Source organism: Engystomops pustulosus, chromosome 2, assembly GCF_040894005.1.
Source record: "Engystomops pustulosus chromosome 2, aEngPut4.maternal, whole genome shotgun sequence".
NCBI lineage: Eukaryota > Metazoa > Chordata > Amphibia > Anura > Leptodactylidae > Engystomops > Engystomops pustulosus.
In genome coordinates this window covers 30,678,183-30,750,271 of record NC_092412.1, presented here as the reverse complement: position 1 = coordinate 30,750,271, position 72,089 = coordinate 30,678,183, and the positions used below count along the sequence as shown (strand labels likewise).

Genomic DNA, 72,089 nt, shown 5'->3' with positions numbered 1-72,089 from the left:
CAGGAATAATGACAACTTTTTCCGATTCCAATCATCACCTGTAAGATGGAGACTCTCCGCGTCTCACAAATGGATTCAGAGGAGCTGAGATGCTTGAAATATTGCTTTGTCACGCCCCGTCCTCAGACAGCGGCAATAACAGAACTATGAAATTAATCCTAAATGGTCATCAACATCCTAAATGAGAATTTAAATTTGATAGAAAAATATTTTCGATAAATTTAGATTTTATTTTGTTGTATTGTATTAGTATTTTATTGCCACTGAAAGGGACACTTCGAGATGGAAACACTGGGGGTCATTTACTAAGGGCCCGAATCACGTTTTTCTGATGGGTTACACGAATATTACCGATTTGCCCCGATTTTCCCGGGATTTTGGCGCACGCAATCGGATTGTGGCGCATCGGCGCCGGCATGCGCGCAACGGAAATCAGGGGGCGTTGGATTGTCGCTTGACACGCGCTTACCTGCAACCGGCCTGGCTTGGTGAACTTCAGTGCGTTCAGCGCAGCAGCGACACCTGGTGGACATCGGGGGAACTACCTTAGTGAATTGCCGGAAGACCCGAATCCTCCACAGAGAATGCGCCGCTGGATCGCGAATGGACCGGGTAAGTAAATCTGCCCCACTGTGCCGTGCCTAGTGCAAGACCTTAAATTACAATTAGAGTGCAAAAAATTTTGACCGGAGTGCTCCCTTAAAGGAAATGTGTAATTAAACAATTAAAATTGTAAAGGGGCATTCTGAGCCTGTAAAAGTAACCATGTATCTTACTAGCTCACAAAATTCATGTTTTACCCCCGTGCCAAATTCTGTGCTGCACCTTTGTTTTGATGACGCAAGGGACTTATATGAAATGTATCACTGTACCATTTCAAGGGACTACAATTCATGCAAATAATTCAATACAAACGAAAAACCTTATAATATTAAAGAAGTTTCACACTAATTTACAGCAGTCAAAACATCTGCAGCTCACTAGACAAAACATCTGCTTTGCTGTATAGACTGGGACAGAGCGCAGAGGACGATTATTACAATGGCCTCTCTACTCTAGTAAATTATTACAACAATATAAAAACAAAAAATGCTCAGTAATCAGCAGCCTCCTCCTTCCTGGGCTCTGTTTTTCCTTTACACTATGAACAATTTGGTGAGAGAAGCGAGCCGGCACCAGATCACCAATGCTGGAATGGAGGGGACAGGTGAACTAACCATACAGAACTGCAGCCAGTGACATGAAGCAGTCCTGGAGAACTGTGCAATCATACCATTGTGTGTGTTGTTAGTAGCAGTAGCATTTTGGAATATAAATCTATTTTCACAGTTCTGCTGCTACTAGCAAAATACACAAAGGTGTGGTTACACAGATCTCCAGGGACAATACCTTACACTAGGGCCGTAAGGACTTGTGCTCCAGATGACCTCGGCTCAGCAGGAGTCTTGTCCCACTGTCCTCTGGACGCAGATAGAGGTAAGTACTGTAGTGAAGCATGGGGCTGTGCCAGGCTAGGAGGCGCTGTCTGATGACATCACCGCGCCTCTCCTTCACACTGAGGAGAAGAGGAGGTGAGAGCAGAAGAAAGGTGAATTTTACTGTTTTTTTATTATACGTTGTGAAGGGAAAGCTGTGCTTATGAGGATATTACTTACTAGGGGGATATCACTTACTGGGGCTGTGGGGAGATTACTGGAGGCTGTGGGGATATTATTTACTGGGGGGTGTGGGTGACATTACTAGGGGCTGTGTGGACATTGCTTACTGGGGGCTGTGGGGAAATTACTTGGGACTGTAGGAACATGACTTACTAAGGCTGCTGGACACTACTGGGGCTATGAGTGACATTACTTACTGAATGCTGTCGATGACATTACTAGGGGCTGCGGAGACATTACTGGGGGCTGTGGGTCACATTATTAGGGGGCATGGGAAGATTACTTACTAGGGCTGTTTGGGACATTACTGGGGCTGTGAGTGACATTACTTACTGGAGGCTGTGGGGACATTACTTACTGGAGACTGTGGGTCACATTACTAGGGGCTTATGGAGACATTACTAGGGGCTGTGGAGACATTAATTACTGTAATGGAGGCTGTGGGTGACAGTCCTGGGGGCTGTGGGTCACATTACTAGGGGCTGTGGGGACATTAATTACTGTAATGGAGGCTGTGGGTGACAGTACTGGGGGCTGTGTGGACATTGCTTACTGAGGGCTGTGGGGAAATTACTAGGGACTGTAGGAACATTACTTACTAAGGCTGTTGGACATTACTGGGGCTGTGAGTGACATTACTTACTGCATGCTGTGGGGGACATTACTGGGGGCTGTGGGTCACATTACTAAGGCTATTCGGGACATTACTTTGTCTGTGAGTGACATTACTTACTAGAGGTTGTGGGGACATTACTTACTGGAGGCTGTGGGTCACATTACTAGGGGCTGTGGAGACATTAATTACTGTAATGGAGGCTGTGGGTCACATTACTAGGGGCTGTGGAGACATTAATTACTGTAATGGAGGCTGTGGATGACAGTCCTGGGGGCTGTGGGGAGATTACTAGGGACTGTAGGAACATTACTTACTAAGGGTGTTCGGGACATTACTGGGGTCTGTGAGTGACATTACTTACTGGAGGCTGTGGGTCCCATTACTAGGGGCTATGGAAACATTACTGGGGGCTGTGGGGACATTACTAGGGGCTATGGAGACATTACTGGGGGCTGTGGGTCACATTACTAGGGGCTGTGGGTCACATTACTAGGGGCTGTGGAGACATTACTGGAGGCTGTGGGTCCCATTACTAGGGGCTATGGAGACATTACTGGGGGCTGTGGGGACATTACTAGGGGCTATGGAGACATTACTGGGGGCTGTGGGTCCCATTACTAGGGGCTGTGGGTCACATTACTAGGGGCTATGGAGACATTACTGGGGGCTGTGAGTGACATTACTTACTGGATGCGGTGGGTGATATAACTGGGGGCTGTGGGGACTTTACCTACTCAGGGATATCACTTATGGGGCTGTAGGTGACATTATGTAATGGGATGTGGGAACATTACTTTATGTGGGGGCTGTGCGGACATTACTTACCAGGGGCTGAGAGGAAATTACTTAATTAATGTAGAGGTGCTATTCAGTATAGGGGGCACTATTCAGTGGGCATGATTAGAAAGGGGCCACAAATGAAGGGTAGTAGGAGAGTTTCTATTATGACATGTTGGGCTACATTTGGGGAACATTATTTTGCTTCTGTTTTCTGTAGCTGAAAATGAGAAGTACAGTTGTTTTTGGTGCAAGCACATGTGAGGGGGGTTATGTACAGGAGTCGACACTAATGAAAATTTGGTACATAAGCAGTAGGGTCCGTGCCCCGGCTTTTTTATGACCCTAGCAATGCATCTGACCACTATATGGTTTGTATGGTGCAGATGCACTCCCTTTAATAAACACTAAAACTATACACGTGAAATATTCCCTTTAATCTTACAGATTATTATTTCATAACTTTTACTTTCAGGCATTTCCAAAATGGCCATCAAATAGTTACCCACGGTTATTGTGATGGCTCACATCGTAAGCATTCAGGATGGAAGATTTCTCTGTTAATTAAGGACTAAAAAGCTTCATTTCCTAAAAGTAAAGTGCGTTGCAAGTTTCATTGATCTGCACCCTGCCGCCAGCCGAAAACATTAGCAGAAATTTCTAAGTAGTAGAGAGCTTTACTTCTTTATCACTTCAATAAAAATGGTGTATGGGGGAAGCCGGGCACCGCTGCCATGTGTTATTAATATGCCGCCTGCTGCTGCCATTATGTCATAAATAGCTAGAAACCTGCAATCCCATCTCATTGTCTGCCTGTGCCTATATGATGCACTTTATCTGCATATGTATATATTATCTAGGTTCTATATACTGTCTTATTTATACAATTATGGGGGCAGCACGGTGGCTCAGTGGTTGGCACTACAGCCTTGCAGCGCTGGGGCCCTGGGCTGAAGCCCCATCTTGGCCAACATCTGCAAAGAGTTTGTATGTTCTCTCCTTGTTTGCATGGGTTTCCTTGGGGTCCTCCGGTTTCCTCCCACACCCCAAAACATACTGGTAGGTTGATTAGATTGTGAGCCCCATTGGGGATAGGAACCAATATGGAAAGCTCTGTGCAGAGTTGCATAATCTGTGTGTGCTATATAAATAAAGAATTAATTATTTATTATTTATACAATACCTTTTATTTAGAGTATTTATCTACAAACTTTTCTTTCTTTAACTTTTCTTGTTTAAACAAGTTCAGATATGGGAGCAATAAGATGCATGATAACATAACCAACATGGCAGCTCTACTCTATCAGTGGTAGCTTACATACCTCTGCAACACCCTCGCCGATGCAATGGCGAAGGAGTGCTTGCGAATAAGCCCCACAGCATGTCATCACATCACACAGGGGACATTGCAGTGGTTAATCCTGAGACCTGAGGGTCTGCAGGACACCAGCTAGAGATCTAGTCAGCCAGCATACCAGATAAGAGCAGGAAGAGCGTAGCCCCTGTCTCTGAAGAGTGGAGCTGATAGATTAGCTAGTATAGTGAGGAAAGGGGTATCATCCTACCTTCCAGGGTGATACCTGAAGCACTCCAGGACAAGCTGAAGCTTCCTATTAGGACACAGCTACCTCCCAGCCTGCCCCTGCATGCAGGCTGGTGAGAATCCCTCCTGTGGCTTCCTCCAAAAGCATCTCAGTACTCCATCACTCTGTTAAAGGCACGTTGCTGAAGTTCCTGTCGGTTCCAATAAAGAACTGTAAGTGTTTCTGTTCAACCTCTGCCTCCGTCTGGTCCCTGCTACTACGGCTGTCACCATCACAGGCACCCTGTCCACCACACAGAGACTCATACTCTAGACACCAAAGGGTTGCCCCAGGGAGATCCGCTATAGCAGTCTCTCCCTCATCATTTCTTGCCAACACCACCCTGCTGGAGACCTGCCAGGCTGTAGGACAGCCCTCCGGTTCCCCCGTACCAAGCACCGTGACACTAGCGTGCCTAGGCCGCAACCGCCAGCCACTCAGGTACTGCGGGCCCCGGCTGACTCCAGGCCCCAAGAAAAGGCTAGGCCCCGGTGGGGGATGTTGCACCTCCATAATGAAAGCTAAGAAACAGCAGCTCAGCTCTATGTATGGGAGAGACATCTGTAATGGCAGCTTAGATACAGAAGCTCAACTCTATGTATGGTAGATACCTCTATAATGAAAGCTAAGATACAGCAGCTCAGCTCTATGTATGGTAGATAATGCTATAATGGCAGCTTAGGTACAGCAGCTCAGCCCTATGTATGGTAGATACCTCTATATTGGCAGCTTAGATACAGCAGCTCAGCTCTATGTATGATAGATACCTCTATAATGGCAGCTTAGATACAGCTGCTCAGCTCTATGCAGGGGCGTAACTAGGAGAGGCTGGGCCCCATAGCAGATTTCTGCTTGGGGCCCCCTTCCCCTTAAAATATATATATATGGCAGGCACACGTCGGGCGCGCTTGAGAGGAGAGAGAGCGCAGCTCACCCCTCCCCTCTCCATAGAGAATAGAGCCGCATGGCCGTTCTTACGGCCATAGATAGAGCAGGCCCTATCTCTTTTGCTCGAAACAGTGAGTACTCATTGTGCTCACCGTACCAAGCCCCGGCGTATAGAAGCCTATGGGGGGAAGTATATCCGGCAGCAAATTTGCGGCCAGATATACATCCCCCATATGTTCTTGGGAAGGTACCCCTATACAGACATGTTTATACAATTACACACATTTATACACTGATATATACACACCTTTATATACACACATAAAGTTCTACACTCGTATACTCGCACCCATATACATACAAGCATAGACCTATACACACACATTTATGCACTCATATACATTTATACACTAATACAGAGTGTATACAAACTCATACAGTATACACATTATATACATAGCGGGGGGGGGCGAGCGGGGGGGGGGGCAGAGTGTCGATTGTGCGCGTCAGAGAGGTGGCTGGGGGGGGGCGGGTAATAGAGGTGGATGGGGGGGCGGGTCAGAGAGGTGGCTGGGGGGGCGGGTCAGGGAGATGAGCAGGCAGGCGATCCCGGAAAGAGGTGGGTGGGCCAGGAGAGTTGTTTAGATGCACAGAGAGGGAGGGGCCCGGGGGCACGATCCGGCAGGCACCCGGCACAGCAGCCCCGGACCACTTACTCCAAGCGAGTGGCAAAGCACTGCAGGGAGCGTGCATCCCCGGGCCCCTGAACCTCACGGGCCCCATAGCAACTGCTACGGCGGTAGTTACGCCACTGGCTCTATGTATGATAGATACCTCTATATTGGCAGCTTAGATACAGAGGCTCAACTCTATGTATGGTAGATACCTCTATAAGGGCAGCTTAGATACAGCAGCTCTGTTCTATGTATGGTAGATACGTCTATAATGGCAGCTTAGATACAGCGGCTCAGCTCTATGTATGGTAGATACCGCTATATTGGCAGCTTAGATACAGCAGCTCAGCTCTATGTATGGTAGATACCGCTATATTGGCAGCTTAGATACAGCAGCTCAGCTCTATGTATGGTAGATACATGTATAATGGCAGCTCAGCTCTATGTATGGTAGATACATCTATAATGGCAGCTTAGATACAGCAGCTCAGCTCTATGTATGGTAGATACCGCTATATTGGCAGCTTAGATACAGCAGCTCAGCTCTATGTATGGTAGATACCGCTATATTGGCAGCTTAGATACAGCAGCTCAGCTCTATGTATGGTAGATACATGTATAATGGCAGCTCAGCTCTATGTATGGTAGATATTTCTATAATGGCAGCTTAGATACAGCAGCTCAGGTCTATGTATGGTAGATACCGCTATATTGGCAGCTTAGATACAGCAGCTCAGTTCTATGTATGGTAGATACCGCTATATTGGCAGCTTAGATACAGCAGCTCAGCTCTATGTATGGTAGATACCGCTATATTGGCAGCTTAGATACAGCAGCTCAGCTCTATGTATGGTAGATACATGTATAATGGCAGCTCAGCTCTATGTATGGTAGATACATCTATAATGGCAGCTTAGATACAGCAGCTCAGCTCTATGTATGGTAGATACCGCTATATTGGCAGCTTAGATACAGCAGCTCAGCTCTATGTATGGTAGATACCGCTATATTGGCAGCTTAGATACAGCAGCTCAGCTCTATGTATGGTAGATACATGTATAATGGCAGCTCAGCTCTATGTATGGTAGATATTTCTATAATGGCAGCTTAGATACAGCAGCTCAGGTCTATGTATGGTAGATACCGCTATATTGGCAGCTTAGATACAGCAGCTCAGTTCTATGTATGGTAGATACCGCTATATTGGCAGCTTAGATACAGCAGCTCAGCTCTATGTATGGTAGATACCGCTATATTGGCAGCTTAGATACAGCAGCTCAGCTCTATGTATGGTAGATACATGTATAATGGCAGCTCAGCTCTATGTATGGTAGATATTTCTATAATGGCAGCTTAGATACAGCAGCTCAGGTCTATGTATGGTAGATACCGCTATATTGGCAGCTTAGATACAGCAGCTCAGGTCTATGTATGGTAGATACTTCTATAATGGCAGCTTAGGTACAGCAGCTCAGCTCTATGTAAGGTATGTTTGTTACTTCTATACAAATGCTCAAATAGTTCTAATAGCAAACAACTACTTTTACATTGGCCCACCAAATATATTGGGATTGGAAGCTGTTTCCTGGAAGTAATTGCTCTCTAGGAATTCTACAAAGTTTTCAGAAAACTAGCAGGACAAAGCCCGGCCAACAAGGCAGGCAATGGAAGATCCAACACTGATACATTTGTCTAAGGCTACATTTTGTCATTCACCATTGCTCCTTGACAGATGGTTTGGTCTGGGCTAGGAATGAGCAGACCCAATGGTTGGCTTCAGATTTGAGGTTCAGACGCTTCACCTGGACATATTGCCGGATTGGCAGACGAAGAGTCAATCCGGGAAAGGGATCTAGCAACTAGCCATGGCTATGATTGGCCAGGGGGTATCACCCTGAACAATCATAGTCATGGTTAGTCGCTAGGGATGTTCGGCCACCAATCCAGCAATATGTCCATGTGAAGCAGTGAATCCAAACACCAAATCTGAACCCAAACATTAGGTCCGCTCATCTCCAGTCTTGGCAGCAGGAAAACCAGGTGCCTTATGGATAAGAGAAGACAGGAACATCCAGAAGGCCTGGAAGTTACTACAACTGCAAATAATATAAATGCAGAAACTAAAAGTCCTCTGTTTGCTAAAATATTCCCTAGTTTATCATCCCAATCAGGCCCCTCCTGGTTATTTTATATAAAGCCCCCCTCACACCATATGGATGCATTAGATGCAGCCCCCCTCAACCCTATGGATTCCTTGTGTACAGTGTAAGAAGGCTTGGTTTCAGCTCATACCACGTAAATGAACCACTGATTGTGAGGAGAGCTCGGAACCTCACTCCACATGAGTCCAGTCAAAGCAATCGCATTAATCCAGCTGCCATCCAACAGAATCAGACGTTGTTTTCAAATAAAAGTTTCTTTCTTTATTGGATTCATGTTAAAATAGTTAGTGGACAACCATTGTATAGTATCCAACGCGTTTCAGGCGCCAATTGCGCCCTTAATCATGGACAATATAACACAGTAACACCAAACAATTTATAGTGAGAGCAGGACATGAGGGGAATGTGGGCCACGCCTCAAAGGGGCGTGTGTTCCTATCGGACAACCGGATACAATGCTGCGATCAGCTTGGGAGTCACGTGATCCAGTGTGAGTGTGTGGTAGTCATGGCGACCCAATCACATGATCTCACACGGGAGCGACAATGCCAAGCCGAAAACATAAATGGTAAGTAAATAAATGTAATAGAGTTATCTGATCCGTGCCGATAGTGTCCTTGCTGAACAAATTTAACTTATACACAGTAATTTAAAATCAAGGTACATACATGTTAAAAACAATGGTGTTGACATTAAGTATGATGACCACAGACGAGCAGAAACCAAAGAGATGTTTAGACAATAATCATATTGATGTCAATGGCAATAAATCTAGAAACATTAGTGGTGCATCTGCCCACTTTCGGAATTCACATGATAGAACAACCAACAATTTTTTGGCTTTCATCATTGAAAAGGTTCATATAACCAGAAGGGGCGGGGACATCAAAAGGCTGTTGCTGGACAGGGAAGCCTTTTGGATCCTACAATTAGATACCATGGCTCCCAAAGGCATGAACATAAGGAATGAATTAATACTACACTACCATTAGCACAGTTGTATCATTATTGTCATAGCCTATACTAGCGGTCCTATGTATTCCCTTGCACGTTCCTACATTCAATATCTTACATTTTGTTACACACTTCCATTCATTTTACTGTTCCTTACCATGGACATTTAAGTCATGCCTGAGCGTCTCCTCCATTTAATAACAATAATAATATCAATATGATTATTGTCTAAACATCTCTTTGGTTTCTGCTCGTCTGTGGTCATCATACTTAATGTCAACACCATTGTTTTTAACATGTATGTACCTTGATTTTAAATTACTGTGTATAAGTTAAATTTGTTCAGCAAGGACACTATCGGCACGGATCAGATAACTCTATTACATTTATTTACTTACCATTTATGTTTTCGGCTTGGCATTGTCGCTCCCGTGTGAGATCATGTGATTGGGTCGCCATGACTACCACACACTCACACTGGATCACGTGACTCCCAAGCTGATCGCAACATTGTATCCGGTTGTCCGATAGGAACACACGCCCCTTTGAGGCGTGGCCCACATTCCCCTCATGTCCTGCTCTCACTATAAATTGTTTGGTGTTACTGTGTTATATTGTCCATGATTAAGGGCGCAATTGGCGCCTGAAACGCGTTGGATACTATACAATGGTTGTCCACTAACTATTTTAACATGAATCCAATAAAGAAAGAAACTTTTATTTGAAAACAACGTCTGATTCTGTTGGATGGCAGCTGGATTAATGCGATTGCTTATTCCTTGTGTACAGCCTTATGTGGGCCCCCCTCTGCCACTCTGGGCCCTGGTACTTGCCCAGGTATGCCCAGTGCTGGTGCCGACCCTGCCCTGACCCAGCGTCAACGCTCAGCATCGGTGGGTCTTACAAAAATTGACTCCAGCAGGGGGCGCACTCATACCCAACCCTCTTTTTCCTCACACCCTTAGCACATCTCTTTTTTGGAAAGTGGTAGTGAAAAACTTCCCTTCATGATCAACTGGGGAGGAAAAAAAGACTCAAACCAGTGGTTTGCCCAATTTTCTCAACCAAATAGGCGATAGTACATGCCCCCTCCGAGCCCCTATTCTGATGGATCCCAGGTCAATGACAGCTGCACAGAAGAAGCAGGTAGACAGGTCAAACTTAAAGGGGTTTTCCCACAAACAAAAGTCGGGTCCTATCCACGGGATAGGTCCTAACTTGCTGATAAGTAAGGGTCTCAGTGCCGAGAACCGCACAGATCACGAAAACGAAAGGTAATAAGTATTCCTTTGTTGCTTCCTGCTAAAACTTTTCCATGTAAAAAAAAAAAAAATTCTAAAGTTTTTCCTTAACCAACTTCACAGTTCCCGTCCATCAGACCTGCATAACACACAACTTAATCACCAAAAAGTATCAATATCTCAATCAAAATAAGGAGCCTAGAAATCAGTCTTGAATTCTCCACGGAAAAAAAAGCGAGAAGCGCTAATAATTGAAGTCATTATGTGCGCGGAGCGATAGGACGAGGCGAGCAGCTGCCAGGTGAACTGATACAGTAGACTAATGTAAAGTGATTCACAATGTAAAGTTCATTAGTCTCAATGAGCAATTGTCAGGCGTCGCTATCAATAGCTTTCAAGACAAGAGCGCGGCCTTCACGCTTAACTGGTGGGGTTTCGTCTCGCGGAGAATGTAATCCGGTAGAGCTAAGTGTCTAAATGAAATTTTTAAAAATGTTTAATTTTCCAATGTTTTACATGGTTAACCCCTCCAACGCCTCTTCTTGTAGGACATACATTATTTATAAGATGTCAAACTATCAGGATTTGGTGGCCCATTGTCAGTGTTGGAATGAGGTTCCCTGGGTCTATATTCTATCAGCCCCTGAAATATATACACTAGTAGCCTCCAAATTGGGTTGTCTTCTGCCGAGGTTGATTATTGAGTCATAGCCTCAAGTCCTATAGTCCTCTGGTGGTCCAGTCCCAAACTATCTTGCGGCCACACTGCCCAATGGATACATGTAGAGGTCTTAACCTCTTGATGTAACCGGCAGGACACCGGATGGGGGGGGGGGGGTTGCTATCATACCATCAGCAAAAAGGTGTGGTTTTGTGATGGGTGTGGCTTTGAAGGACATGGGATGTGGCCTATGCTGTGACAAAAGTTATGCAAATGTGCCAAAATGGCATAAATTAGGCCACCAAATGGAAGGTGTACAGTTTGGGACAGATTTGAATATCGTTAAAACGGCTGTAATTAAGGTACAGCGCCTCAGTGGCAGATCATTTTGATGACAGGTCTTCTTTAAACCACACCCTTTGTGAATCCACACCCCATTCACAAGACCACGCCCCCATGGTCATACAAAGTGAATAAAACACAAATAAAGACACAAAGTTAGTAATAGAATAATAATACAACAGCTTGTTTAATAAATCCCACAGAATTCACATAGCATAGAGAACGGCATAACAAGTGTAGCAGAATTTTTTTTTTTTTTAAATTGTGGATATTTTTGTTTATCCCAAAAACAGGGATACATAAAACTAGAGAAATCAGTTGTATGCCTCCAAAAGGATGCTAGCACTACACAGCATCAACGAGAACAGTGTAAACAAAAGAGAAATAGTTTTCTTCTAAAAATAACAGTTTTATAGTTGGCAAAAAATATGTTATTTATAGTAATTGAATTATCTTGCCCCGCGCTATGGCTTTTGCAAGAAACGCATGGAAAAACAAAACTCTAATAAGGCAGAAATTCGGATTTCTAAATGTCGTGTTGTTATTGTGAGCAGAATCTAAATGTCATTCAGTATTTTTAGATGCACTTAAAACACCCAATCCTCAATTATTTTACTCTCATAAGTATCTGATGTCATTCCACGTCCAGTATCTCTCCTATCTATCGAAAATAAAATGTAAGGAAAGTTTAGAATAGCACAGAACAAAAAATATTGCTAAGGGTGGGAGTTCAGCTACAGGTTTCTGGTCACAAACTTTCTATGTGTAGATCCATGGAAAAGGCAGCAGTCCGGTGAAAAAAGATTAACTTTATTCCATGAAAACATGTGACGTTTCGGGATCACTACCTTCCTCAATCATGCTCATCTATCTATCTATCTATCCATCTATCTGCTGCTGCTCTCCGCTGTTGTGTCTGAGGACCAGTGCTGCTCCTGCTGGTTGTGTGTGGGGCCCAGTTCTGCTACCTTCTGATTGTTTGTGTGGGCTGGTGCTGCTCCCTGCTGGTTGTATGTGGGGTCCGGGGCTTCTCCCTGCTGTTTGTGTGTGGGGTCTGGTGCTGCTCCCTGCTGGTTGTGTCTGGGGACCAGTGCTGCTCTCTGCTGGATGTGTGTGGGGCCCAGTTCTGCTACCTGCTGGTTGTTTGTGTGGGCTGGTGCTGCTCCCTGCTGGTTGTGTCTGGGGTGGTCTGGGGCTGCTCCCTGCTGGTTGTGTGTGGGGATCAGTGCTACTCCTTGCTGGTTGTGTGTGGGGATCAGTGCTACTCCTTGCTGGTTGTGTGTGGGGATCAGTGCTACTCCTTGCTGGTTGTGTGTGGGGATCAGTGCTACTCCTTGCTGGTTGTGTGTGGGGATCAGTGCTACTCCTTGGTTGTTGTGTGGGGATCAGTGCTACTCCTTGCTGGTTGTGTGTGGGGATCAGTGCTACTCCTTGCTGGTTGTGTGTGGGGATCAGTGCTACTCCTTGCTGGTTGTGTGTGGGGATCAGTGCTACTCCTTGCTGGTTGTGTGTGGGGATCAGTGCTACTCCTTGCTGGTTGTGTGTGGGGATCAGTGCTACTCCTTGCTGATTGTGTGTGGGGTCCGGGGCTTCTCTTTGCTCGCTGTTTGTCAGTTCCGGGGCTACTCCCTGCTGGTTTTGTCTGGGGACCAGTACTGCTCCCTGCTGGTTGTGTCTGGGGTGGTCCAGGGCAGCTCCCTGATGGTTGTGTCTGGGGACCAGTGCTGCTCCCTGCTGGTTGTGTGTGGGGTCCGGGGCTGCTCCCTGCTCGCTGTGTGTCGGTTCCGGGGCTGTTCCTTGCTGTTTGTGTGTGGGGACCAGTGCTGCTCTCTGCTCGCTGTGTGTCGGGTCTGGTGCTGCTCCCTGCTGTTTGTGTCTGGGGACCAGTGCTGCTCTCTGCTGGTTGTGTGTGGGGTCCGGGGCTGCTCCCTGCTCGCTGTGTGTCGGGTCTGGGGCTGCTCCCTGCTGGTTGTGTGTGGGGTCTGGTGCTGTTCCCTACTGGTTGTGTCTGGGGACCAGTGCTGCTCTCTGCTCGCTGTGTGGGGTCGGAGATTGCTTCCTGCTCGCTATGTGTGGGGTCTGGTGCTGCTCCCTGCTGTTTGTGTCTGGGGACCAGTGCTGCTCTCTGCTGGTTGTGTGTGGGACCCAGTTCTTCTCCCTGCTCACTGTGTGTCGGTTCCGGGGCTGTTCCCTGCTGGTTGTGTCTGGGGACCCGTGCTGCTCTCTGCTCGCTGTGTGCCGGGTCTGGGGCTGCTCCTTGCTGTTTGTGTGTGGGGACCAGTGCTGCTCTCTGCTCGCTGTGTGCCGGGTCTGGGGCTGCTCCCTGCTGTTTGTGTCTGGGGACCAGTGCTGCTCTCTGCTGGTTGTGTGTGGGGCCCAGTTCTTCTCCCTGCTCACTGTGTGTCGGTTCCGGGGCTGGTTGTGTCTGGGGACCAGTGCTGCTCTCTGCTCGCTGTGTGCTGGGTCTGGGGCTGCTCCCTGCTGGTTGTGTGTGGGGTCTGGTGCTGCTCTCTGCTGGTTGTGTCTGGGGACCGGTTGTGTGTGGGGTCCAGGGCTGCTCTCTGCTCGCTGTGTGTGGGGTCGGGGGCTTCTCCCTGCTCGCTGTGTTTGGGGTCTGGTGCTGCTCCCTGCTGGTGGTGTCTGGGGACCAGTGCTGCTCCCTGCTTGATGTGTGTCGGTTCCGGGTCTGCTGGTCGTGACTGGATGTGCTGACAAATAGGGTCTAATAGCGAATTTACGTTTAAAATGGGTTTTTATTTTCATATGAACCGAGTATGACGAAGCAATTTGGGGAAGGACTATCCACTTCATCAGGATCGATAGTTAATACATCTGGAGTAGACGGTTTCCTATGAAGGACTCAAGGATACACGCCTGGCATGCGCCGAGAGTCTTTTGTAGGAAACCCCTTATTTCAGATGTATTAAAGGGATATTCCCACAAAGACATGTTTCTTAAATGTACTCAGGATAACAAAATAACAAATTCTCTAATTCACTGCATGTCACAGATATAATTCCAACCTGTCTCTATCAGTCCTGTTTAGAGATGAGCGTGTATACTTGTCCTAGCTTGATGCTCGTTTGAGTATTAGCATACTCGAAACGGCTCATTGCTCGGACGAGTATTTCGCCTGCTCAATAACGAGCTTTCGCTTAAGTCAACACAGTGAAGAACAGTGAAATTTAAGGATCATTAAGGATCATTTAAGTGAAGAACACAGTGAACACAGTGAAGAACACATTGCAGATGTTTCCGTACATCTGCTAACTTATCAGAAGACATTCGTGCAGAACGGTGTTCTTCACAATAGTATGTGAAGAACAATATGTGTGAAGAACACGTTGCAGATGTTTAACACGGGTCATTCTCCTTTTTTAAGTTCCACGAATATTCCATTGAATAAAAAAAAACGAAGAAACAGGACTGACTTCCTTATTTCTCAATAAAATGACACATTTTATTGCAGAGCCTTGCTCCCCTTGAAAAATGCTCGAGTCTCCCATTGACTTCAATGGGGTTCGTTATTCAAAACGAGCATTCGAGCATCGGGAAAAGTTTGACTCGAGTAACGAGCACCCGAGCATTTTAGTGCTCGCTCATCTCTAGTCCTGTTGTATACAATTTTGGTTGCCCCAGGATCCGACCTTAAACCAGTCTAGGGTCGGACAGGACAGATTCTTCTACTGTCTTAGGCTACATTCACACTGCCGTGAGCCCGCCGCACCGTAGCACGGCGGGCTCACGGCAGCGCGGGGAGAGGAGGAGGAGGTGAGCGCAGCTCACCCCCGCCCCTCTCCATAGAAACTAATGGCGCACGGCGCCGTAATACGGGGAAAGATAGGACAGGTCCTATCTTTCCCCGGGCTACGGAGCGGTACGGTGCCGCACGTGTGCTGCACCGTACCGCTCCCGTACAGGGCCGTGAGCCCATAGGAGTGTATGGGGGACGTATATCGGCCGCATATACGTCGGCCGTATATACGTCCCCCATACTGTAGTGTGAATGTAGCCTTAGGCTGTGCTGAGCTCCTGCCTGCATTGGTCCCTCCCCCCTCCATTCCAAGACGAGACACGCACACACAGACTTCCTGCCGGCAAACAGCAGCGTGAGTAGAGTATTTCTACAAGCCACAGACAGATAAGGTCTTTATTTGGGGAGGCACAGCAGAGCTGACAGTGTATGTTATTACTAAGAATCTCATGGATCTCATCATCTCTGATCTGTCTCATCTCTCTTTCTATGTGTCAGATACTAGTGAATGTTCAGAAGCTAAATTAAAGTGTACATAACCCTGGAAGCTGATAAGCACATGGTCAGCACACAATGGGGCAGATTTACTTACCCGGTCCATTCGCGATCCAGCAGCGCGTTCTCTGCAGTGGATTCTGGCGATTCACTAAGGCAGTTCCTTTGACTTTCACCAGGTGTCACTGCTGCGCTGAAGTCCGCAGAGGTCCACCGGAGTTCACGATCCATTGCTGTGTGAAGGTAAGCGCGTGTCCAGCAACCCTTTTTTTTTTTAAATGCGGCGGTTTTTCAGAATCCGTTGGGTTTTCGTTCGGCCACATCCCACGATTTCTGTCGTGTGTATGCCGGGGCCGATGTGCCACAATCCGATCGCGTGCACCAAAAACCCGGGGCAATTCGGGGAAAATTGACGCAAAACGGAAAAATTCGGGTAACCCGCCGTAAAAAAGTGATTTGGGCCCTTAGTAAATGACCCCCAATGTCTTATAGCACAGAGGAATCATGAAGTTTCTGCTTAGAGAGTCCCCGTCCACACTCATACACAGACCATAACCATAACAATTCTTACCTGATTTTTGATATTCTTTTTCTACCTGTATGTCCTTCAGTCGACCAAAGTGTACAGACGTTGTGTATAATCATCGATTTGTGACCTCTGGGTTATTCCGATATTATCTACAGACATGCCAATTTTAGACTCCCCCTATATTATTAAGTGCCTGGTAACATTTCACAAGAGGACGTTACACTGGAGCCACTGCTAAAGTTTCCTTAACGAGTCTTGTCCTTATGTAAAGTCTATTGCTAAGCAACTGCAGAATCGCTGGAAAAGCTAAAAAACGAAAGAAATCATGTTAACAAGCGATGAACCGCAGTGTCATAATAATGAGCCAAGCAAGACACGGAAATGTGGGAAGAGGTAGAGAAAACACTGAGACGAGGTTCTGAAGGAACCAGAACAAGAACATCGAGAGAAGACGTTCCACTTGTCTACAACAGGTACAAAAAGTATGAGAAACAAACACAGCGCAGGATTATCACACATTGTTGTGTCAGATACAGCATGTACGGGGCATAAGGCATAGATTAATGGGTACTGGATAAAAAAAATACACTGCTTTGTATCATAAACAGCGCCACACAATTCCACAGGATGTGTAAGGTACTGCAACTCTCTCAGGGAAGTTGAGCTGTAATTCCAGATACAATAAATTCTAATGACCAATGTCATATATTATTAGTATATCAGACAAGTAGCTACCAGCGGAGCAAAGGGGGTGGTGGCTCCGGGCCCTGGGACTTTAAGGGATACACTCCTCTAGCTGTCAACTCTTAAAAGGCATTCTGTGTATATGGCCCCACTACTACTACTCCTATCCTGTCTATATGGGCACAGCACAGTACTACTGCTATTCTTATCCTGTATATATGGGCACAGTACTACTGCTATTCTTATCCTGTATATATGGGCACAGTACTACTGCTATTCTTATCCTGTATATATGGGCACAGCACTGTACTACCACTTCTATCCTGTATATATGAGCACAGCACAGTACTACTACTCCTAACCTGTATATATGGGCACAGCACAGTACTACTACTCCTATCCTGTATATATGAGCACAGCACAGTACTACTACTCCTATCCTGTCTATATGGGCACAGCACAGTACTACTACTCCTATCCTGTATATATGGGCACAGCACAGTACTACTACTCCTATTCTGAATATATGGGCACAGCACAGTACTACTACTCCTATCCTGTATATATGGGCACAGCACAGTATTGCTACTCCTATCCTGTCTATATGGGCACAGCACAGTACTACTGCTATTCTTATCCTGTATATATGGGCACAGTACTACTACTCCTATCCTGTATAAATGGGCACTGCCCAGTACTACTACTCCTATCCTGTATGTATGGGCACAACACTGCACACTACTACTCCTATCGTGTTTATATCATCACAGCACAGTACTACTTCCTCTGTCCTGTATATATGATAAGTGCACTTTACTATTACTCCTATCCTGTATATATGGGCACAACACAGTACTACTACTCGTATTCTATATATATATTGACACAGCACAATACTACTACCCCAATCCTGTATATATGGGCAGGACACTGTAAAATTTCTCCTTTCCTGTATATATGGGCAAAGCAGATTACTACTACTCCTATCCTGTATATATGATCACAGCACAGTACTACTACTCCTATCCTGTCTATATGAGCACAGCACAGTACTACTACTCCTATCCTGTCTATATGAGCACAGCACAGTACTACTACTCCTATCCTGTATATATGGGCACAGCACAGTACTACTACTCTTATTCTGTATATATGGGCACAGTACTACTATACCTATTGACAAATAGATAGATAGATAGATAGATAGATAGATAGATAGATAGATAGATAGATATGAGATAGATAGATAGATAGATAGATGGATCACAGATAGATAGATAGATAGATAGATAGATAGATAGATAGGAGATAGATAGATAGATATGAGATAGATATGGGATAGATAGATAGATAGATAGATATGAGATAGATAGATAGATAGGAGATAGATAGATAGATAGATAGATAGATAGGAGATAGATAGATAGATAGATAGATAGATAGATAGATAGATAGGAGATAGATAGATAGATAGATAGATAGATAGATAGATATGAGATAGATAGATAGTTATGAGATAGATAGATAGATGGATAGATAGATAGATGGATAGATAGATAGTTATGAGATAGATAGATACAGCATAATACGGTAGCACCATTTTATCTGTAATTAAACCCATTCACATATGAGGAGGAGGTATTTCCCGGGCACATTAACCCTTGTGGTCTGCACTGTGATTGCGTTGCGGCATTACTAGCGTGACTTGTAGGGCGGTAGACCAGTTTAGATAATTAGCATGTCTCCCGAGCGCGCAGACAGGAAGTGTGGAGCCGGGCCATGGAATATTAGACAAACAACAATTGTAAATTATGGAAGGCATTTAGGTGGCGGCTTTATTAAGCTCGGTTCAATATCTCAGCAATTAACTTATACAGTACTTAAAATGGCTGGTAATGGAAAAAGTTCAGTCCAGACTGTGAGGGACGGGATACGATCTGGGAGCGCGGTGTACGGCTCGCGGTCTATTAGTATTCAGCACTTTCATGGAATTGATTTGACTTTTAATGACTTTCTTAAATTTGTCAGCTTAATGTTTTGAGGATAGAACTTGTCCATCTTAGATGATCTTCCTTGTTTCCTTACAAAATTACCTAAACGATTTACCCTCATATTTAATACACTCCAAGCGGGTTATTTATCAGTAGTCTCTTAGAGCAGAACTGTTCTAGTTGCCCTTTGCAACCAATCAGAGCGCAGATTTCTTTTCCCCACAGCTGTTTATAAAATTAAAGCTGAGCTCTGATTGGTTTCCATGGGCAACTAGAACTGTTTTACCTCAGAAAGTTGATGATAAATCTCAACAAACAAACCAGTGATGGGAATTATGGCTCTTCCTAGTGAGCTGGCTCATTAGGCTCAGCTCACTAAGAAGAGTCGGCTCTTCTGGCACCTGAACGGACCCCTATTAAATATATAATAGGGATCCGCAGGCCAATCAGTCAATTGTATCAGGGTTAAAGGGGGCGTGGCGAGTCAGTTAGGGGCGGGGTTAAGTGAGCTATCGGCTCCCGTCATTCATAAACAAGAGCCGGCTCATTCGCGAGTGACACATCACTAAAACAAACAGAATTAGACTGAGATATGTTTCTGCTCTTTAGGTGTAGTACAGCAGGGTTTGTCATTTAAAGGGAATGTATCAAAAGGAAATTATTTATATTAACTTTCTAAAGGGAACCTGTCAGGTCGATCTGGTACACTAAACTACCCACAGGTCCTTATGGACCAGTGTTCCTTTTCAGGGGCAGATTAAGATTGCCATGGGCCCTGCGCTATATGAATATTATATTATTATATTCACTTCCTACATATGGTACTAGAATCAAGCTCCTTGGAGAATGGAGGATGCTTCCCTTCTGCCTGCTTTCTGTCTGCAGTTTCAGGGCTTTTTGAGGACCGTCAAAGGTCCTTAAACGGCTCTTGTGTACATGTGTGTTGAGAGCAGGAACAGGGATGAAATCCTTCTGAGCATGAAATTTGGTGGGTGGTTTGGGTGGCCATGGGTCCCTAGAAGTTTTGGGCCCTGGGCTACCGCCCAAATGAGACTGCTAGGAGAGCTATCTCAAATAAAAGGGGCCCCATTCCCACGATTTTTGAGGAGCCCCAGGAATCAGAATTCTATCCTTTGAATATGTGATAAGTGTATATATAGGGAAACGCATTTAAGAACACCATTGAAGAAAATTAGAGGTAAATACAATTTTTTCTGGGCTGTGAGATCGTCCTTCAGTTTTTTGCCCTTAGAAATGGGGATACTGATGATAATGGACACGCAGATAGAACTGATATTGGACCCTTCTTCTCCTTGAAATAACTTATTTTCATTTACACAGGTAGGGGGCACACAAAGAAAGATGGGTAGATAAATGAGTAGGGGGTTATATAGGTAGAAGCATAGAGAACAATGGCGGCAGATACAGAGAGATGTGGATATAGGTAGAAAGGAGGAATTAAAAGATAAGTGCGGGGCAACATAGATGGATGGGGGCAGTGCGAGTCAAGAGGGGGAACAACAGAGAGTTAGGGTATAGAGAAATAAGATGCAACATTAGAGTTTACATACCTCCCAACCGTCCCGCTTTCGGCGGGACTGTCACGCTTTTTAACCCCAGTCCCGCCGCCCCGGGAGGATAAGGGAATGTCACGCTATTCCCCGCATTGTCCCGGGCCAGGAGACTGAGTCCCGTCTCCTGGTCCCGGGACCAGGGTCCGACTTGCCTGGCTGAGAGTAACCGCGGTGACCGCAGTAACCGCGAGGGGGGGGGCGGGGGGTTCGGGTGGGCAGGGCACACCTGCTGGCTGCAGCACACACTACCTCTGGGGATCATCACAGCAGTGAATGTGGTCAAGGACCTTCGATGAGGTCATGACCATGTGACGCCTATGTGGGAGGAGCTACTGAAGACCCCGGTAGAGGTTGCTGCCATGCATGCCGAGGTATGTATGAGAAGTTATACAGAAGCAGTGCAAGGAGGTGAGACAGGTATATAATGTGGGGGTGGGGGGCAGTGTGACAGGTATATAATGTGTGGGGGGGCAGTGTGACAGGTATATAATGTGTGGGGGGGGCAGTGTGACAGGTATATAATGTGTGGGGGGGCAGTGTGACAGGTATATAATGTGTGGTGGGCAGTGTGACAGGTATATAATGTGTGGGGGGGCAGTGTGACAGGTATATAATGTGTGGGGGGGCAGTGTGACAGGTATATAATGTGTGGTGGGCAGTGTGACAGGTATATAATGTGTGGGGGGGCAGTGTGACAGGTATATAATGTGTGGGGGGGCAGTGTGACAGGTATATAATGTGTGGGGGGGCAGTGTGACAGGTATATAATGTGTGGGGGGCAGTGTGACAGGTATATAATGTGTGGGGGGGCAGTGTGACAGGTATATAATGTGTGGGGGGGCAGTGTGACAGGTATATAATGTGTGGGGGGGCAGTGTGACAGGTATATAATGTGGGGGGGGGGGCAGTGTGACAGGTATATAATGTGTGGGGGGGCAGTGTGACAGGTATATAATGTGTGGGGGGGCAGTGTGACAGGTATATAATGTGTGGGGGGCAGTGTGACAGGTATATAATGTGTGGGGGGGCAGTGTGACAGGTATATAATGTGTGGGGGGCAGTGTGACAGGTATATAATGTGTGGGGGGGCAGTGTGACAGGTATATAATGTGTGGGGGGGCAGTGTGACAGGTATATAATGTGTGGGGGGGGCAGTGTGACAGGTATATAATGTGTGGGGGGCAGTGTGACAGGTATATAATGTGTGGGGGGGGGCAGTGTGACAGGTATATAATGTGGGGGTGGGGGGCAGTGTGACAGGTATATAATGTGTGGGGGGCAGTGTGACAGGTATATAATGTGTGGGGGGGGCAGTGTGACAGGTATATAATGTGGGGGTGGGGGGCAGTGTGACAGGTATATAATGTGGGGGTGGGGGGCAGTGTGACAGGTATATAATGTGTGGGGGGGCAGTGTGACAGGTATATAATGTGTGGGGGGGCAGTGTGACAGGTATATAATGTGGGGGGGGGGCAGTGTGACAGGTATATAATGTGTGGGGGGGCAGTGTGACAGGTATATAATGTGTGGGGGGGCAGTGTGACAGGTATATAATGTGGGGGTGGGGGGCAGTGTGACAGGTATATAATGTGTGGGGGGCAGTGTGACAGGTATATAATGTGTGGGGGGCAGTGTGACAGGTATATAATGTGTGGGGGGGGCAGTGTGACAGGTATATAATGTGTGGGGGGGGCAGTGTGACAGGTATATAATGTGGGGGTGGGGGGCAGTGTGACAGGTATATAATGTGTGGGGGGGCAGTGTGACAGGTATATAATGTGTGGGGGGGGCAGTGTGACAGGTATATAATGTGTGGGGGGGCAGTGTGACAGGTATCTAATGTGTGGGGGGGGCAGTGTGACAGGTATATAATGTGTGGGGGGGCAGTGTGACAGGTATATAATGTGTGGGGGGGCAGTGTGACAGGTATATAATGTGTGGGGGGGGGCAGTGTGACAGGTATATAATGTGTGGGGGGGCAGTGTGACAGGTATATAATGTGTGGGGGGGCAGTGTGACAGGTATATAATGTGTGGGGGGGCAGTGTGACAGGTATATAATGTGTGGGGGGGGGCAGTGTGACAGGTATATAATGTGTGGGGGGGGCAGTGTGACAGGTATATAATGTGTGGGGGGGGGCAGTGTGACAGGTATATAATGTGTGGGGGGGCAGTGTGACAGGTATATAATGTGTGGGGGGCAGTGTGACAGGTATATAATGTGTGGGGGGGCAGTGTGACAGGTATATAATGTGTGGGGGGCAGTGTGACAGGTATATAATGTGTGGGGGGCGGTGTGACAGGTATATAATGTGGGGGGGGGGGCAGTGTGACAGGTATATAATGTGTGGGGGGGCAGTGTGACAGGTATATAATGTGTGGGAGGGCAGTGTGACAGGTATATAATGTGTGGGGGGCAGTGTGACAGGTATATAATGTGTGGGGGGCAGTGTGACAGGTATATAATGTGTGGGGGGGCAGTGTGACAGGTATATAATATGGGGGTGGGGGGCAGTGTGACAGGTATATAATGTGTGGGGGGGCAGTGTGACAGGTATATAATGTGTGGGGGGGCAGTGTGACAGGTATATAATGTGTGGGGGGCAGTGTGACAGGTATATAATGTGTGGGGGGGCAGTGTGACAGGTATATAATGTGTGGGGGGCAGTGTGACAGGTATATAATGTGTGGGGGGGCAGTGTGACAGGTATATAATGTGTGGGGGGGGGCAGTGTGACAGGTATATAATGTGTGGGGGGCAGTGTGACAGGTATATAATGTGTGGGGGGGGGCAGTGTGACAGGTATATAATGTGTGGGGGGCAGTGTGACAGGTATATAATGTGTGGGGGGGGCAGTGTGACAGGTATATAATGTGTGGGGGGGCAGTGTGACAGGTATATAATGTGTGGGGGGGCAGTGTGACAGGTATATAATGTGTGGGGGGCAGTGTGACAGGTATATAATGTGTGGGGGGGGGCAGTGTGACAGGTATATAATGTGTGGGGGGGGGCAGTGTGACAGGTATATAATGTGTGGGGGGCAGTGTGACAGGTATATAATGTGTGGGGGGGGCAGTGTGACAGGTATATAATGTGTGGGGGGGCAGTGTGACAGGTATATAATGTGTGGGGGGGCAGTGTGACAGGTATATAATGTGTGGGGGGGCAGTGTGACAGGTATATAATGTGTGGGGGGGCAGTGTGACAGGTATATAATGTGTGGGGGGGCAGTGTGACAGGTATATAATGTGTGGGGGGCAGTGTGACAGGTATATAATGTGTGGGGGGCAGTGTGACAGGTATATAATGTGTGGGGGGGCAGTGTGACAGGTATATAATGTGTGGGGGGGCAGTGTGACAGGTATATAATGTGTGGGGGGGCAGTGTGACAGGTATATAATGTGTGGGGGGGCAGTGTGACAGGTATATAATGTGTGGGGGGGCAGTGTGACAGGTATATAATGTGTGGGGGGGCAGTGTGACAGGTATATAATGTGTGGGGGGGCAGTGTGACAGGTATATAATGTGTGGGGGGGCAGTGTGACAGGTATATAATGTGTGGGGGGGGGCAGTGTGACAGGTATATAATGTGTGGGGGGCAGTGTGACAGGTATATAATGTGTGGGGGGGCAGTGTGACAGGTATATAATGTGTGGGGGGCAGTGTGACAGGTATATAATGTGTGGGGGGCGGTGTGACAGGTATATAATGTGTGGGGGGCAGTGTGACAGGTATATAATGTGTATATATGTGATCTAGTGAAAGGGGGTTGCTTTAAAATTTTTCTTTTTTTTCAATTTTTTAAAAAAAATGTTACCATTATTTTAGACTCTCTAATATAATATACTGGAATACTAGTGTATAGCAATATTACTGCTGATCTCTAATAGCCTCTCATCTGCTATTAGAGATCATTACACATGGCAGGCCTACTAGTCTCAATGGGACTTTAGGCTACCATGACAGCCGATCACCAAGAGGAGGAGTTTGGGAAATCAGGAGGCTGCTGGAGGAGGAGGCTGGGGACAGGAGGAGGAGGCTGGGGGACAGGAGGAGGCTGGAGCAGGCTGGGGAGCAGAAGGAGGAGGCTGGAGGACAGCAGGAAGATAGAGGATGGAGGGGCTGGGGGACAGGAGGATGCTCGAGGCGGCTGGGGGACAGGAGGAGGCTGGAGGACAGGAGGAGTATGCTGGAGGAGGAGGCTGGAGGACAGGAGGAGTATGCTGGAGGAGGAGGCTGGGGGACAGGAGTATGCTGGAGGAGGAGGCTGGGGGACAGGAGGAGGAGGCTGGGGGACAGGAGGAGGAGGCTGGGAAATCAGGAGCAGGCTGGAGCAGAAGGAGGAGGCTGGAGCAGAAGGAGGAGGCTGGAGGACAGCAGGAAGATAGAGGATGGAGGGGCTGGGGGACAGGAGGAGGATGCTGGAGCAGGCTGGGGAACAGGAGGAGACTGGGGGACACGTGGAGGAGGCTGGAGGACAGGGGGGCTACAGGAGGAGGCTGGAGGACAGGGGGGCTACAGGAGGAGGCTGGAGGGCAGGGGGGCTACAGGAGGAGGCTGGAGGACAGGGGGGCTACAGGAGGAGGCAGGGGGGCTACAGGAGGAGGCTGGAGGACAGGGGGGCTACAGGAGGAGGCAGGGGGGCTACAGGAGGAGGCTGGAGGACAGGAGGAGGCTGGAGGACAGGAGGAGGCGACAGGAGGAGGCTAGAGGACAGGAGGAGGCGACAGGAGGAGGATGGAGGACAGGAGGAGGCTACAAGAGGAGGCTGGAGGACAGGAGAAGGCTGGAGGACAAGGGGATACAGGAGGAGGCTGGAGGACAAGGGGATACAGGAGGAGGCTGGAGGACAAGGGGATACAGGAGGAGGCTGGAGGACAAGGGGATACAGGAGGAGGCTGGAGGACAAGGGGATACAGGAGGAGGCTGGAGGACAGGGGGATACAGGAGGAGGCTAGAGGACAGGGGGATACAGGAGGAGGCTGGAGGACAGGGGGATACAGGAGGAGGCTGGAGGACAGGGGGATACAGGAGGAGGCTGGAGGACAGGAGGCTACAGGAGGAGGACAGGGGGCTGGAGGCTACAGGAGGAGACTGGAGGACAGTCTATATGTTTTACATGTTACAGAGTTGCATTAGGGGATATTATATTGGTCCACGGGAAGGGGGGCAAATTAAGGGGCGTTGTAGCATTTGGGGACCATCAAGTTCGATATTATACTATGCTTGAGGGTTGGACAATGGGCGTGGCTTAGAAAAAGGGGGAGGAGCTTTGTGTCCCTCTTTCTCTTCTCCAAAAGTTGGGAGGTATGGAGTTATAGAGATGAGAGGAAGGAATGCCAGAAAGATGAGGGCACACATTGTAAAATCTAGATTAAAGGGGTTGGCCACTCTTTTGCATAAGTTGACCATGTACATTTACTGCCCTAACAATACCTTAATGTGAATCTGATTCAGTATTACTGCTACTTACTTTTGTGCCATGAGCAGACTCTCTGTGTATTCCGTTTACATGTCTGAGCTGTGATGATTAGGAGGAGCTGCAGCAGAGGATTATGACTTATCCTGCTCCCCCCTCCCTTTCTCGTGTCTGTCAAGCAGATGGACTGTGAGAGGGAGAGGCACAGTGGGTGACGCCATGAGGACGGGCTGGGGACAGGAAGCTGTGTATATATGCAGAGCGCGGCATGGTGACAACAAGGAAAGGCTAAAGCTCTCAAAGAAGGAAAAGACACAGGTACATCTACATGCAGAGACATGTCTGAGATTTAATTTTTTTGGCATAAGGTTGATCTTTGAGCTCTTTATTTATTTATATTAAATGTAACTGTGATCGGAGGTTACGCCTCCCTGTGGAGAGCATGAGACCATCATAGATGAACATGTGATGCCTGTGATTCCTATAGATTTCCATAGACTGAAAGGGGTTGGTCCCTAATAAGAAACTAATATAAGCATCCATATCATGCTTACCCTGGTTTTACAGTATTCCAGGAGAGCCTCTGGTCACATGATCCACCAGCAGCAATACTCAGGACTTCCTGTGAATTCACGTGTCCTGCTGCTTAGAGCAAATGAGATGGCAATGTTGTCATTACTGTATACACACAAGCTGATGTGGGAGTGGTTGTCATGGAGGGAGGTGTAAACAATAATGAATGCACCGCCCCCTCCATCCGCTGGAAGTCGGCAGGACACGGGAGATCCAAGGAGTCCTTCTGACGGTGGATCTGTGGTCCATATTGAGGACCTTGTACAACTTTGGACCAATTACATTTCTAATTTTGAGTCCCAGTGGTCCGAGGGCATAGACCTTTCCATATCCAGTGTCACGGATATTACTTCTTCCTTACTCTCGGCGACATCTTTCCCACAAAAACCAATAAATCTTGCGAAATATTTGCCGCCTTTAAACCCTTTAATATAATCTCGCAATTATTATTTCCATAATGTGCCATTTAATTAGAGCCTCATGATAAGTTGTTTAACATTCTCTGGCATCGTGGCTCCAGAGGATAAATATAATCACTTCTTATCTGTTTTTAATATATCTAGAATAAATGTCAGCTGATGCCGCCCCCTCCCCCCCTCCGTTAATCTCCTCGTTGCTGGAGGGGCTGAGCAAATTGCTCTGTAATCAGAGGAGATTCCCCCCAGAATTACAGGCCGTCAATTTAACGTATTTTACATATTTCCAAATACTTGCAGTAGTAGAAGCGGTAAACCAGGCTCCCAGCGTTCACAGCACGGGATAGAAGACTTGATTTCTGATCATTCATTAACCCCTCTGATTCCAAAAGTTTTAGAAAAAGTTTTATCCTAATGCGCAAAAGTAACTGTAATATGAATTAGAGGATGTGCCGGTGGTGCTGATATCACTGCTAAGTGACCCAAGAGGTAGAGGGATCAAATATCCCCTCCCGAAGATAGGACTGCGAAACAGGTTGCCTGCAGATAGGACACAGTGGCACATTTACTAAGGGCAAAGTCCGACAGAAATGTGTTGCATGCCCATACACTTTGTACAATCTGCTCAACTCCTCCTGCTCTATAACAAGCTGCCTGTAGATAGGACACTATGTACAATCTGCTCAGCTCCCCCTGCTCTATAACATGCCGCCTGCAGATAGGACACTATATACAATCTGCTCAACTCCTCCTGCTCTATAACATGCTGCCTGCAGATAGGACAATATGTACAATCTACTCAGCTCCTCCTGCTCTATAGCATGCTGCCTGCAGATAGGACACTATGTACAATCTGCTCAGCTCCTCCTGCTCTATAACATGCTGCCTGCAGATAGGACACTATGTACAATCTGCTCAGCTCCTCCTGCTCTATAACATGCTGCCTGCAGAAAGGACACTGTGTACAATCTGTTCAGTTCCTCCTGCTCTATAACATGCTGCTTGCAGATAAGACACTTTGTGCAATCTGCTCAGCTCCCCCTGCTCTATAACATGCAGCCTGCAGATAGGACACTATGTACAATCTGCTCGCATTGAGACCTAGGGATATTATATGATCCTCTATTTATATGTATTACAGAGGTGACTCTTTGCTAATCCTGTGCAGTGACAAGTTTGCCACCAATTAACTTTAGTGATGAGCGATGGGAGCGGGGAATGAAGTAAATATAATTAGCGGCAGTGGTGTCAGAAGTATCAATTATCAGCAGTTATGAGCAATCAGGTAACGAGCAGGATGATGGTGAGTATCATACAAGTCAGACATGTACTATGGGGAGGAGGGGGAGAGATATGGCAGGCGGGGGAGGAACTGGGTCAATAGGGTCAGTAGTGGATTAGAATATAGGTGGTTTGGGCCAAACCTTCTATAGGGACCGGGACCCACCCACTAGGATCTTTACCAATGAAATCCTCATACATTCTTTCCTGCTCTCAATTCAAATGTACAAAAGAGCTATTTCAGGACCTTTGAAGGTCCTACAAAGGTCCTAAAAACGTAGACTGAAAGCAAGCAGAAGGAACACATCCTCCATTCCCCAAGAAGCAGATCCTAGTCCCATATGTAGGAAGTGATTCCAGACTTGTAGGAGCTATAATATTCATACAGCCCAGGGCCCATGGAGGTCTTAAGCTGCCCTTGCATACTATGATCATAAATCCATCTCCACTAACTATTGCTACGAGGGAGGAATATTGTGATATGATCTGTGATTTGTAGGGTTTTTGTCATGTTACTTCTCTCACTTCTTGGCCACACAAAGAATTGTCTTTTCCTCCTTTTAGAAACAAGACAAAAATAAGTCATTTCCATAATCACGTTGTGTAAATTGCTTTTTCTACTACATTTTGTCAATTTCTGTAAATAAACTAAAACTATCTCCGTCACTTGTATCTCCTCTGGTCTCCCCGTCACAATGTTCTGACTCATTTTCCCTAATTGGAATAGAAAGGTGTAAAAAGCGATCGGGGATCCCGCAATAAGATAAATGTCATTCACAAGCCAAAACAACAATTGTCTGATTGTGAGATGTAGTGAACGGCCGCTTATCATTAGACATGATTGTGCTGCGGGAATGACTGCCATTTCTCCGTAGAGAGGGGAATTGACTATTGTAATATATGCAATCCTCCAATTCTCCAATAAGATTCCATAGCTGCGTCTGAATAGCGCTTATTATCATGGATTAGGATGCTGATTAAAATGTGGCACGCGACTGAAATCATTTCATACAGCGTTGACTTAACCCCTTATGGATGCGCTCATATCTTTTCTAATTTTTATATCCTGGTTAGAGATGAGCGAGCACTAAAATGCTCGGGTACTCGTTATTCGAGACGAACTTTTCCCGATGCTCGAGTGCTCGTCTCGAATAACGAACCCCATTGAAGTCAATGGGAGACTCGAGCATTTTTCAAGGGGACCAAGGCTCTGCACAGGGAAGCTTGGCCAAACACCTGGGAACCTCAGAAAAGGATGGAAACACCACGGAAATGGACAGGAAACAGCAGGGGCAGCATGCATGGATGCCTCTGAGGCTGCATAATCGCACCATTATGCCAAAATTATGGGCAACAGCATGGCAATGACAGAGTGACCGAATGAGGCTAAATAGCATCTAAAACATCCAATAATTGACCCTGACACTATAGGGGACGGCATGCAGAGGCAGCGGCAGCAGGCTAGAGAGTGTCATGGCGACATACCCTAAATGGACTCAGGCTTCAAACCAATGGGTGGCAGAGAGGAACCAAAGGAGGTGAGCAAGAAGCGCTCAAATAATATCGGTACATGATAAAAGTTTGCCAGTATATTTTGTGGATTACACAGCAGGGTGGCGACAAAGTTAACATGGAAGCCATGAAAACAACCCAAAATTCTGCCTGACACAGCTCGTTTGATAAGGGGACCATGTATGGAGGCAGTGAACTAGTAGTAGATTAAAGGTGCTGCAGTTAAAACTATGTTAGTTGGATCTTGGCATGGAGCTGGCGCTCCGCTGCCAGGCGAGCTTTCGCCAATCCAAGCCCCTGTCTCTAGGCTACTCCCCAAACAGCACTTCTAAGAACCTTTTGTATAAGATCAAGTGTAGTAGCGTTCTTATAAGTTTAGGATATGGCGGGTGAGGGGAATGTAAACATCTGCGCAAGAAGCGCTGAAATAATATCGGTAAATGATAAAAGTTTGCCAGTATTTTTTGTGGATTACACAGCAGGGTGGCGACAAAGTTAACAAGTTTGTTGTGGAAGCCATGAAAACAACCCAAAATTCTGCCTGACACAGCTCGTTTGATAAGGGGACCATGTATGCTTACAGTTCATGCCAGTAGCTGCACTGGCTGCCAGTCTCCTTTCGAATAGTTTAAAATAATAACCCTCATCCATAAAGCTCTGTATAATGCTGCACCCCCCTACCTCTCCTCTCTTATCTCAGTCTATCGCCCAACCCGTGCTCTTAGATCCGCCAGTGATCTTAGATTAACCTCTACCCTAGTGCGGACCTCCCACTCGCGTCTCCAAGACTTCTCTAGAGCTGCACCAATTCTATGGAATGCTCTGCCCTGGACTATCAGACTAATACCTAACCTCCAAAGTTTCAAACGTGCTCTTAAAACCCATTTCTTTAGGCAAGCCTATAACACTCATTAACTGCATGAAGTTTTAACTCTTCTACTAACCCGTCTTGTGTCGTCCTCCCATCTGTTATCCAGCAACCAACAGGCACCAGACTTCTCTACAGTCCCATTCACCCTGGACCTGGTATATAAGATGACGGCTGAGTGGTTCAAGCGACAGCAATTCCATTTATTATATTTTGTTCTTTTCCCTAAGAAGAATGGCTTGACCATTAAATATTCTTTTACCTCGTGTTACCCCATCATCTTCATAAACCGTAAGCTCTGGCGAGCAGGGACCTCACTCCTGTTGTTCCATACAAATGTTGTGCTCTGTTACATTACATTTGTATTTGTTTCCTATGATTTGTAAAGCGCTACAGAATATGATGGCGCTATATAAATAAAGATTATTATTATTATTATGGAGGCAGTGAACTAGTAGTAGATTAAAGGTGCTGCAGTTAAAACTATGTTAGTTGGATCTTGGGATGGAGCTGGCGCTCCGCAGCCAGGCGAGCTTTCGCCAATCCAAGCCCCTGTCTCTAGGCTACTCCCCAAACAGCACTTCTAAGAACCTTTTGTATAAGATCAAGTGTAGTAGCGTTCTTATAAGTTTGGGATATGGCGGGTGAGGGGAATGTAAACAGATGCGCAAGAAGCGCTGAAATAATATTGGTAAATGATAAAAGTTTATTAGCATATTTTGTGGATAACACAGCTGGGTGGCGACAAAGTTAACAACTTTGATGTGGAATCCATGAAAACAACCCAAATTTCTGCCTGACACACCTCGTTTGATAAAGGGACGATGTATGGAGGCAGCTATATGGACGACTTTTGGAGGTAGCAATGGAGACAACGTGTGGAGGCTGCTATGGAGACAATTTAATTTGGATAGTGCCTGTATGTGGCAGTCCCAAAAAGTTTTCAAACCAGAGGAGCAGGTAGGTGGCCCTCCAGAAAAATAGAATAGATTGAGTGCCTGTATGTGGCAGTCCCAAAAAGTTTTCAAACCAGAGGAGCAGGTAGGTGGCCCTCCAGAAAAATTGAATAGATTGAGTGCCTGTATGTGGCAGTCCCAAAAAGTTTTCAAACCAGAGGAGCAGGTAGGTGGCCCTCCAGAAAAATGGAATCGATTGAGTGCCTGTATGTGGCAGTCCCAAAAAGTTTTCAAACCAGAGGAGCAGGTAGGTGGCCCTCCAGAAAAATGGAATCGATTGAGTGCCTGTATGTGGCAGTCCCAAAAAGTTTTCAAACCAGAGGAGCAGGTAGGTGGCCCTCCAGAAAAATAGAATAGATTGAGTGCCTGTATGTGGCAGTCCCAAAAAGTTTTCAAACCAGAGGAGCAGGTAGGTGGCCCTCCAGAAAAATTGAATCGATTGAGTGCCTGTATGTGGCAGTCCCAAAAAGTTTTCAAACCAGAGGAGCAGGTAGGTGGCCCTCCAGAAAAATTGAATAGATTGAGTGCCTGTATGTGGCACTCCCAAAAATTGTTTAAAACAGAGGACCGGGTAGGTGGCCCTCCAGAAAAATTAAATGCATAAAGTACTATAGCTAGAGCCAGTGGGCCCTGTCAAAAAATAGCCAGTTTCCTCTGCTTTACTGTACAAAGAGGAGGAGAAGGAGGAAAATGAGGAGGAGGAGTGGATCAATTATTCAGGTTGAGCTTCCTTCACCTGGTGGAGATTGGAAATTATGAGAAATCCAGGCTTTATTCATCTTAATAAGCGTCAGCCTGTCAGCGCTGTCAGTCGACAGGCGTGTACGCTTATCGGTGATGATGCCACCAGCTGCACTGAAAACCCGCTCGGACAAGACGCTAGCGGCAGGGCAGGCAAGAACCTCCAAGGCGTACAGCGCCAGTTCGTGCCACATGTCCAGCTTTGAAACCCAGTAGTTGTAGGGAGCTGTGTGATCATTTAGGACGATGGTATGGTCAGCTACGTACTCCCTCACCATCTTTCTGTAAAGATCAGCCCTACTCTGCCGAGACTGGGGACAGGTGACAGTGTCTTGCTGGGGTGACATAAAGCTGGCAAAAGCCTTGTAAAGCGTACCCTTGCCAGTGCTGGACAAGCTGCCTGCTCGCCTACTCTCCCTCGCTACTTGTCCCGCAGAACTACGCACTCTGCCGCTAGCGCTGTCAGAAGGGAAATACTGTTTCAGCTTGTGAACCAGGGCCTGCTGGTATTCATGCATTCTCACACTCCTTTCCTCTGCAGGGATGAGAGTGGAAAGATTTTGCTTGTACCGTGGGTCCAGGAGAGTGAACACCCAGTAATCGGTGCTGGAATAAATTCTTTGAACGCGAGGGTCACGGGATAGGCAGCCTAGCATGAAATCTGCCATATGCGCCAGAGTACCAACGCGTAAGAATTCACTCCCCTCACTGGCCTGACTGTCCATTTCCTCCTCCTCCAACTCCTCCAACTCCTCTTCTTCTGCCCATACACGCTGAACAGTGAAGGACTCAACAATGGTCCCCTCTTGTGTCTCGCCAACATTCTCCTCCTCTTCCTCCTCATCCTCCTCCACCTCCACCTCCTCCGATATGCGCTGAGAAACAGACCTAAGGGTGCTTTGGCTATCAACAAGGGAATCTTCTTCCCCCGTCTCTTGTGACGAGCGCAAAGCTTCCGACTTCATGCTGATCAGAGAGTTTTTCAACAGGCCAAGCAGCGGGATGGTGAGGCTGATGATGGCGGCATCGCCACTGACCATCTGTGTTGACTCCTCAAAGTTACTCAGCACCTGACAGATATCAGACATCCACGTCCACTCCTCATTGTAGACTTGAGGAAGCTGACTGACCTGACTACCAGTTCTGGTGGAAGTTGACATCTGGCAGTCTACAATGGCTCGGCGCTGCTGGTAAACTCTGGATAACATGGTCAGTGTTGAATTCCACCTCGTGGGCACGTCGCACAACAGTCGGCAGTTGGAGGCGGCGCTGCGCTGCCCTGAGAGTGGCAGCATCTGTGCTGGACTTCCTGAAATGCGCACAGATGCGGCGCACCTTCGTGAGCAAATCTGACAGATTGGGGTATGTCTTGAGGAAACGCTGAACTATCAGATTTAACACATGGGCCAGGCATGGCACATGTGTCAGTCTGCCGAGTTGCAGAGCCGCCACCAGGTTACGGCCGTTGTCACACACAACCATGCCTGGCTTCAGGTTCAGCGGTGCCAGCCACAGATCAGTCTGCGCCGTGATGCCCTGTAATAGCTCTTGGGCGGTGTGCCTTTTATCGCCTAGGCTCAGCAGTTTGAGCACTGCTGTCGCTCAGCAACGGCACTGCTGCTGTGCCTAGAGCTACCGACTGATGGCGCCGTGCCCACGGATGGTAGTTCGGAGGAGGAGGTGGAGGAGGGGTGGGAGGAGGAGGAGGCATAGTAGGCCTGAAACACCTGGACCGAGGTAGGCCCCGCAATCCTCGGCGTCGGCAGTATATGACCAGCCCCAGGGTCAGACTCGGTCCCAGCCTCCACCAAGTTAACCCAATGTGCCGTCAGCGATATATAGTGGCCCTGCCCGGCAGCACTCGTCCACGTGTCCGTGGTCAGGTGGACCTTGTCAGAAACGGCGTTGGTCAGGGCACGGGTGATGTTGTCTGACACGTGCTGGTGCAGGGCTGGGACGGCACATCGGGAAAAGTAGTGGCGGCTGGGGACCGAATACCGAGGGGCGGCCGCCGCCATGAGGTTGCGAAAGGCCTCGGTCTCTACTAGCCTATAGGGCAGCATCTCCAGGCTAAGCAATCTGGAGATGTGCACATTAAGGGCTTGGGCGTGCGGGTGGGTTGCACTATATTTGCGTTTCCGCTCCAGCGTCTGGGGTATGGAGAGCTGAACGCTGGTGGATGCTGTGGAGGATCGTGGAGGCGACGATGGGGTTTTTGTGGCAGGGTCCTGGGCAGGGGGCTGACTATCAGCTGACACAGGGGAAGGAGCAGTGGTGTGCACGGCCGGAGGTGAACGGGCTTGTTGCCACTGAGTGGGGTGTTTAGCATTCATATGCCTGCGCATACTGGTGGTAGTTAAGCTAGTAGTGGTGGAACCCCTGCTGAGCCTGGTTTGGCAAATGTTGCACACCACAGTCCGTCGGTCATCCGGTGTTTCCTTAAAGAACCTCCAGACTTCTAAAGATCTAGCCCTCGCCGCAAGAGCCCTCGCCACGGGAGCTTCACTAGTTGACACATTTGGCGCTGATGCACCAGCTCTGGCCCTGCCTCTCCGTCTGGCCCCACCACTGCCTCTTCCAACCTGTTCTGGTCGAGGACTCTCCTCCGTCTCAGAAGCACTGTGTTCACCCGGCCTCTCAACCCAGCTTGGGTCTGTCACCTCATCATCCTCCGATCCCTCAGTCTGCTCCCCCCTCGGACTTCCTGCCCTGACAACAACTTCCCCACTGTCTGACAACCGTGTCTCCTCATCGTCGGACACCTCTTTACACACTTCCACTACGTCAAGAAGGTCATCATCACCCACAGACTGTGACTGGTGGAAAACCTGGGCATCGGAAAATTGCTCAGCAGCAACCGGACAAGTGGTTTGTGACTGTGGGAAGGGTCCAGAAAACAGTTCCTCAGAGTATGCCGGTTCAAATGCCAAATTTTCCTGGGAGGGGGCAGACTGGGGGGGAGGAGGCTGAGGTGCAGGAGCTGGAGGAGTGGCGATTTCGGTGACATGGGTGGACTGCGTGGAAGACTGACTGGTGGACAAATTGCTCGAAGCATTGTCAGCAATCCACGACATCACCTGTTCGCACTGTTCTGGCCTCAACAGTGCTCTACCACGAGTCCCAGTAACTTCAGACATGAACCTAGGGAGTGTAGCTCTGCGGCGTTCCCCTGCTCCCTCATCAGCAGGTGGTGTCTCACCCCACCCAGGACCACGGCCTCTGACCCCTGCAGTAGTTGGACGCCCACGTCCCCGCCCTCGTCCTCTACCCCTAGCCCTCGGGTTAAACATTTTTAAAATGAGAGTTATAGCTTTAATTTTTTTTTTACCTTTTTTTTGTGTTTTTTTTTTTTTTTTTTTGTGTTTTTGAGTTTTTAAAACCAAACAATGCTATCCTATTGCTATGGCTATTTTCTAGCCAAGTATGAAAGCACACTACTATGCCAGATGAGATGACACTGAGTTATTAAACAAAATAAACGTAAAATAAAAAAGGACAAATGGCAGACTGTGCCTAATTGAAATCCAACCCCTACTAAATTTTCCCACTTCGGTCTTTGCAATGGATATGTGCGTCACTAAGCGCAAAACACAGCGGTCGCAAGTCTCACTACAAATTGCTCACAATTGGCTAGTAGATGCACTGCAGCAAGTACAGCCACCAGCAGATCAACCAGAAATCAAATATATAACGCTACTGTAGGCGTAAGCCGTTTGGATTCTCCTATGGCTATTTTCTAGCCAAGTATGAAAGCACACTACTATGCAAGATGAGATGACACTGAGTTATTAAACAAAATAAACGTAAAATAAAAAAGGAAAAATGGCAGACTGTGCCTAATTGAAATCCAACCCCTACTAAATTTTCCCACTTTGGTGTTTGAGGTGGATATGTGCGTCACTAAGCGCAAAACACAGCGGTCGCAAGTCTCACTACAAATTGCTCACAATTGGCTAGTAGATGCACTGCAGCAAGTACAGCCACCAGCAGATCAACCAGAAATCAAATATATAACGCTACTGTAGGCGTAAGCCGTTTGGATTCTCCTATGGCTATTTTCTAGCCAAGTATGAAAGCACACTACTATGCAAGATGAGATGACACTGAGTTATTAAACAAAATAAACGTAAAATAAAAAAGGAAAAATGGCAGACTGTGCCTAATTGAAATCCAACCCCTACTAAATTTTCCCACTTTGGTGTTTGAGGTGGATATGTGTGCCACTAAGAGCTAAACACAACGGTAGCAAGTCCCCCTGCTAATTCCTCACAAAATGGTACTAGATGCAAATAAAAAAAAAAAAAGTAGAACGTTATTGTAGCCCTAAGAAGGGCTGTTGGGTTCTTGGAGAATCACTCCTGCCTAACAGTAAGCTAATAGAACACCCTAACGCTTTCCCTGACCAGCAGCAGCTCTCTCCCTAGCGGCATCCAGACACAGAATGATCCAAGCAGCTCAGGCAGGGGCTAGTCTATTCCAGGGTCACCTGATCTGGCCAGCCAACCACTGCTATCGACGTGTAAGGGTACCACGTCATGCTGGGTGGAGTGCAGAGTCTCCTGGCTTGTGATTGGCTCTGTTTCTGGCCGCCAAAAAGCAAAACGGCGGGAGCTGCCATTTTCTCGAGCGGGCAAAGTATTCGTCCGAGCAACGAGCAGTTTCGAGTACGCTAATGCTCGAACGAGCATCAAGCTCGGACGAGCATGTTCGCTCATCTCTAATCCTGGTTATTAAAAATTTTACACCTTATGGGGGGACATGGGCAGCAAAGAGGTTTGATGGTTAGCACTACAGCCTTGCAGAGCTGGGGGCCTGGGTTCAAGTCCCATCCAGGTCAACATCTGCAAAGAGTTTGTATGTTCTCTGTATGTTCACGTGGGTTTCCTCCAGTTTCCTCCCACGCTCCAAAACATACAGGTAGGTTGATTAGATTGTGAGCCCCATTGGGGACAAGGAAGGATTTGGCAAGCTCTGTGCAGCGCTGCCTAATCTGTGTGTGCTATATAAATAAAGAATCATTATTATTTATCATACGATGACAAATTGTAAACTTTTCAGTTTTTTATTTTTCCAGCAACATAGGATTATTAGAGTTTGTTTTTTTTAGGACAAGTCATTGTTTATTTTTCCCCGATATTATACTTGGTTAAAGGGGTTTTCCCACGAATGAAGTTAGCCCCTATCCATAGAATAAGGCCTAACTTGCTGATCAGTGGGGGTCTCAGCGATGGAACCATTTGGATCACGAGAACGGAGGTCCAACATACCCCCGTCCCACCACTCATAGCACCACTGAGATGTCTGGAGCAGCCAGTCGCACATAAGATGCTGGGGAGAGGAGGACCCCCGCTGCTCACCACAGAAAAACATGGCACATGGCACTGTATTCAAGGAAAAGATAGGACATGTCCCATCTTTCTTTGTGTACGGAATGGTACGGTGCCGCACAGCCCGCCCTACGCCCATTGCCAGCCCGTGGGGGGACGTATATCCGACGTATATACATCCCCCAACGGCCGTTTGAATGCAGCCTTAATCCGCCCCTGGGTCCAAGTACCGGACCAAAACATGTTATGTTAAATAAACTCACCTCATTTGATGAGCAATGTCTCTGTGAGTTCTTATTCTGATATATTTTGCCTTTTCTCTAGTAAAATGACCCCTAAAATAGTAACTGAATGTCTAGAGGTTTAATACAAAAAGACAAAAAGGACCAAAGTGATATCTAAATGTATAATATTTTTTTTTATTACAGTGTGAAAATGTCTAAGTTTCTAAATTTCTGCTAACTAAAGAGAAGCCCTGCACTTCTGACCTAGTAAGAGTGGGGCTTATCGGTGAGTATGACCTCAGTAGAAGATCCGCGTTGTAAATGTTGTTGCTCTATCGCTGCACTTCATCTAAAACAGTTTTAGAAAATATGGATTATATTGAGCAGGCGTGGCGGAAAGCAGAACTGACTGAGGAACACTTTCCTGCAGCGGAGGCAGCAATTAAGAAACAAAAGGCAGTGAAATTGTTCTCTCTGTTCCCCGTGTTTCTGACAGCTAATTAAACTCTTTAGATTTTTGCTGAATATCTTAAAACATTGGCAAAATGTTGTAGAGTGCCGCTCCGCGTAATAACTTTCCAGCTCCAACCATTGCGCTATTATTAAAGTGTCGGGATTGAGAATAAAATTATTATCATCACTATTTATGAAGGCAGAGCGCACCGGCAAAGCCTCCAACACGGTGACAGAGCATACCAGACATGTAAGGAACGGGAAACGGTGACAACCATGACAACCGGGGTGAAAATATTTACTATGCCAATAGCTAAATATATATCAAGTCTTACTCAACAGATTATGGAGTTACGAAACATGGCGGGGTACCTGATTACGGTGGTACAGCTATGTTCTTTACCTAGACAAAGGGTTTCCTACGAAAGACAATATTTGGGGCAAAAAAGGGAGAAAAAAACGACGCTTATCCAACAGAAAGGATCCTTCTGTTTTTGAGCACTTCCTCTCTTGAGCCCGATGATCCCATGGGCAGATGATGTCTTAACTAGTGGTGAGCGGACCTGTTCCGGTTCGAATTTGCTGAGTTTGGCCAAAGTTTGAACAAACGTTTGGTTCAGGGACTATTCACTCCTACCTTATCCCGTGAGCCCTCTTCATGCGTTGGGGAACGTCATGGTGCAAAAGGTTAAAGGGGTTGTACGCCCACTGGGTTTTTTTTTTAGTGAATACATGATACTATGCTCTGTGTGCGGTACAGTGTAAACAAAGGTCTACAATGGAAGACTCACTTTCTTCCCTTAATCACAAATACAAAATCACTGAGACCTCTTAAGCCAAAAACTCTTTTTCTTTCTATAGATATACAGGCAGTCCCCGGGTTACGTACAAGATAGGGTCCAGAGGTTTGTTCTTAAGTTGAATTTGTATGTAAGTCGAAACTGTATATTTTATAATTGTAGATCCAAACAAAAAAATTTTTGGCCCCAGTGACAGTTGTAGTTTAAACATTTTTTGCTGTAATGGGACCAAGGATTATCAATAAAGCTTCATTACAGACACTTTACAGCTGATTATTGCAATCTGGGACTAAAGTAACACCCAGAGAGCTTCACCAGAGGTCACAGGGGTCTGTCTGTAACTGTGGGTTGTCTGTAAGTCGGGTGTCCTTAAGTAGGGGACCGCCTGTATAGCCATAATAAACATATTTCGATACATCACTAATCTTCACTTATTACGTATTACAAGCAACAGTCCATAGTCACAGGTAGTGTCCGACCAGACTTCATGGTTTCACCAACACCGTAAACGGTCAAGCCTCAATGTTTAGGGGGGACGTCTTTTTTTTAAACCATCTATGTCACAATTTTACTTGTTATGTACAGATTCCATCCTTCCCAGAGTTCCCAGTTCTTTTATCTTACATGTCTTTTTACCTTTTTGCACAAGTGGCTCTGCTTGTATTTAATAACCCTGCACTTCCAAGGGACTTTAAATCCCATCATCCTCTCCTTCAAAGCTGCTTATGCGTGTCTACCCTGTGAACTTCATGTGCGGGCGCGCTCCCGCTAGATGCAGGGGAACAAGTGGCTCCGCAGCACAGAGAAATTTGCACGTATGCATTACAGAAGACAGGACTACCGAGGAAATGGCGGTGGGTAAATTGAATGAAGGTATGGTGATAAGAATGATTTTGATAACTAGAGAATGGACCAGAATTTAAAATTTCATTAAATTACGGAGGTGTTTTAAATTACAGTATTTTTCGGACTATAAGGTGCACCGGAGTATAAGGCGCACCATCAATACATGCCTGCTAAAACATCTAGGTTCATATATAAGGCGCACCTGATATAAGGATGAATGACCAGCAGGTGGCAGACCTGTGCACAGTTCAAGGCAGCTGTTGTCTGTAAGTACAGTTCATATATACCGTAAAAATCTGGTAATAGAAAAAGATTCTCATTGCTCAGCTACTCTCATCTGGACCAGACTTCCTACTCTTATATAATTGTTGTGTGCGCTATCCTGAAAGCTGTTTTAAGATTTTCATGCCAGCTTTCTTGTCTGCGCTTTGCTTGCTATATGTCTGTACTTTAATTTTTTTTATATTTTTGGCTTATGTTTTTGACTATTCTTCTGTGTATACAATTTTGTACTTTATATCCTAACTCACTTGTGACTTGAATTGTTGAGCGCCCCTTTGTGTTGTTTGTTTGTCTGTCTTGTTACATGCGAAAACTTTGCCGCAGGGAGGGACTGTCTTTGTGTTTGTCCAGTATTGGCTCCCGTGCATCCTCCATACTCTGAAACCCTCCACCAAAATGTGTCATACTGTGCCCCACCTTCCAATCCCTTAAATGTAACCTTAAAAGTGTTTAGTGTTTAGAATTAACTACAACCCCACTGTTATGCTCCATCTCCTTGTGTCTCCATCTACCCTCTATATAGATAAAGAGTAGAGATGAGCGAACACTAAAATGCTCGGGTACTCGTTATTCGAGACGAACTTTTCCCGATGCTCGAGTGCTCGTCTCGAATAACGAACCCCATTGAAGTCAATGGGAGACTCGAGCATTTTTCAAGGGGACCAAGGCTCTGCACAGGGAAGCTTGGCCAAACACCTGGGAACCTCAGAAAAGGATGGAAACACCACGGAAATGGACAGGAAACAGCAGGGGCAGCATGCATGGATGCCTCTGAGGCTGCCTAATCGCACCATTATGCCAAAATTATGGGCAACAGCATGGCCATGACAGAGTGACAGAATGAAGCTAGATAGCATCTAAAACATCCAATAATTGACCCTGACACTATAGGGGACGGCATGCAGAGGCAGCGGCAGCAGCGGAAGGCTAGAGAGTGGCATGGCGACATACCCTAATTGGACTCAGGCTTCAAACCAATGGGTGTCAGAGAGGAACCAAAGGAGGTGAGCAAGAAGCGCTCAAATAATATCGGTACATGATAAAAGTTTGCCAGTATATTTTGTGGATTACACAGCAGGGTGGCGACAAAGTTAACATGGAAGCCATGAAAACAACCCAAAATTCTGCCTGACACAGCTCGTTTGATAAGGGGACCATGTATGCTTACAGTTCATGCCAGTCGCTGCACTGGCTGCCAGTCTCCTTTCGAATACAGTTTAAAATAATAATAACCCTCATCCATAAAGCTCTGTATAATGCTGCACCCCCCTACCTCTCCTCTCTTATCTCAGTCTATCGCCCAACCCGTGCTCTTAGATCCGCCAGTGATCTTAGATTAACCTCTACCCTAGTGCGGACCTCCCACTCGCGTCTCCAAGACTTCTCTAGAGCTGCACCAATTCTATGGAATGCTCTGCCCCGGACTATCAGACTAATACCTAACCTCCAAAGTTTCAAACGTGCTCTTAAAACCCATTTCTTTAGGCAAGCCTATAACACTCATTAACTGCATGAAGTTTTAACTCTTCTACTAACCCGTCCTGTGTCGTCCTCCCATCTGTTATCCAGCAACCAACAGGCACCAGACTTCTCTGCAGTCCCATTCACCCTGGACCTGGTATATAAGATGACGGCTGAGTGGTTCAAGCGACAGCAATTCCATTTATTATATTTTTTTCTATTCCCTAAGAAGAATGGCTTGACCATTAAATATTCTTTTACCTCGTGTTACCCCATCATCTTCATAAACCGTAAGCTCTGGCGAGCAGGGACCTCACTCCTGTTGTTCCATACAAATGTTGTGCTCTGTTACATTACATTTGTATTTGTTTCCTATGATTTGTAAAGCGCTACAGAATATGATGACGCTATATAAATAAAGATTATTATTATTATTATTATGGAGGCAGTGAACTAGTAGTAGATTAAAGGTGCTGCAACTATGTTAGTTGGATCTTGGGATGGAGCTGGCGCTCTGCAGCCAGGCGAGCTTTCGCCAATCCAAGCCCCTGTCTCTAGGCTACTCCCCAAACAGCACTTCTAAGAACCTTTTGTATAAGATCAAGTGTAGTAGCGTTCTTATAAGTTTAGGATATGGCGGGTGAGGGGAATGTAAACAGATGCGCAAGAAGCGCTGAAATAATATCCCTAAATGGTAAAAGTTTGCAAGTATATTTTGTGGATTACACAGCAGGGTGGCGACAAAGTTAACAACTTTGATGTGGAATGCCCTGTAATAGCTCTTGGGCGGTGTGCCTTTTATCGCCTAGGCTCAGCAGTTTCAGCACCGCCTGCTGTCGCTTAGCGACGGCACTGCTGCTGTGCCTAGAGCTACCGACTGATGGCGCCATGCCCACGGATGGTAATTCGGAGGAGGAGGAGGTGGAGGAGGGGTGGGAGGAGGTATAGTAGGCCTTTGAGACCTGGACCGAGGTAGGCCCCGCAATTCTCTGCGTCGGCAGTATATGACCAGCCCCAGGGTCAGACTCGGTCCCAGCCTGCACCAAGTTAAGTGTAGTAGCGTTCTTATAAGTTTGGGATATGGCGGGTGAGGGGAATGTAAACAGATGCGCAAGAAGCGCATGATGCGCATGGAGCTGGCGCTCCGCTGCCAGGCGAGCTTTCGCCAATCCAAGCCCCTGTCTCTAGGCTACTCCCCAAACAGCACTTCTAAGAACCTTTTGTATAAGATCAAGTGTAGTAGCGTTCTTATAAGTTTAGGATATGCCGGGTGAGGGGAATGTAAACAGATGCGCAAGAAGCGCTGAAATAATATCCCTAAATGGTAAAAGTTTGCCAGTATATTTTGTGGATAACACAGCAGGGTGGCGACAAAGTTAACAACTTTGATGTGGAATCCATGAAAACAACCCAAATTTCTGCCTGACACACCTCGTTTGATAAAGGGACGATGTATGGAGGCAGCTATATGGACGACTTTTGGAGGTAGCAATGGAGACAACGTGTGGAGGCTGCTATGGAGACAATTTAATTTGGATAGTGCCTGTATGTGGCAGTCCCAAACATTTTTCAAACCAGAGGAGCAGGTAGGTGGCCCTCCAGTAAAATGGAATAGATTGAGTGCCTGTATGTGGCAGTCCCAAAAATGTTTCAAACCAGAGGAGCAGGTAGGTGGCCCTGCAGTAAAATGGAATAGATTGAGTGCCTGTATGTGGCAGTCCCAAAAATGTTTCAAACCAGAGGAGCAGGTAGGTGGCCCTGCAGTAAAATGGAATAGATTGAGTGCCTGTATGTGGCAGTCCCAAACATTTTTCAAACCAGAGGAGCAGGTAGGTGGCCCTCCAGTAAAATGGAATAGATTGAGTGCCTGTATGTGGCAGTCCCAAAAATGTTTCAAACCAGAGGAGCAGGTAGGTGGCCCTGCAGTAAAATGGAATAGATTGAGTGCCTGTATGTGGCAGTCCCAAACATTTTTCAAACCAGAGGAGCAGGTAGGTGGCCCTCCAGTAAAATGGAATAGATTGAGTGCCTGTATGTGGCAGTCCCAAACATTTTTCAAACCAGAGGAGCAGGTAGGTGGCCCTCCAGTAAAATGGAATAGATTGAGTGCCTGTATGTGGCAGTCCCAAAAATTTTTTAAAACAGAGGACCGGGTAGGTGGCCCTCCAGAAAAATGGAATAGATTGAGTGCCTGTATGTGGCACTCACAAAAATTGTTTCAAACAGAGGACCGGGTAGGTGGCCCTCCAGAAAAATTAAATGCATGAAGTACTATAGCAAGAGCCAGTGGGCCCTGTCAAAAAATAGCCATTTTCCTCTGCTTTACTGTACAAAGAGGAGGAGAAGGAGGAAAATGAGGAGGAGGAGGAGTGGATCAATTATTCAGGTTGAGCTTCCTTCACCTGGTGGAGATTGGAAATTCTGAGAAATCCAGCCTTTATTCATTTTAATAAGCGTCAGCCTGTCAGCGCTGTCAGTCGACAGGCGTGTACGCTTATCGGTGATGATGCCACCAGCTGCACTGAAAACCCGCTCGGACAAGACGCTAGCGGCAGGGCAGGCAAGAACCTCCAAGGCGTACAGCGCCAGTTCGTGCCACATGTCCAGCTTTGAAACCCAGTAGTTGTAGGGAGCTGTGTGATCATTTAGGACGATGGTATGGTCAGCTACGTACTCCCTCACCATCTTTCTGTAAAGATCAGCCCTACTCTGCCGAGACTGGGGACAGGTGACAGTGTCTTGCTGGGGTGACATAAAGCTGGCAAAAGCCTTGTAAAGCGTACCCTTGCCAGTGCTGGACAAGCTGCCTGCTCGCCTACTCTCCCTCGCTACTTGTCCCGCAGAACTACGCACTCTGCCGCTAGCGCTGTCAGAAGGGAAATACTGTTTCAGCTTGTGCACCAGGGCCTGCTGGTATTCATGCATTCTCACACTCCTTTCCTCTGCAGGGATGAGAGTGGGAAGATTTTGCTTGTACCGTGGGTCCAGGAGAGTGAACACCCAGTAATCGGTGCTGGAATAAATTCTTTGAACGCGAGGGTCACGGGATAGGCAGCCTAGCATGAAATCTGCCATATGCGCCAGAGTACCAACGCGTAAGAATTCACTCCCCTCACTGGCCTGACTGTCCATTTCCTCCTCCTCCAACTCCTCCAACTCCTCTTCTTCTGCCCATACACGCTGAACAGTGAAGGACTCAACAATGGTCCCCTCTTGTGTCTCGCCAACATTCTCCTCCTCTTCCTCCTCATCCTCCTCCACCTCCACCTCCTCCGATATGCGCTGAGAAACAGACCTGAGGGTGCTTTGGCTATCAACAAGGGAATATTCTTCCCCTGTCTCTTGTGACGAGCGCAAAGCTTCCGACTTCATGCTGATCAGAGAGTTTTTCAACAGGCCAAGCAGCGGGATGGTGAGGCTGATGATGGCGGCATCGCCACTGACCATCTGTGTTGACTCCTCAAAGTTACTCAGCACCTGACAGATATCAGACATCCACGTCCACTCCTCATTGTAGACTTGAGGAAGCTGACTGACCTGACTACCAGTTCTGGTGGAAGTTGACATCTGGCAGTCTACAATCGCTCTGCGCTGCTGGTAAACTCTGGATAACATGGTCAGTGTTGAATTCCACCTCGTGGGCACGTCGCACAACAGTCGGTGAGCGGGCAGTTGGAGGCGGCGCTGCGCTGCCCTGAGAGTGGCAGCATCTGGGCTGGACTTCCTGAAATGCGCACAGATGCGGCGCACCTTCGTGAGCAAATCAGACAGATTGGGGTATGTCTTGAGGAAACGCTGAACTATCAGATTTAACACATGGGCCAGGCATGGCACATGTGTCAGTCTGCCGAGTTGCAGAGCCGCCACCAGGTTACGGCCGTTGTCACACACAACCATTCCCGGCTTGAGGTTCAGCGGTGCCAGCCACAGATCAGTCTGCGCCGTGATGCCCTGTAATAGCTCTTGGGCGGTGTGCCTTTTGTCGCCTAGGCTCAGCAGTTTGAGCACCGCCTGCTGTCGCTTAGCGACGTCACTGCTGCTGTGCCTAGAGCTACCGACTGATGGCGCCGTGCCCACGGATGGTAGTTCGGAGGAGGAGGTGGAGGAGGGGTGGGAGGAGGAGGAGGCATAGTAGGCCTGAAACACCTGGACCGAGGTAGGCCCCGCAATCCTCGGCGTCGGCAGTATATGAGCAGCCCCAGGGTCAGACTCGGTCCCAGCCTCCACCAAGTTAACCCAATGTGCCGTCAGCGATATATAGTGGCCCTGCCCGGCAGCACTCGTCCACGTGTCCGTGGTCAGGTGGACCTTGTCAGAAACGGCGTTGGTCAGGGCACGGATGATGTTGTCTGACACGTGCTGGTGCAGGGCTGGGACGGCACATCGGGAAAAGTAGTGGCGGCTGGGGACCGAATACCGAGGGGCGGCCGCCGCCATGAGGTTGCGAAAGGCCTCGGTCTCTACTAGCCTATAGGGCAGCATCTCCAGGCTAAGCAATCTGGAGATGTGCACATTAAGGGCTTGGGCGTGCGGGTGGGTTGCACTATATTTGCGTTTCCGCTCCAGCGTCTGGGGTATGGAGAGCTGAACGCTGGTGGATGCTGTGGAGGATCGTGGAGGCGACGATGGGGTTTTTGTGGCAGGGTCCTGGGCAGGGGGCTGACTAGCAGCTGACACAGGGGAAGGAGCAGTGGTGTGCACGGCCGGAGGTGAACGGGCTTGTTGCCACTGAGTGGGGTGTTTAGCATTCATATGCCTGCGCATACTGGTGGTAGTTAAGCTAGTAGTGGTGGAACCCCTGCTGAGCCTGGTTTGGCAAATGTTGCACACCACAGTCCGTCGGTCATCCGGTGTTTCCTTAAAGAACCTCCAGACTTCTGAAGATCTAGCCCTCGCCGCAAGAGCCCTCGCCACGGGAGCTTCACTAGTTGACACATTTGGCGCTGATGCACCAGCTCTGGCCCTGCCTCTCCGTCTGGCCCCACCACTGCCTCTTCCAACCTGTTCTGGTCGAGGACTCTCCTCCGTCTCAGAAGCACTGTGTTCACCCGGCCTCTCAACCCAGCTTGGGTCTGTCACCTCATCATCCTCCGAGCCCTCAGTCTGCTCCCCCCTCGGACTTCCTGCCCTGACAACAACTTCCCCACTGTCTGACAACCGTGTCTCCTCATCGTCGGACACCTCTTTACACACTTCCACTACGTCAAGAAGGTCATCATCACCCACAGACTGTGACTGGTGGAAAACCTGGGCATCGGAAAATTGCTCAGCAGCAACCGGACAAGTGGTTTGTGACTGTGGGAAGGGTCCAGAAAACAGTTCCTCAGAGTATGCCGGTTCAAATGCCAAATTTTCCTGGGAGGGGGCAGACTGGGGGGGAGGAGGCTGAGGTGCAGGAGCTGGAGGAGTGGCGATTTCGGTGACATGGGTGGACTGCGTGGAAGACTGACTGGTGGTGGACAAATTGCTCGAAGCATTGTCAGCAATCCACGACATCACCTGTTCGCACTGTTCTGGCCTCAACAGTGCTCTACCACGAGTCCCAGTAACTTCAGACATGAACCTAGGGAGTGTAGCTCTGCGGCGTTCCCCTGCTCCCTCATCAGCAGGTGGTGTCTCACCCCGCCCAGGACCACGGCCTCTGACCCCTGCAGTAGTTGGACGCCCACGTCCCCGCCCTCGTCCTCTACCCCTAGCCCTCGGGTTAAACATTTTTAAAATGAGAGTTATAACTTTTTTTTTTTTTTAACTTTTTTTGGGTTTTTTTTGTGTTTTTTTTTTTTTTTGTGTTTTTTGTTTTTTTTTGAGTTTTTAAAACCAAACAATGCTATCCTATTGCTATGGCTATTTTCTAGCCAAGTATCAAAGCACACTACTATGCCAGATGAGATGACACTGAGTTAGTGCCTAATTGAAATCCAACCCCTACTAAATTTTCCCACTTCGGTCTTTGCTATGGATATGTGCGTCACTAAGCGCAGAACACAGCGGTCGCAAGTCTCACTACAAATTGCTCAGAATTGGCTAGTACATGCACTGCAGAAAGTACAGCCACCAGCAGATCAACCAGAAATCAAATATATAGAACGCTACTGTAGGCGTAAGTAAGCTCTTTGTATTCTCCTATGGCTATTTTCTAGCCAAGTATCAAAGCACACTACTATGCCAGATGAGATGACACTGAGTTAGTGCCTAATTGAAATCCAACCCCTACTAAATTTTCCCACTTCGGTCTTTGCTATGGATATGTGCGTCACTAAGCGCAGAACACAGCGGTCGCAAGTCTCACTACAAATTGCTCAGAATTGGCTAGTACATGCACTGCAGAAAGTACAGCCACCAGCAGATCAACCAGAAATCAAATATATAGAACGCTACTGTATGCGTAAGTAAGCTCTTTGTATTCTCCTATGGCTATTTTCTAGCCAAGTATCAAAGCACACTACTATGCCAGATGAGATGACACTGAGTTAGTGCCTAATTGAAATCCAACCCCTACTAAATTTTCCCACTTCGGTCTTTGCTATGGATATGTGTGCCACTAAGAGCTAAACACAACGGTAGCAAGTCCCCCTGCTAATTCCTCACAAAATGGTACTAGATGCAAATTAAAATAAAAAAAGTAGAACGTTATTGTAGCCCTAAGAAGGGCTGTTGGGTTCTTTGAGAATCACTCCTGCCTAACAGTAAGCTAATAGAACACCCTAACGCTTTCCCTGACCAGCAGCAGCTCTCTCCCTAGCGGCATCCAGACACAGAATGATCCGAGCAGCGCGGGCAGCGGCTAGTCTATCCCAGGGTCACCTGATCTGGCCAGCCAACCACTGCTATCGACGTGTAAGGGTACCACGTCATGCTGGGTGGAGTGCAGAGTCTCCTGGCTTGTGATTGGCTCTGTTTCTGGCCGCCAAAAAGCAAAACGGCGGGAGCTGCCATTTTCTCGAGCGGGCGAAGTATTCGTCCGAGCAACGAGCAGTTTCGAGTACCCTAATGCTCGACCGAGCATCAAGCTCGGACGAGCATGTTCGCTCATCTCTAATAAAGAGCCGTCTCGAGCAGAGTTCACCTTTCACTTGTTCCAGTTAATTCTAGTTCTGTGTCTTTTGTACTTATTTCTGCTTATTTTGTATCTTTTCAAAATCATAAAACGATGGAATCATTTATAAGTAGATATTAAAAATATATATATTAATATTAAATATTAAAATTAAATAAATATATTAAATATAATAATAATAATATTAAAAAGTATCATTATCTATCCATGTATCTATCTCTTATCTACCTATCACTTTATCTATTTACCTACATAAATTATCTTAGATTTTATATGGATTTCATCTGGTGCATTTAGTTTTAAAACAATCAATAAACCCATTTACCTTAATTCTAACAAGTAAAATACATTTAGCACATGTTCTTCCTGCCAAAAATGATAATAATAGGTTTCAGTGTTGTTAAAGCCAAATGTATACTCCATCCTACGCTATGTGATTCTCTCCTTTACACAGGATACATCTGAACTAGGCATAATACACATAGGAGTCGTGAATATAGATTTTTAACAAATGTGTGCAAGAATCAATGTTAGTCAATAGTATCCGCTGGAAAATCCAATGTTTGCTGCATATTACTAGCGCTCATTTGCTTATGTAAACAGGTTTAAAATGTCTTGTTTGTGATCTAATGATATAATAATGAGGGTGGATAATGGTGCTGCACTTACTACAGCTTAGAGAGTACAGAGAATGGCTCGATGTGTGTCCCACTTCAGAAACCATCTATCTATCTATCTATCTATCTATCTATCTATCTATCTCATATCTATCTATTTAGCTATCTATCTATCTATCTCATATCTATCTATCTATCTATCTATCTATCTCATATCTATCTATCTATCTCATATCTATCTATCTCATCTATCTATCTCATATCTATCTATCTATCTATCTATCTATCTATCTATCTATCTTATATCTATCTATCTGTCTGTCTCATATCTATCTATCTCATATCCATCTATCTATCTATCTATTTGTCTCATATCCATCTATCTATCTATCTATTTGTCTCATATCTATCTATCTATCTATTTGTCTCATATCTATCTATCTCATATATATCTATCTATTGGTGTGATTTCCACCTTTTTAAAAATTTGCGCCTAATTTGTCAAAGACAGGTGCAAAGAATAGACTCACAAAAGGCGCAAAAAGAGCTCAGAGAAGGGGAAATAAGAAAAATGACCACCAGGATCTCTGTACTTGGATATGACTACTGCCACTTGGTCGTATCCAAGGACAACAATCTCCTTTCTAAAAGACAAAATTGCTACATTTATAGAAAATTGTCTTCACTTGGGTACCGTATTTTCCGGGCCATTAGGCGCACCGGAATATAAGGCGCATCAGTCCTAGATGCCTTATATATGGAATAATTCCATATATAAGGCGCATCAGACTATAAGGCGCAGGGTGGCTGGGGGCATGGCGGAGGTCCGGGGGCGTGGCAGAGCGAAGACAGACCGACCGGAGAGGTGAGCGGGGAAGGGGGTCCCTTCAGGTGGAGGACGGCAGCGGACCCTACCTACAAAGTTCCCCGCTACCGGAGACAGCAGATCTCCAGCGGGAACTGCAGACCGACGCGGCAGAAGTTGTTCGTGCCACGTGGTCTGCAGTTCCCGCTGGAGATCTGCTGTCTCCGGTCTCCGGTAGCGGGGACCTATGTAAGTAGGGTCCGCTGCCCTCCTCTATATTTTGGAGTCATTCTCAGATATACATTTCCTGCATGGCTGCTCGGCGGAGACGAGCAGAATGATTAAACATCTTATCACTAAGTTCACAATCATATCATGAGGTAATTGTGTCTCGCTGCAACATTAAATAACGCTACAGAAGGGAGCAGAGTTATGAGGAGAAAAATCCAAACAGGCGCTGTGACTATCTCCAGATATGGAACGGGGAAGTGTAGAAATATCTTCTTCTGCGTTAGCTCCACGACACTGCCAAATGCCACGGTCTGAAGGAACGCCACACATAGGGCGCACCGGACTATAAGGCGCACTTTGGATTTCTAAGGAAATCATAGGCTTTTATGTGCGCCTTATAGTCTGGAAAATACGGTACATATTTTCTAATAACATCCAAGTGAAGAAATGTATGTATATATGTATAAATTAAATGTCAATGCCTAGATGAGAATATCCATCTAGGCAATCCTGTGGATTCATTATCTGCAGCCTACATAGTATTTAATATAAAAATAAATATATATAAACCTACATAATGTATAATGTATGCATAAACCTACATTCTATATTATATAAACATAACCTACATAATATATATTAGTGAAGCAGTGTATGGCAGTATATTGTATCAGAGATCAGACCACCTATGGTTCAGGCAATGTAAGGAGCTTGTCACGGGTGGTCTTGTGATCCATATCGTGGGTCGCGGGCTTACACATGCCCCTCTGCCCCCTGCTAGCGCATCACCCGCATAGCTTCTGTCTCGTTGTCCTCCGCCGTGCACACACGTTCCTGACTCATAGGGCTACGCGTGCCGGCTTCTCTAGATTTAAAGGGCCAGCACGCTGTTAATTGGCGCTGACCATTTTCAAATAACTCATATAACCCTGCCTCTTCCTGCACACCCTACTGGATCCTTGTGCCTCATGCCTTAGAGAAAGCTGTGTCTGATGCCTTGTGTTGTTATTGAGATCTCCAGTTGTGACCTTGGTTCCGTTCCTGACTACGCTCCTCTGCAGCCTGCCCTGACCTGTTGCTACGTCTCCGACTCTGACCCTGTGCTTCCCGTCCTGACCTACTGCCTGTCCCTGACTACGAGATTGCCTCCTGTTCCTGTACCTCGACCTTGGCTGCCACCACGGACAAGTCGCGCCTGTGGAACGACCTGGTAGTATCATGCCGCAGCAAGTCCAGCCCACATTGTGGCAGGCTCTGGTGAAAACCAGGTGTCCATTAGACTCCGGTCCCAGGTGTCGACTTGTGTCATCGTCCGCGGTGGTTCAGAGGATCCACAACCTCTAAGCCTGACAGAGCCCCCAAAAAATTGAAAAGAAAAAAATTGTAAAGAAATTACATTGTTATATTTAAACATAATAAAGACAAAACATTCAAAATATTTTCACTAGAACCTACAAAGTCAGGTATCCTCATATCCAATACTTGGCAGGTATTATAAACTATAAAAATGATTATATATGATGAACACCACAACATGAAAATCTTTGTTTGTGCCTAAACAAATGACATCCTACACAGAGCCGTACGCCGAAATGCATGATTTAATTTTATTGAACACAGAACATTTAGAGATACTAAGCAGGAAGAAAAACCCACACAACAATGTATATGGTGCGTTAAGGCACAGCATTGCATGGTAATAGTGTTACACAAAGAGATAAAGGACACAAGATGTGACGGAAAATCTTCGGGAGGTGCCAGAGAAAAATGTAAGAGGAGCACAAGGGATCCATCACCTTCTGGACCTTCTACAGACAACTACAGTATTTTATGTACAACATTAACCAGGGGTAGCATATTGTTAACCAGAGAGAGCCTTTAGGATAAGGTAGATGGACCATCTACTATCGATATCTAATTAGTAGTGGATTAAAATACAGGGGGTTTGGGCGGCCCAAGGCTTCTAGACGGCCCGTGACCATTTAAACCAATTGCCATGTTTGATACTGCCCAATAGAAATAACAAAGAGACGGAGCCATAAAATTCTCAAGAAGGCCATGAATCCTCGACAAAGATGTATACAAGGGTCCTCTCTCCTGGAGTTGGGAAAAGGACATCATCACCTCAACATCAAACAAATCCATCAAGGATTCAGGGCTTTTGTTCTGACAGAAACTGGTACCAAGGTTAAGCAGGGAATTACATTTTATGTATAATCAACATTTATTGAACAATAAAAACAAAGATAGGAACAATCACCCAATGTTTTGGTCACGCAGGACCTGATGAAAAGAGCCATGCGACACACAGATCATGATAGGTGACAGTAAATACTCATGGTGGTAAAAACCATTATCTGAATGACTGGAAGCTACTAGTCATCGGAGACAGTAATATCGTGAGAAGCTCCAATGTGGGTTTGGTAGACACCCTGTTTGGGTTGATTGTCAGAATCAAAGACAAAAGAGGGAGAAAGGAAAGGAAGGGAAAGGATAGGGAGGGAGGGGAAAGGGAATCCAGTGTCCCACATGGCCCACCGGATAGTCCAGGGCCACCCCGGTGGCATTCAGCAGTACAGGCAGTCCCCGGGTTACATACAAGATAGGGACTGTAGGTTTGTTCTTAAGTTGAATTTGTATGTAAGTCGAAACTGTATATTTTATCATTGTAGTTCCCGACAATTTTTTTTTTTTGCCCCAGTGACAATTGGAGTTTCAAATTTTTTTGCTGTAATAGGACCAAGAATTATCAATTAAGCTTCATTGCAGACAATTTTAAGCTGATTATTGCAATCTGGGACTATTTTAAAGCATCCAGAGAGCTTCACCAGAGGTCACAGTGGGCAGAGGGGTCTGTCTGTAACTATGGGTTGTCTGTAAGTCGGGTGTCCTTAAGTAGGGGACCGCCTGTATATTGAGTCATGTTACTTACAGGAATAATTCAGAAAGGCTGCCGTGTTTTGGTAGACCTCCCAAGGAGCCTATATCGTGGTCGTCTTGTCTAGGTCCGCAGAGTCCCTGGCCACCATCTTCTCCATCCTTTGTATGAACCAGATTTCCTGCAACCATTCCACAACTGAAGGTGGGGAAGGGCTCTTCCAGTGTCTCGGTATTACAGTTCACGCTGCCGCCAAGAAGTGACAAAGCAGACCCTTCTTAACCAAGGAGATGGGGCCAGGTAGGACCAAGAGGAGCGCCAACTGCGGCCAACTTTGACCGATTTGTAGGTGTCAAAGACTGCAGTCCAAAAAGGCTGAAGCACTTAGCAGCTCCGCCAAATATGCAGGATCGAGCCCACGGGAATTACATTTTCATGTGTCATTTAGACTTCACAGCGCAAGACGTAAAACAAAAATGTGTATCTACGTGTGCCTTGTTTATAGATGCTACATTTTGATGATATATTTCCTTTAGGGGATTAAAGTAGGGGCCCCGCGTTATACTGTACAAATTAAAAGAATACACATGAGCTACAAGTACTGAATAATAAAAAGAATCATCACTGTGCTTGTTTTTACAATTTTTTGGATTAGTAGCTATTTTTTTATACTAATTCCACATCAATGAAACCCGAGCGCCGCACATCAACATAAAGATCCCATTCCGCAATGTAAACTCAATCATTAGAGGTGGAAATAATAGCCGTCTAGCCTAATTGTTTTCCTTTCATATGCTGAAATGCATGCCATTATTTACATGTATCAATAACGTGAGCAGGACAAATGAATATTTAATACTTGCATGCTTAAAAAAAAATCAATAATTATGGGATTTACTACTGTACGGATCTAAGGTATCGATTTCCGGATAATTGCACACACATTAAAACATGATACGACCAGTAAACAAGCAGCAAGAAGATAACACAAAATCATCATAAACAGAAAACTCATACACAGTAGGTCCGCTGATTCTGTGATGTCATGTTTAGTGCTGATTTTTTAGAAAATGGGACCCTGGGCAATCACGAAATGTATCCGTTTTGCCAATGATTTTATCATTAGAAAATCACTGATAAATAATCTCAAACTTTCCTTGAAAAGGTAAAATCATTCCCCCATACAATACCCTAATAATACTGCCAAATAATGCAAAGAGGAAAAAAAAATCAGGATTCTTATGTCAATTTTTTTATGTCTGAATTTTTACTTTTTAACAAGGGTTTAGGCTTAAAATCTGTAAAAACAGTAAAAAAAACTAATATATTTTTCATATTTTAGCTGTTTTGTTACTGTCCTATAGCATTACCCTAAAACAGACATTTTAGCAGTGATTGACAGTTTCAGAGATAACCGTTTTAGGGTGTCAAATAGGGTGACACGAGTGACGCATACATTTTTGGGGTATTTTTTTTACATGTTTTTTATTTATTCCTTTTTTCTTACTTTTCATTTTACTTTTGCTCCATCAAAAAGGGCAGCATGCCTTCATGAAATGCTACTCCTCACCATCCTCCATAGAGGTATGCTGTGATTCCATGTGATCAGATACATACATGGGGTACATTTTGCAAATGTTAGTGGGTAAAGGACATCATCCTGGTCACATGACATGAAGTTCTGAATGGGGAGAAGGAGGCATAGGGAGATGTAGAATTGAGTAAGAATGGGAAGATATACCCCTGCTGACTTGCTGCTGTATGGCAGGTAAGATAACAAAGTTGATTTTATGGGGATGTGAGGGAAACAAATGTAGGAGAATGATGTCATTTAGTGATTTGTGTCACGTGCAACCCTGCGCCGATGCGCCAAAATCCGATAGCGTGCGCCAAAATCCCCTGTTAAATGCGGTGCAAAACGAAAATCGTCGAAAACCCGAAATCGACGAAAACCCGGCGAAAATGCGCTCCACGGATCCTTAGTAACTGAGCCCCAATGTATGATTAACTACAGATACAGTTTTGCATGGTTAAAATTACTAGTTTACTCTCTTTAACGGAGCAGGACCAACTCTTTTTGCCCCGTGGGACTGTCTCAAAATTTGTGCCAAGTCAGTTGGTAAGTGAATAATTTTACCACCCTGGATATACATTTCTATTATATTAATACACTATTTAGCAGCACATGTCAACGATTCTTATAAAATAGCCTATTCTCTTCAGTTGTATAGCAAAGTATTCAAAATAAATAACAGCACATCTGAGGCGCCAACATCAACCTCCCGGAGACACAGCCGCCGCGAACATTGTAAAAATAGGGGAAAAAAACTTTATCAGAAGTAATTTGGGAAAGTGACACTATCTTTTTGGCACGTTGTCCTCTGCGCTCCGGCTGGGTGATGAAAAGAGGCTGAAATGTCTGACAAAGAGACGTGATTGCACATTTTAGCTATTGTACCGTGTAATGGCTGCCTGGCAGAGGCCTCGTTCACAAGGAATTACCAGCTGCGGCAGGAGAGTAGGCTAAAATAGTAGTAGTGTGAGGGAAGAAAGAACACACACCGGGGCGGGGGTAGGGATCGGGCTTGTGTAGATGGAATATTCTCACCAGAGCGATATATTGAAGGATATTTCTATTCAAGGAGAAAGAGGATACATTAGACTCAGTGAAATACAATTTTGTACAATGGGGGACATTTATCAGACATGTCTGAGGTAAAAGTGTTGTAGTTGCCCATGGGAACCAGTCAGAGCTCAGCTTTAATTTTATAAACAGCTGCAGGAAAATGAAAGCTGAGCTCTGATTGGTTGCCATGGGCAACTGGAACAGTTCTGCTCTCGGACACCTTTGATAAATCTCCCCCCCAATTGACTTACTATTTATTAGTTGGTGGTCCTTGCTGCAACTAAGACTGAGATTGGCCTTGTACTCTAATGCATAGAGCAAGAGGAGAAGCTTTAAAGGGAACCTGTCACCAGGAACCCTACACAAACCTCACATAGCACATTTATACATGTCCCACTGATGCCTCTATGCATAGAATTAGAGACACCATTCCCATCGACCTCTTCTCCCAGCACTGGCCATACCCAGGCAAGTGCTGGGGCCCAGGGCTGCTGGCGGGGCCCACATAAGGCTGTACATAAGGAATCCATGGGGGTGACTTATATAAATCCATGGGGATGCCTTATATAAAATAACCATGAGAGGACTGTTTAGAAAATAACCATGAGGGGGTTGTTTTAGTTTCAGAATTTTTAATGCCTCCACATGAGTTCACTGCAAAGGGGCCCGCTGAGGCTCTGTGGCCCAGGGGCCTACTGAAACCTGGAGCCGACCCTGCTCCAAAGATAATACGCATGAGCAGTGCACCTGTGAACTAGGTGCCAACCCAGCTTCACAGACGTATCTTCACCACTCATCAGCTGCTTGGTGCATGCACGATGAGCGGGCCGGGGATTCATCTCGCTCACAGACGCAATGTTCATGCATGATAACTTGGGAGAATAGGAGGATGATGTCACCAAAGAGGGGTGGATGGGTTAGGACTGGCAGCGGGAGTTAGGAGGTGGGAGGTTTTTTTTTTTTTCAGAGGAATGATTGCTTTAGTCCCATGGATAAAGGATAAAAACAAGTTTAAAGTCATCTAAAATGCCCTGTCCCACATTTATTAAAGCCCCTGAACCATTTTCTGACTTTACACATTCTTTTCAGCAGGGGCGTAACCAGAAGAGGCAGGACCCCATATAGTAGGCTTCTGATTGGTGCATCCCTTCCCACTTTAAAAATATACATATTTGTATACTCACACATGCGAGTTAAAATCACATATTGATACACTCATGTGCACATATATAGAGCATATACATACACATACAGTGCCATACACAAATGTACAGTATATATACACACACAAACAGTATATGCACACCCCACTTACACATATAGCATATACACATCACAGATACAGCATATATATTTGTATCAGAGTTTTTCATCATCCTCAGAAACAGTAGCATTTTGTCCATAAATTACATTTCCTCTATAACACCATCAAAAATATAACTCATCCTGCAAAAAATAAGCCCTCAACCACTTACATGTAAAATAAAGAAAATTTCAAATACCGGGAGCCTTAACAAGGGTAAATTTTCCAGTTATTGTTTGTGCCCTGATCTTACATTTCTTTAGGTGTATTTATTCAATTTAGCCAATGTACTTTATATAAAAATCTGTTTTTCCGAGTTTATTAATATTCTCCATCTGTGTCTCCCACTTATTTGTAGCTTACAGTAATTTCTTATATTTATAAGTTCAGTTTTTGTTAAGTCAGGAAGCAATGGCGGCGAAGCAACAGGGGTCTCTTCCGTAACTATGCTGAACGCCTGAATAATGTGCGGTAATTGTTGTTCTAATGTTATCACTATACATATACATCAGACTCATAGATAAAGAGGAAAATTATTCTTATTTACTTATAGAGGAGAGATTTTTCAGAACATTGAGATATAATTACATTACGTTGGTGCCAATGAGTTATGGAGGTTATACAGGGCCATACTTCCCTAAGCCTGAATATCCCGCATTAGCCTATTTACGCCACAGCTCTTTCGGATCTCTATTCCCCTCCTTTCAAAAGTCAAAATTTTTCAAATTTCTGTTTTTTCAGGTCTCCTGAGCCAGAGACCTGCGCAACCCGGGCCTGAGCCAGAGACCTGTGCACCACCTGCCTGAGCCAGAAACCTGTGCACCCCCTGCCTGAGCCAGAGACCTGTGCACCCCCTGCCTGAGCCAGAGACCTGTGCACCCCTGGCCCGAGCCAGAGACCTGTGCACCCCTGGCCCGAGCCAGAGACCTGTGCACCCCCAGCCTGAGCCAGAGACCTATGCACCCCCAGCCTGAGCCAGAGACCTATGCACCCCCAGCCTGAGCCAGAGACCTGTGCACCCCTGGCCCGAGCCAGAGACCTGTGCACCCCCAGCCTGAGCCAGAGACCTGTGCACCCCCAGCCTGAGCCAGAGACCTGTGCACCCCTGGCCCGAGCCAGAGACCTGTGCACCCCCAGCCTGAGCCAGAGACCTGTGCACCCCGGCCCGAGCCAGAGACCTGTGCACCCCCAGCCTGAGCCAGAGACCTGTGCACCCCCAGCCTGAGCCAGAGACCTGTGCACCCCCAGCCTGAGCCAGAGACCTGTGCACCCCCAGCCTGAGCCAGAGACCTGTGTACCCCTGGCCCGAGCCAGAGACCTGTGTACCCCTGGCCCGAGCCAGAGACCTGTGCACCCCCAGCCTGAGCCCGAGACCTGTGCACCCCCAGCCTGAGCCAGAGACCTGTGCACCCCCGGCCCGAGCCAGAGACCTGTGCACCCCCAGCCTGAGCCAGAGACCTGTGCACCCCCAGCCTGAGCCAGAGACCTGTGCACCCCCAGCCTGAGCCAGAGACCTGTGCACCCCTGGCCCGAGCCAGAGACCTGTGCACCCCCAGCCTGAGCCAGAGACCTGTGCACCCCCAGCCTGAGCCAGAGACCTGTGCACCCCTGGCCCGAGCCAGAGACCTGTGCACCCCTGGCCCGAGCCAGAGACCTGTGCACCCCCAGCCTGAGCCAGAGACCTGTGCACCCCCAACCTGAGCCAGAGACCTGTGCACCCCCAGCCTGAGCCAGAGACCTGTGCACCCCCGGCCCGAGCCAGAGACCTGTGCACCCCCAGCCTGAGCCAGAGACCTGTGCACCCCCAGCCTGAGCCAGAGACCTGTGCACCCCCGGCCTGAGCCAGAGACCTGTGCACCCCCAGCCTGAGCCAGAGACCTGTGCACCCCCAGCCTGAGCCAGAGACCTGTGCACCCCCAGCCTGAGCCAGAGACCTGTGCACCCCCAGCCTGAGCCAGAGACCTGTGCACCCCCAGCCTGAGCCAGAGACCTGTGCGCCCCCAGCCTGAGCCAGAGACCTCTGCACCCCTGGCCCGAGCCAGAGACCTGTGTCCTGCCAGACTCCCCTCTTAATGAAATGTCCTGCCAGACTCCCCCCTTAATGAAATGTCCTACCAGACTCCCCCCTTAATGAAATGTCCTACCAGACTCCCCTCTTAATGAAATGTCCTTCCAGACTCCCCCCTTAATGAAATGTCCTGCCAGATGTCGGCCCCTCCTCTTGAAAAAAATAAAAAATAAATCTATGCTCACCTTTCGGCTTCTTCTCAGTTAACCCTCGGCTCCGTCTTCTCCTAGCAGCTCCGTCTTCTGCACTTCAGTCCTGGGCACATACACCATGATGTCATAGTTTAAGGGCCCATGCGGCGCATGCAATATGACGTCATGCACCCACGACACGGTAGCGGCATAGTGGAAGAGCAGAAGCCGAAAGGTGAGTATAGACGGTGACCTGTGCACCCCTGGACTGAGCCAGAGAAAGTTATGGAGCAGATTCTCCTCAATTCCCTGGGTGCAGAATATGGGAGACATTATAGGACTAGTTAAAACATGAAGGTGAAGCTGAAATTTTCTTCTTTTATTGAATTTCATTTCAGCTCTTTTTCCTCTTCTCAATAATCCTAAATGAATAATTAATGCGCTTTGTGAATCTAATTTTAGTTAATTCTTACACGATTGTTTCTTCTGTCTCCCTGTAGACTACAGACAACAAATGGATCTATTTGGCTCTTTTTCTCTCCCATTCATTGCTGCCTGTACCCCCCTCGTGTCTCCGTGTCCCCAAATATTTTCCAAAACAAACCACTTAAACTTTAATAAATAAATTTCATATTATTCAACGGTCTTGTATCCCTCCCTAAATTATTTTTAGTCCTCTAATGACAAAAGGGCGTGAGTCTGATTAGCATAATGGGTGGGGAAGCTATGCTAATTAGGCTCACCTATGTCAGATGAGAAGTCCCGGGATGGAGCGGAAAGTCTGGCTCTGCCCTTCCAACAGCAGAGATTCCAAAACAATAGATCTAGAAAACCGCAGGGAATGAATATAGAAAGTATATTGTATACATTTTCAACATACTATTTATATCATGCATTTGGTGAAACTGGACAATACCTTTACGTATATTCCATTGCCAAAACTACAATATTCTTAATTGGTTTTGGTCCCTGAAGATAGAGAAAGATATCCAATTGAGACTGCTGAAAAAGTCTTCATGTCGGGGAAATGAGGAATCCATGAAGGCTATGATCACAGCTCAATTGTTCTATCTCGCCCCTTGTGCTTTACTCACTTGAATACAGGTCAATACTGTGTGTCATAGAAGTGCTCCTTTAACAGCCTGTGACTCTGCAGCACGGAGCCGATCTGGTAACACCCAAGAGGGCCCTTCAGGCTCATTAGCATAAAAAAGTAGAACGAAGGAGGCCATGGACAGGGGTGCACCTACCATGAAGCTAGTTGAGAATCTCGCCTCAGGACGGCAGCGCACCCCTGATGGTTATGGAGGCATCATTTTAGGAGTGAATATAAGCAGCCAGGATGAATCACTGTAAAATGCTGCCTTCTGCCTGTTCCTGACTCTGATTGTACCCACCTGCCTCGACTCCAGATTGACTTTGACTACCCGCTCTGCCTGATCACTTGGTACCATGTACCGGTGTCTCTGTGCCTGCTGGGCCACCTGCTATCTATTCTGGGACCACCACAAAGACTAGCGGCCATTGCGATCTCTTTCAAATATTTTTATTGAGTCATAGAAAGGTTTTACAAATATACATTTCGTTGATGTCATAGACTCGTTTTGTATTATAATGTTACATTGGAAAAAGTTGAGGTTAACATAGAAATGTGCAGTATTAAACTTACTGCGGAAAATAAACTATGGAGTAAAATAAAGGTGCCAGAGATGTTACATAGAATAATATATATTTTGTTGTTATCCCAGTCGAGGGCAATGGTGAGGAGGGAATTCTAAGACAAACCTATACATTTAATCCTGGTTAAGTCCTGTATTGTTATACCATGCATCCCACATTTTGTAGTGATTTCTAAGGCTATCTCTACGCAGTAAAATCCAGGATCCTGTCAAAGGGTGAATACCAGAGAGGTGCAGGGATAAGCCCCAGTTAGATAGCACAGTGGGTATACAACCCGCTGCTTGTTACAGTAAGTTTTCTATCTCGCCCACATGCTTTATTCAAATCCGTAAATGTCAGAACTTATATTGTTTTATGTAATTCTGCTGACAGCGAGCGTGTAATTAATGGGGTATATTCTCCTCTGCTTTCTGTGTGCAGTGTATGGGAGACTGCATAGCAGCTGGTCACCAGAGCCTGCAGAGGAGAAAACTGCTAAAAAGTAAATAATGCAGATCATAAAATAGTCCAAAATAGTATCACTTCTCATCTACACATTTAAGGCAGCTTGGAAAGTTAAGATAAGCCGTGACTTTTCCTAATAGCGACGTGATATGTGCTATACAGATACATCTGTGAATTCTTAAAGCCCTGCATTATCTCTGCTTGTAAAATTGCTAGCTAGCATTACATCGCGGCTGTAAAAGGAAAGCATATGAGAATGTGCCGACCCCGGAGAACGCATCGTTCTACTGAATACAAAATGCATAAAAGAGAGAAAAAATAGGGGGGGGGGGTGACATTTGGGATATTGCTAAAAAGTGTTATTATCATATATGTATTAACAGCGCCCTACAGATTATCATTAGAGGATTTAAATATTATGATTGCAGCTCTGAAGCCACTTAATGGGATCCCTCTTTATAACCTCGTTAAGCCTCGCCGTGAAAATGAAGTATGATATCGCTAATGTTGTCTGCATTCCGCAAGTAGATACCATTTGTTTACATTGTGACCTTTAAGAGCCTTTAAATCAAATGGACTGACCATTGACCAGAAGACTTTAATACGAGGTAATGAGCCTTCAATTAGTGCTCCCGCCATACACAATATTGATTACCGCCTGGAATAATAATGCACTGCTAAATGTTAGATGGACAGAAAGCGAGATAATAAAGTCGTATCTGCAGAAAGAATCCCCGACTAATGCTCCAGGTATATACCAACATCTGGTCTGTCTATATTATTATATTATTATCATAGTTTATATCTCATAATATCTCATAACAGTAGCAGAACATCATAATACACACCTCAGCTGCTGCAGAACATCATAATACAGTACACACCTCCGCTGCTGCAGAACATCATAACACACACCTCAGCTGCTGTAGAACATCATAGTCAACATCTAAGCTGCTGCAGAACATCATAATACACACCTCAGCTGCTGCAAAACATCATAATGCACACCGCAGCTGCTGCAGAACCTTATAATACACACCTCAGCTGCTGCAGAACCTTATAATACACACCTCAGCTGCTGCAGAACCTTATAATACACACCTCAGCTGCTGCAGAACATCATAATACCCTTCTCAGCTGCTGCAGAACATCATTCTACACACCTCAGCTGCTGCAGAACCTCATAATACACACCTCAGCTGATGCAGAACATCATAATGCACACCTCAGCTGCTGCAGAACCTTATAATACACACCTCAGCTGCTGCAGAACCTTATAATACACACCTCAGCTGCTGCAGAACCTCATAATACACACCTCAGCTGCTGCAGAACCTCATAATACACACCTCAGCTGCTGCAGAATCTCATGATCCACATCTCAGCTGCTGCAGAACCTCATAATACACACCTATGCTGCTACAGAACATCATAATATACACTTCAGCTGCTGCAGAACCTCATAACACACACCTATGCTGCTGCAGAACATCATAATACACACCTCAGCTGCTGCCGAACATCATAATACACACCTCAGCTGCTGCAGAACCTCATAATACACACCTCAGCTGCTGCAGAATCTCATGCTCCACATCTCAGCTGCTGCAGAACCTCATAATACACACGTATGCTGCTGCAGAACATCATAATACACATCTCAGCTGCTGCAGAACCTCATAATACACACATCAGCTGCTGCAGTTGTGAGTGTGAAATAAGTATAAATTAAAATGCATGTATTAATTCATTATGGGGGTACTGTATAGATGTATATTAGAAGGCTCTATACTTATGTTAAATCATTTGGGATACTGTATATATTAATGTAGGAAGCGGGAGTCGGTCTTGGTGCTGTGTTTCTGTATGAAGCTTGGTTCTTGTACTGTACTTATGTATTGAACTCCATAGAGGTGCTGTATTTATGTACCAAGCTTTGTCCTGGTGAAGAATATATGTAAATGGCTATAATAATAATTCATGATAGTCCCAATATTATAATTTGAAAGACACTGTACATTTTAATTAAAGGAGGGGACACTGTGTATGTTAGAATTGATTTGGACGGAGCAATGTCTAAGATAACTTAGTGGGATATTGCGGCATACACTGTAATCCACACGTAAATCCATGTGTGTAATATTTTTAATTTGGTGGGGGCTGTTCATGCTAAAATCAGGGCACATAGGGGGAGATTTATCAGTAGTTTCTTAGAGCAGAACTTTTCTAGTTGCCCATGGCAACCAATCAGAGCTTAGCTTTCATTTTCCCACAGCTGTTTATAAAATGAAAGCTGAGCTCTGCTTGGTTTCCATGGGCAACTAGAACAGTTTTACCTCAGAAACTTGATGGTAAATCCCCTCAATAATATATATTTTATTGAGGGGGCGATTTTATAAGATTTACAACAAAATCACAAAACATTAACTAGAAACTGCCCTGAGTAGAAGACCCTATAGATAATGGAGGATCCCTCTGTGCGCTGTGTAGGGTGGAAGATCCCTGTAACATGGATTCACAGCCGAGTTTACAGAAAGCTTTTAGCAGAATATTGAAATTTTGATACAGTTTTTATTTGTGGTTAATACAAAAATGTCACTTATCCTGTCACACTCACGAGGCGCCCGCTCTGTGTCATGCTGGAGCCGGAACTGAAGACACACATGTTTTTTTCCATGTTACTTAACAATTTGAGCAGGAGATCTCCCATTGCGTGTCTGTATATTAGCACGGCAGGTCACAGACTATAGAAAAGCGGTAGCAGAAACCAGCTTTTCTATAGTCTGTGACCTGCCGCTTTGATTATTTGTGCTGTATGAAGGACCTGTCAAGGTTCATTTTGCTTCCAAAAAAAATAAAAAAATAATTGAAGCTTTTCATACAAATCGCACAAACAAAGTATAGTTCTCAGGAAAACCTCACGCAGCTAAATACCTTACTTCTAAGTTCACAGGTAATCAAAATCCATCATGATAAACCAGGGACATTACTCATAGATCCAGGCACCGGGACTGTGGTAATCTTCTTATATTTGTCACCATGGCCTCTTTCCTTCTAAAATTTACTTTTAAAACTATGCTAATGAGTCTGAAGGGATCAGAGCCCGCCCATGCTTCCACTTCACAGGCTGTTACATTGTGCATAAAAGATTATGGGGAACATTGTTTATAGTGGGGCTCATTTACTAAGGGTCCGTGGTCCGCAATACTCTACGATTTCCGATGTGCGCCGCATTTAGAAAGGGTTTTAGGCGCACGTGATCGGATTTTGGCAATGCATCGGCAATGACTTTCACGCAACACAAATCAGGGGGCGGGTCGTCGGACGATCCAAAGGATTCGGACAATGCACAGTATTTAACAATGCAATTTGTGTCGCAAGCCACGCACTTACATGTACCTGGAGGAAGATGGTGAACTCCGGCGGACCTTGGCGGGGAAGCGACACATGCAGGAACTTGGGCGCACGATCTTAGCAAATCGCGGCAGATGTGGACAACGCACCTCGGAAGACAACGCACCTCGGGGATCGCGCAGGGACCAGGTAAGTAAATGTGCCCCAGTGTGTCTCAGGTTCGCCTTTTTGGCGCCTGGTTTGCTCCTCCTTTTTTGTCTTGTAACGTATGTTGTTCTTTTGCCTTATTAAATATGTTCTAAATTGTCACACGGCCGAATCATTTGCGCCTATATTGTTGCAAATTATTCCCCTACAAAGCTAGATTGAAAAAAGGTGTGACTGGTGTAACATTCCTTAGCATCAAAATGTACAAAATGTAACTGCTTGTACAATGGGGTAATTTATCTTTTCCTTCCGTTGGTGTTTTTGCGCCTTTTTGCCACGTAATGGCTGTTTTTGGAATGTTATGCCTCAATTTGCCGTGTGTTGTTGCGCCCTATTTGTCATTACATTGCGTCTCTTTTTGTTTGCACCCGATTATACTATTGCACCTATATGGGTGCAAATCATTGTTCAATAACATGCCAGTGAAAAGGGTGATTTTTTTTTAAGTGCACCTACTTAGAGCAGGTGAGTTTTTTGCAACTTTTTAGGCGTAAAATGACGATAGATGCCGTGCAAACATGTTTTTACTTTCTTTTTTGAGAATTTTTTTTGCGCCTTTTTGGGGACATTTTGAAATTTCTGCGGGACATTTGTTTTTCAAGACACATTTATCTTCTATTCCAGATGTGCTAAATGTCCCAAATGACATTTATCATTTTTGGGCACATAAAACTCCAGGGAAAACCATCCTTTAAGGGGTTTTCCCACAAACTAAAGTTAGGCGCTCAGCAATTTCCGTCAGCTCCATTGAGATGAATGGAACAGAACGGTCATGCGCAGCCATTAATCTCCATTAATCTGATGGCGCTATGAGGGGTTCGACGGAGGTAAGTAGGACCCCATCAGACCCCTCGTTTTTGCAATCTGTGGGGTCTCAGCACTGAGATCCCCACTGATCAGCAAGTTAGGCCCCATCCTGTGGATAGGGACTAACTTTAGTTCGTGGGAAAACCCCTTTAATGAAAACTTGGAAAGAAAGAAAATGGAAAGAAATGACTTGCAACATTTCTGCGACATTTGAAACAAATGTCTCCAAAAGAGATTTGAAAAGAAAAACCATTGATAAATTACCAAAGAAGGCGCAAAAAAACAGCCAAAACAAACAGAGATAAGATAAATGACCCCCTATGTCAGATAAAGCGCAGACACTCAAAACCACTAAGACTTTAGCCTGCACCCAAAAAAGTCGCAAATTAAAGACAAATGTAATAACTGTGCCTAAAATTTGTGCAAAAACAAACCATAAAATTATGATCAATGTCTCCCTTTATGTTTTTTGTTATTTTTTAAATTTCTCTCATTTCATTTATGATCCACAAATTGTTTGTCACCCGTCGTTCCTTTAGAAACATTTGGAATAATCCCAGATTCTTTCTCTAGTTCTTCTTGATGTGTAGTTTAGATGTTTACACTCATCTCGTGTTAAATGCCCCACCTTGTCACAACGATAAGTGCATCCGAGTGACATGATAAAAGCAAATGTGTAGCCACTCGTTGGGTCTGCTGGGGAATGCTCTCACACAGTTTCGTGTATGTGTTGCATGAGGTTTCGGGAAAACATGGTCCATAGGAATCTGACAGCTTTGGATACATCTGAATTATTAAGAATAAAATGAGTTAGAAAATTGTGCGTTCTGCTTGGCGTCATTGCTTGGCACGCTTGGAGAGGTGACCAACGTGGAGTATACATTACATCAAAACTGGGAATTTTTGATCTTATGTTTAGTATGAAGGCAAATTGACAGTATCAACATTGGCTGGCAAATGGCAAATAAAAGAAGGACCAGATATATTACATTACAACATCAATATTAGAGGTTTCTAGTAGCAGATAAAAATTCCTGCATGGAATCTGCACCTCCTGTAAATCCACAATAAACTGAAATGTGTGAATGTGAAAGGTATGTTAAAATGGGGTAATTTCGATGAAAAACAGCAGAACCTCTACCCATGGGTCATCTATTGCATCTACTGAGACCCTAAAGGATGCAGGTAGTGATGAGCGAGTATACTCGTCCGAGCTTGATGCTCGGTCGAGTATTAGCATACTCGGACCGGCTCGTTGCTCGGACGAGTATTTGCCCTGCTCGATAACGAGCATTTAATTTAAAAAAAAAAAAGTAAAGAACAGTAAAAAAATACAATTAAAACATTTAATTTAATCATTTAATTGAAGAACACAGTGAAAGAACACTGTGCAGAATAGATTGCAGATGTTCGCGAACATCTGCGATCTGTTCCGGAGACACGCGTGCAGAACGGTGTTCTCCGCAATAGTATTCGAAGAACAATATGTGTAGAGAACAACTTGCAGATGTTGTCAAACATCTGCAAGTTGTTCTTCACACATATTGTTCTTCAAATACTATTGCGGAGAACACCGTTCTGCACGCGTGTCTCCGGAGCAGATCGCAGATGTTCCGGAGACACGCTTGCATGGTGCAATAGTATTTGAAGAACAATATGTGTGAAGAACAACTTGCAGATGTTTGACAACATCTGCAAGTTGTCCTCTACACATATTGTTCTTCGAATACTATTGCGGAGAACACCGTTCTGCACGCGTGTCTCCGGAACAGATCGCAGATGTTTGCGAACATCTGCAATCTGTTCTGCAGTGTTCTTTCACTCTGTTCTTTTAGTGAAAACATCTGCACTGAACAGTGCTCGTTCAGTTTTTAATTTTACTAAAAAATGCTCGGGTCTCCCATTGATTTCAATGGGGCTCGTTACTCGAAACGAGCACTCGAGCATCAGGAAATGTTCGGCTCGAGAAACGAGTACCCGAGCATTTTAATGCTCGCTCATCTCTAGATGCAGGGTTTTTTGTTCATTTCTCGCTCTTGACCTTCAAAAATCTATAACTAATTTTTCTGTGTACAGATCTGTGTGAGAGCTTATTTTCTGCGTAACAAATTTAACTTCTCAGTGACATCATTTATTATTCTATGCCGTGTACTGGTAAGCTGGAAAAACATTAGCAAATTCCAATTGGTAAATTGGTGAAATTGGCAAAAAACGCATTTGTGTCATTTTCTTGTGGGCTCAGTTTTTACGACATTCACTGTGCATTTCAAATATCACCTCTGCTTTATTCTTTCGTTTGGTAAGATCACGGTGATACCAAATTTATATTGGTTTTATTGTGTTTTAATACAGTTTCAAAAATTAAACGAATGTGTACGAAAAAAAATTATTTCGCCATCTTCGGTCGCTAGTAACTTGTGTTCATACTTTGGTATTTGGAGCACTAAGCTGCTACCATTTTGAGGACTGTTCGACCTTTTTATTACATTTTTATGTGATGAAAAATGGTGTAAAAGTAGCATTTCGTAATAAGGGGTTCACTGCTGGGAATAACCATTTTTACATTTTGATAGATCAGGCATATTGTGACGCGGCATTAACTATCATGTTTCGATTTTTACTGTTTATTACGTTTTATATTAGTTCTAGTTAAAGGCAGTTGATTTTTGAAAAAATGTTTATTTAAAAAAAAATTTACCATTTTTTAGACCCTCTAGGGTAGATGGTCTCATAGTTCCTACCATTTACTGCAATACTACTCCGCCAGCAGCATCGAAAGGGTTAATAACCCGTGAGCCATGTTCATACAACCCCTACACCTCTGTGCTGTACATATATAGCACAGAGCGTGAATGAGTTAAACAATGAAAATATGGATAAGCTTTAAACAGGTTGGCCAAAGAATATGATTCTCATGCCATTTTCATCATTTGATCATTGCTTTTGCGACACCATTAGGGAGCAACAATCCTCAACCAAAGGGCAACATGCAACATTTACAGATTCAACACCTGCAATTGGTGCCAGCACTGATCATGAGGGTAGATTCGACCACCTGGGGGTAGATTCGAATGCTGGATGCCAAGCCCAAATGTAACTTCTGTCTGAATTCCAGGTTGAGGTTTGGGGATTTGAACCCGCAATGTTCATGGCAGACCCAAACATTATTGCTCGGGTGTAATAATCATTAGCTACAAAGAGAGTTTTGTGGCCCCTTTGTGCCAACCAACCTGTTTGACTTTGGGCTACTCTTAAGGGAGAGGTCTAATGGACCCTGTCGATTTTCATCTGCTTACCCTATACAGGTATTTTTGCTATAATGAGATCATTAGGTCTCTACCTACCTGAAATGTCCCAGTATAGGGGGCAACAGACCCAGGAAGATCAAGATATTAAAGTTTGAAACCCCTTTGGAGTATAGTCAGAAACAAGCTAAGGTCTGGACAGGCAGTATTTTAGCCCAGTCTGGGTTTAAGCCAAAGGTCAGGACAGGCAGTAAGGTTCAAACTTGGAATTTTACCAAAAGTCACCGGAGTAACAACAAATTCAGAGATTCATACATTACAAGTACAGAAACCTTTATGGAACAGTAAGAGGGGTGTATTTGATATATGGAGGGAGGCACAGCTTAGTCCATTGTAGTGTTTGGAATGTATTTGATATTTGTGTGGGGGCACAGCATGGTCAGTTGTGTTTTGAAATATATTATTTAGGAGCATAGTGTGGGACATAGTTGTTATCTAGGGGACAATATACTTTAAGTGACTGTGGTATTTTTTAACACAGTATGGCGATATGATGCCGAAAACATCTAGGGGGGAGATTCTGCTGCAATAATTCAGGGTCTGGAGAAGTTTTCATGCAGTTATAGACCACCTGCAGAGGTCTTCTGTAGTCACTGGCTAACCCTCTAGTGTGAGAGACAACTCTCATCTTATCTCATGTACTGTTGACTTTAGTAGCTGCCTTGAAATTGCAAGACGTGAGCACTGAACCACAATCCTCTGAATTTACTCAATAGGACATTGTGGTAGATACATGACTTGGTTCCCTATTTTTAACCATGACCAGGACCACTGTTAGTCTAGAACCTGCTCTGCTCATGTATAGACTTTTCTACAGATTTATACAATTATACAAAGGTGATTTACACTTGAGGTCAAAAATCTACCACTAGTATATCCATGGTAGGAGAAACTTTTTTTGCCAATTATTGACACCAAAGAACTTTGACAAGTTCCTCACGAGACTCTATTCCATTCTCTTCTTACGATGCATTTCCCCCAATTCTTTCTTATTATACACTTTCTAATTTTAGTCATAATCATAAAAAGGTCAAAAAGAGAATTACAAATTTCATGAGACAATTGATTCCTGCAGTGAAGAATGACAGATTATAATGTGTGGCTGGTAAAATTATCCTTCATCTGGTGATGATACCTGCTCCATCCATCTGAGAAATGTCTTCTCTAATTATTAACACTCCGAGTACGGAGTAACTGACTGTAAATAGGCAGTCACTTCTAACAAAGTGAATTGTGTGATGTTCCACTTATTAAACATGTCGGACTAGATCTGTCATATCTGTTATGCTCCTGACATTCTTTAAAGGGGTTTGTATAATTGAAGATATTTATAAATGTCTGATCACCAGGGATCTGACTGCTGGGACTCCCCGTGATCGGCAGAAGGTCCCCATTCCAAGAAGTCCTATTTCCTTTAGGGCATCTCTGGATGACTTGCTCCTCCTCATTCACCCTAGGTCCCAGCCTTTACACCCTAAGTGATCAGTGTAACTGGGATAAATGTAAAAAAACCTTAAAGGCCATGTCTGCTCATAAAGGGAGCCCAGTTCTTCTGCCATTACAGCTGCTGAACTTCCAGGAGGACAATATAGCGATAGTGTCACAGTCTCAGGGGAATAGTCAGTGGACTTCCTGGACCACCGCGGGAGATAACAATACTAGCCGCAACCCGGAGCGGAGTCTAAGTGAACTCCTGGTCTTCGTTAGAGCCCGCCGCAAAGCGGGATGGGCTTGCTGCGGCGGGGAGTCACCAGGTCGCTCAGCGGGTGCGACTAGTCCCACGGCGGCAGCCAAGGTGGGAACACGGGGACCACGGGAAGGCAGGACCACAGATGGCAGGCAGGACCACAGATGGCAGGCAGGACCACGGAAGGCTACTGGATTACCGATACCAGGATCGCCACAGAGACATGGATCGCGGGGTCACCCGTGACAGATAGCAAGAAGTGAGCCAGCAAATTTACCCCTCTGGCCGATGTGGTCTGTCCCTTGGTCATATAGCACCTAGTTGCCACCTTCTGGTATCATTAATTTAAACTCTTTGCATCTATCAAAAACTTTCATTATACTAATTATTCTGGTGTAGTGCGAATTTTAACCAACAGCCCCCAATTTTCAAAAGTATCCAAGCTCAGCACCACCCATCAAACTGTAGAAACCCTAAATATCATATTGTGTACTGAAAGTATACTAATGCGACATAGTACAGACCACACTGTGCTTAATAAATGTGCCCCAGTGGGTGTTAGTTCAAAACAAAAATTTCCAATAATGGGGCTCATTTACTAATGGCTCCACGGCCGCACTTGCGTCGGGTTTCCTGTTTTTTCAGTTTTGCGCCGAATTCCGCCGGGATTTTGGTGGACGCGATCGGATTTTGGCAGAATCGCGCCGGCTTTCACGCGACAGAAATCGGGGGGCTTAGCCGTCGGAAAACCAGACGGATTCGGAAAAACCGCAGCATTTAAAAAACTAATTGTGTCGCAAAATTAATCACTCGCATGCACCGGGGAGAAGATGATGAACACCTAGTGGACATCGGGCGCCGATGTGAATTGCCGGAAGACCCGAATCCTCGTCTGAGAATGCGCCGCTAGATCGCAACAGGACCGGGTAATTAAATGACCCCCATTATCTTTAAGTTTAATTGTAATATGAGACAAAATCAGGAGGAAGAGAAGGAAGAAAGTGCAGAGATATTTTTAGTGCTCCTTTAAGATGTATGTAAGTGACGCAGTATATAATAGAACATTATGTGAAGAATATAAGGCTGTGGCTGTAATCTGTAATGTCAGTATGGGAAGAGGTATCACAGGTCCTGCATTCTAAAGAGG

At 45.8% G+C, this 72,089-nt stretch overlaps 1 long non-coding RNA gene across 1 annotated transcript; it reads left to right on the top strand.

Annotated features, from left to right (window-relative positions):
- The first annotated feature begins 20,789 nt into the window (after positions 1 to 20,789).
- Positions 20,790 to 60,051, top strand: LOC140116442 (uncharacterized). Its single transcript, XR_011852755.1, has 4 exons — positions 20,790 to 20,954; positions 26,185 to 26,320; positions 38,105 to 38,186; positions 58,001 to 60,051. It is a non-coding gene; the product is annotated as an uncharacterized lncRNA (long non-coding RNA).
- Positions 60,052 to 72,089: the final 12,038 nt, after the last annotated feature.